This window comes from Pelophylax lessonae, assembly GCF_965119305.1.
Source record: "Pelophylax lessonae genome assembly, chromosome: 1".
NCBI classification, from domain to species: domain Eukaryota; kingdom Metazoa; phylum Chordata; class Amphibia; order Anura; family Ranidae; genus Pelophylax; species Pelophylax lessonae.
Window position 1 is genome coordinate 50482596 of NC_138768.1, and position 72089 is coordinate 50554684.

Below are 72089 nucleotides of genomic sequence, written 5' to 3' on the forward strand. Positions count from 1 at the left end.
GTGACACAATCCAGGTTAGGAGATGAAGTGACACAGGCAGAGTAAGGACATATAATGACACCAATTAAAGTGATACATTGTGACACAGACAGGATAAAGGACAAGTATAATGGCACAGACAGGGCAGGTGATATATAATGACACTGGCAGGGTAAAGAGATTTATAGGCACACAGTCCCGGTATAAGGGACCCATTCTCGTTAATAGTCCCGGTATAAGGGACCCAGTCCCGGTAGAGGACCTATAATGAGACAGTCCCGGTATAAGGGACCCAGTCCCGGTCATAGTCCCGGTAATGAGCTCCATATAATGGAACAGACAGGAAGCGAAGTGACAGTCAGGTAAAGTGACAGTGTGTAGCGCCTCTCAGTCCCCGCCCCCTGTCTCCCAGCTCCGCCCTCCATTTCCATCACACAGCAGACGGTCCGCCCGCCGGTCTGGGGGGGGGGTTGGAGGAGGAGGGGGGAGGCAGGCTGGCTGGCTGCAGGCAGAGCCGCTTTATTTCCCTGCTCTTCTCCTCCCGGACAGGCGGATGGAGGTTGTCGTGGATTAGGAGAGGAAGAAGCGGAGGACAGAGTTCGCTCCCCGCCCGGATATTATTATTATTATTATTATTCTTCTTCTATTGATTGTTGGCCCGCACTCCCCTGGACCCCCCCCTATCTCTCTCCCGGCACCGTGCATGGTCGGATGGTGTAGCCGGTTGTCGGATGGTGTAGCCGGGTGTCGGGGGAGTTGTGTGATCGCAGCCCTGGCATGCGGTGCCGCCGTCGGCCGATCTGATCGGATCTGTACCCCCCAGTTGTCCCCAGGGATCCCCTCTCCCCATAAAGACTGGCGCATGTTCCAGGGCGGCTTGGCTTGTCGGACCCCCGGTGCCCCCCGGGCTGTTGCTGCTGCTTGTCTCTGGCCGGCCTCGGATCCAGGCTCCTTCATGATTTGCGGGCGTCATGCACGTTCTTTAGCCGGGAAGCTCTGCTGTCGTCCCGCATGTTCAGGACCAAACGATCGGTGCTCGTCCGGCGACTCTGGAGGAGCCGAGCACCCGGAGAAACGGGGGAAGGAACCGGGGAAGGAGGAGGAGGGGAGAGCCGGGCACCGGCGCATGGGGGTTGCTGTATGGGCAAGACGGGCAAGGGGCCCCGGGGGGCTCCGCTGGGCTCCGACGCCGAACTGAAGGCGATCACCCACTCCGTGCTGAAGAGGCTGAAGGAGCGGCAGCTGGAGGGATTACTGCAGGCGGTGGAGTCCCGGGGAGGGACCCGGAGCCCCTGCCTGCTGCTACCCGCCGCCAAGCTGGACTCCCGGCTCTGCCAGCAGCCCTTCTCCCTTCCCCTACTCATCGCCAAGGTCTTCCGGTGGCCCGAAATCCGCCACTCCGCCGACCTCAAGAGACTCAGCTGCTGCGACTCCTACGGCAAGAACAACCCGGAGCTCGTCTGCTGCAACCCGCATCACCTCAGCCGGCTCTGCGAGCTAGGTACGGGGGGAACCGGGGGGGGACCGGGGAGGGGGACACCCCAAAATATCACTCTGCACCCCAACATTCCTATCACTGCAACCCGCATCACCTCAGCCGGCTCTGCGAGCTAGGTACGGGGGGACCCCAACATGTCACACTGCACCCCAATATATCACTCTATACCCCAACATTCCTATCACTGCAACCCGCACCACCTCAGCCGGCTCTGCGAGCTAGGTACGGGGGGGACTGGGAGGGGGACCGGGGAGACACCCCAAAATATCACTCTGCACCCCAACATTCCTATCACTGCAACCCGCATCACCTCAGCCGGCTCTGCGAGCTAGGTACGGGGGGGACCGGGGGGGGACCCCAACATGTCACACTGCACCCCAATATATCACTCTATACCCCAACTTATCACTCTGCACCCCAACATTCCTATCAATGCAACCCGCACCACCTCAGCCGGCTCTGCGAGCTAGGTACGGGGGGACTGGGGGGGGTACCGGGGAGGGGGCACCCCAACTTATCACTCTGCACCCCAACATTCCCATCACCTCAGCCGAATCTGCGAGCTAGGTACGGGGGGACCGGGGGGAGGAGGACACCTCAAAATATCACTGCACCCCAACATTCCTATCACTGCAACCCGCATCACCTCAGCCGGCTCTGCGAGCTAGGTACGGGGGGGGACCGGGGGAGGGGGGCACCCCAACATGTCACACTGTACCCCAATATATCACTCTGTACCCCGACATTCCTATCACTGCAACCCGCATCACCTCAGCCGTCTCTGCGAGCTAGGACCGGGGGGAGGGGGGCACCCCAACTTATCACTCTGCACCCCAACATTTCTATCTCTGCACCCCAACATTTCTATCTCTGCACCCCAACATTTCTATCTCTGCACCCCAACATTCCTATCTCTGCAACCCGCATCACATCAGCCGGCTCTGCGAGCTAGGTACAGGGGACCGGTGGGTACCGGGGAGGGGGGACACCCCAACATACTACTCTGCACCCCAACATTCCCATCACTGCAACCCCATCACCTCAGCCGAGTCTGCGAGCTAGGTACGGGGGGCACCCCAAAATATCACTCTGCACCCCAAAATATCACTCTGCACCCCAACATTCCTATCTCTGCACCCCGCACCACCTCAGCCGCCTCTGCGAGCTAGGTACGGGGGGACCGGGGGAGGGGGGCACCCCAACATATAACTCTGCAACCCGCACCACCTCAGCCGGCTCTGCGAGCTAGGTACGGGAGCACCCCCAACATATCACTCTGCACCCCAAAATTCATATCACTGCAACCCGACATCTGTCTACTTCCCTTCTCCTGCCATACACTCTGCATCCCGACAATTGTTTATCTGAACCCGACAATTCTCTGCTTCCCTGCTCCTGCCTTTCACTCTGCATCCCGACATTTGTAATTATGCCCCCCCCCCAAAATCTATGCCCCCAAAAATCTATCTACTTCTCTCCTCCTGCCCTACACTCTGCACCCCGACATCTGGATCTGATTTCCTCCCCCCTATACAATGTGTCCTGTCCTACACTCTGCTCCCCAACATTTGTATGTCTGCATCCCCACATCTGTCTGCTTCCCTTTATTAACCTGTCCTGTCATAGAATCAGCACCCCAACATTTGTCTGAACCCCCCACCCCGTGTCCTTCTATAGACTGAACCTCAACATCTGGATCTGTCTCCTCCGGTCATTAACTCAGCACCCCAGCATCTGTATATCTGCTCCCCCCAATAAGTGTCTTATAGACTGCACTTCTGGATCTATTGGCGCTTTTCCACTGCATGGAACCGTACCGGTTCGGCACCCTTTTGTGCTTTTCCACTGCTGGTACCGCATGGTATAGGGTCGGAACGGTTCGGTACGGTACGGTATAGGTTTGCTTTTCCACTGCATGGAACCGAACGGTACGGTACGGTACGGCCCTGAAAAAACAGTACCTACTCGATTGTGGTTCCAACAGGTACCAAACTGGTACCATATCCCACAATCCTTTGCATGCAGTCACTACTAGCCACTGATTGGTCAGAGAATCCCACCCGCCCCGTTGTTATCCCACCCACTTAACTTTAGTACTGCTTTAGTGGAAAAGCAAACCTATACCGTACCGTACCGAACCGTTCCGACCCTATACCATGCGGTACCAGTAGTGGAAAAGCAAACCAGGCCAAGCAGGGCCGAGTAGAGCCGAGCCGGTACTAGCCGGTACTTGCAGTGGAAAAGTGCCATATATGGCCACCACCCCGGCACCCCCATTACAGGCTCTGCAGTATAACATCTGTCTGCCCTATACAATGTGTCCTTATATTGCTTCTGAACCCCAGTATACAATGTGTCATTATATAGGCCCTGCACCCCAACATCCGTCTGTCACCCAGTATAAAATGTCATTATATAGGCTCTACACCCCAACATCTGTCCAATACTCTTACTCGAACATCTGTCCCCAAGTATACCAGGTACTTTTTATATGCTCTGCACCCCAAAGTGTGCTCCATGTCCCCCACCACAATAACCCCATAGTAGGACGGAGATGGCAGTGCCAAGACAGTCCTCTGTGCCCTGTCATCCATAGATCCCCCCCCAATATACTGTGTGTCCACTACACATTCTCTGCACCCCTAAAATGCGGTGCGCCCTCAGTTATCTGTAGATTTCTATATACCCTGTACCCCCAAAGAGACCCTGTTATACACTTTACCCCTCAAATTCACCAAAGCCCCATTCATATGCTCTGAATAATGAACTGCCTATCCAGATATATGCAGTGTGACCCCCTTAATATACCAAATTCCCGTTTATATGCAATACCCCCAAATGTTGTTTTACCTGGAAATGTACTGTGTGCCCACAATCATACTGCCATTTCTATGCCATGGAAACCCCTCAATAAGTGCCACAATACTTAAGTAACCCCCCCATCTCCATACTAGACAGTGTCATCCCAACTGTCCCCAACCCATAGACCATTTGTACCCCAAATGCTGATGTAATTTGGGAACCTGAAGTACTATAAACTCCAAAATGACATAGTGACACCACTATGTACAAAGCCCCCCAGGACAGAACCCTTTGCCTCTCTGTGCTGTAGAGATCTATCTATATTATTATATTGCGTTCAAACTTCAACCCATGTACTCCATCCTCTATCTCTAGAATGGTTTTCTATGGACTGTACCCCTAAAATGTATGTGACAAACATATTAGAGCGATGTAAGGTTCACCTCATGCCTGAATTTTCTCCATCCTCAATCTCTAGAATGGTTCTCTATGAACTGCACCCCAATAATATATGTTCTAACCATATTATATCGGTTCAACGTTCACCCCATGCCTGACTCTTCTCCATCCTTAATCTCTAGAATGGTTCTCAATGGACTGTACCCCTATAATATATGGTATAACCATATTATATCTCTGTAAGGTTCACCCCATGCCTGACACTTCTCCATCCTCTCTCTCTAACTGTTCTATATGGACTGCACCCCATAACCATATTCTGTCTGTTCAAGCTTCACCCCATGTCTGACTCTTCTCCATGTATATGGTTCTCTATGAATTGTACCCCTATAATGTGCAACGTTAACCCCATGTTTGTGTGTTCTCCATCCTCCATCTTCCCCATGGACTGTACCCCAATAATGTATGTTGAGCACTCATTCTTTAATCTCTGTGCAGTTTAAAAGCCAATAGGTCTATTGCTGTGATATGTTTCAGCCCCCCACTGCCTTCTATTATTTTGTCTTTCTGGTTACCCTTGCCCCTTGATCCTTTCTGTGGGTAGATGCCAGGATGGCTCCATGTCTCTGTTGGCATTGCTTGGGTTGGCTTATGGGTGGCTGGCAAAAGAGTTTAGTGACATGTGAACTGTTGCCCAGATGTTCATGTAATGGCAGTACTGGAGCCTCTGAGTCTCCCTCTGATTATCTTGCTCCATGTCTAGAGATTGTTAGCAGAATATAATGGTGCTTTTACAGGCATGTGTTAACTCTACAGGTCCCATTAGCTAACTTCCCTGTTTTATGAGCCTGTGGTATTTATTGGAGGAGCAGTGTGTTAAGCCTTTGCTAGTCACCCAGGACTTTTAGAGGGACTCTTGTCAACTCCTCAGACGCCCTGAGATGTGATAGCCCAGCCAGGGCTGGTGACATGCCTAAAAAAAAAAAAAAAAAGCCACTCTTCAGGGTTACAGCTGGCTCCTAGCTAAACATAAAATCCAACAACAATTAAAACATATTATAAGTTTGTATCACCCGACAATTGCATTCATTGCATCAACCTCATCACTGCTGTCAGATGACTCAAAGAAGTGTCACCAGTGGCAGACTGCAAAGAGTTAATGACTCCATTGTCCTCCTTTGCTTTGGGTTTTTACTTTGTCACTTGGCTCTTTCTTTCATGACACATTTGCATTAAATGCCTTTGTGTTTATCTGGCCCTCCTTTTTAAACGGGCTAGTTAGTTTCCAGGCTGCAATGAAGTTGGATTGTCTGAAAGTTTTTATTTTTGCATCCAATGCTGCAGGGGCAACTTTGAAGGGGAAAAAAGAGGTATCTGGTGTTTGCAAGCAAACCAAAAAATATATATTTACCAAAAAAAAAAAAAAAACTAAAAGCATAGCTACAGTAGAATGCAATGCAAAACATTAAATTAAAATATATACTTAATCAATTAACGATTTAAAGCAAAATGTTGGCATCAGAGTGCAATGCACAAATAGTGCTAATAATAAATGGGAGGGAAATGGATAAAATAAAAATGTAGGGCACAGTTGCAACAGAGTGCATAACAGAATAATGTGTATGTATGTGTATGTATGCATGTATGTATGTGTGTGTAAGTATATACATATTAGTGTGTGTGTATGCATGAGTGTGTGTATATATATATATATGTGTGTGTGTATATGTGTGTATATATATATATATATATATATATATATATATATATATATATAATTTTTTTTATTATTTATATATGTGTGTGTATATATATATATATATATATATATATATATATATATATAAATAATATAATATAATATAATATAATTTTTTTTTATTTATAGTGTGTGTGTATATATATATATATATATATATACATACATACATACATACATACATACATACATACATACATACACACATATATATATATATATATATAATGTGTGTGTGTATATATATATATATACATATATATAGTGTGTGTATGTATTATTTTAAAGCAAAATTTCACAAGTGCAATGCAAAAAAAAAACCCGTAAAAAATAATTTAAAGAAAAATCTAAGAGCTAAAAAAAAAGCAAATATTTACTAATATTTTTTAAAGCAAAATAATTAAGGCAAAGTTGCAAAAGAGTGTAGAGCAATGAAAAAACAAAAATATTTAAAGCAGAAATAAAAAATAGAGCAAAGGTGCAGTGGAATGAAAATAAATAAAAAAAAAAGTGTATTTAAAGTAAAAAAAAAAAAAAAATATATATATATATATATATATATATATATATATATATATATATATATATATATATATAAAATAAAGTTGCAGTAGAGTGCAATGCATAAAAAAAGGCAAGTTTTGTGAAGTGGGGGCCTTTGTAATGTCAGGGCAGGGTGGTCAGTGTGTGTGTCTGTGAAATGTGGAACTGGTTGAGTTTTATCAGGCTGTGCTGGCTTGCAGCAGACTCCGATCCCTGATCAGACAGCCAGAGGAGTTGATAGCAGGGAGCCTGGCGCCAGCTGTCCCTCTTTTGTTTATCAGACTGCTTAGTATCAAGGCAGTCGCCGCCCGCTGCCCCCTACTTCCAACCCCCAGAGCTTACACAAACAGTTTAGCTAAAAGAATGCCGCCTGCTGTTATCACAAGTCTCTATCTCTTTTTTTTTTTTTTTCCTCTCTCTTTTTTTTTTTTTTTCTCATGGCTTTTTCTTTATTTTCTCTTTTGCAGAGTCCCCCCCACCTCCCTACTCCAGATACCCAATGGATATTCTCAAAACTTCTGGTGAGTTCTTCAAACTTTTTTTTTTTTTTTTGCACTCCTTGAGTAAAAGTATCCTGCCCTGCTTCTGATCTGTGTCACACTGACAGCTCCCAGGACAGCCAATCTCTTCTAGCATGGGGAGCTCTGGACATCATGCATTTTCTCTGTGAGTTTATGGTTACATTGGATTGAAGTCATGTGTTTTATGTATTGCTTATGTCTTATTTGGTTTGATCTCGTTTTTAACTTATAACGTTTATCTCATAGACTTTTTTTTTTTTTTTTTCTTTTTTTTCTTTTTTTTTTTTTTTTCTTTAGGGGGTTCTATTTTATGGACATTTTGCAATCTACTATTTAATGCACATGCTAATGTTAGATTGCTTCCTATATAATATAAACGTTGTGATTTTTGACTTGAGCTGCAAGAGAGATTTTCTATTCTTTTATAGAGCTTTTATGCTTCTGAGTTTGGATACACATGATTGGAGATGGGATTTTGGTTTGATCTCATGCAGTGTTGGTGAACTTTGTTTTTGTTTTGGAGTTTTGTATTATTTTCTACATATATTTATGTTAGATTGTTTTGCGTTTTTATACAAATCTTTTATGTTTAGAGACAGGGATTTGGCTTTGATATGATGGAGTATTGATGGGTTGGGGTGTTGTAATATGTCATGGACATGTCTGTAGTTGCTGGGTATAAAACAAATGGCTTATGTGGACATTTGATTTGATATGATAAAGTATTGATTAATTATATGTTTTCTATAGGTTCTTGTATTAGGTCTACTAAAGTTTTTTTTTATTATGTTTATATCTGTGATTTGGATTATATGATGAAGTATTGATTATATGTTCTGTATGGGGTGTTGTACTATGTCATGGACATGTCTACACATTTTATTATGTTTATATCTGTGATTTGGTTTGATATGAGGGATGGATTTATTCTTTGTTGTGTTATGTCATAGACATGTCTATAAACCTTTTATGTATTGGATATGGGATTTGGTTTGATGTGATGGGGGTATTGATTCATTGTGAGTTTTGTATGGGGTGTTGTATTATGTCATGACATAGACCTGTATATATTAGATCGCTGGGTAAAATGCAAATTTTGGCTTGATGGAGTATAGATTATTTCTATGTTTTGGTTTCTGGTGTTGTATTATATCATAGCAATCTAGTATAGACATGTCTATGTGCAGCACAAAAGTTTTATGTATAGGTCTGTGATTTGGCCTGATATGATTATTGATTAGTTCTATGTTTGGTGTGTTTATATCATAGACATACCTTTTTATTAAATTGCTATGTGCAATACAAACATATATGTATAGATCTGTGAATGGGCCCTATATGATGGAGTATTGATTAATTCCATGTTTGGTTTGGAGTGTTGTATTATATCATACATGTCTATATTCGATTGCTTGGTATAGTATAAAAGTTGTATAGATCTGTGATTTGGCCTGATATGACCGAGTATTGATTAGTTCTATGTTTGGTTTGGAGTGTTGTATTATTGCATAGACATGTCTATATTCAATTTATGGGTATTATATGACATTTGTATGTATAGATCTGTGATTTGGCCTGATATGAGGGAGTATTGATTAGTTCTATGTTTGGTGTGTTTTATTATATCATAGACTTTTTTTTATTTATTTTTTTTATTATTAGATTGCTATGTGCAATACAAACGTTGTTTGTATAGATCTGTGATTGGGCCCTATATGATGGAGTATTGATTAGTTATATGTTTGGTTTGGGGTGTTGTTGTATTATGTCATAGGCATGTCTATATTTGATTTTTGGGTATAGTTGTACTTATAGATCTGTGATTGGGCCCTATATGATGCAGTATTGATTAGTTATATTTTGTTTTATGTTTAGTTTGAGGTGTTGTATTACGTCATAGGCATGTCTTTATTTGATTTTTGGGTATAGATATTTGATTTGGCCTGATATGGAGTATTGATCTATGTTTTTTTTATTGTCGGTTTTGTATCCTTTCATAGATATCTATCTACATTAGCTTGTTCTTCATATGAATGCAAATATTTCAATGCTAGTCTATCAGCCTTTTCTTCTAATTTAATGCTTGCACAAGTGTTTTGCCTTCATCTAATGTGTTCATTTGATGTAATGTATCTTTTTTTTTTTAGTTTTACATTGGATACTTTTTGGCTTGATCCTTGACATTCTATGTGTCTTTTTAGTTCTTGTGTTTTTAACTGCATCTGTACTCATAAGTGGGGATGTTGAGTTCGTTCGGACATTGGTGCTTTTTCCAGTTAGTGGGCTCATTTGATTAGTGTCTGACAGCTACAAATCAGAATATATTCCCTGATGTGACTTTTGGGAGAGTGACATTTGATTGGTTCAGTTGGCACACCTGGGATCTCTGCCTGATTACCTAAGCCCTTTGATATTTTTTATTTTTTTTTTTGCAGTTTTTGGTCATTTTTGTGATCCTTGCTAGCACATGTGGCACTCTAGTATCGAAAATGCGCAGTATGGAGTTTTGGATGCTATCAGAAATGTGGGGCTAGTGGCTCGATTAAAAGCTTTTTTGTTAGCAATGAACTTGTTAAATCTACTTTTGGCACTCCTGTTGCTTTTAATGAACGGGCTGCCCGCCAGAGCAAAAGCCCATTTTCAGCTGGCACCGGCGCAATTGAGTCGCCTTTCTGAACCTGGCTGGCATTTTGCTCACCTTTTAGCTAGATAAATAGGACTGACTTTGTGGAGGAAACAAATAAGGTCTGGAGATGTATGATTTGGGGTACAGGTTGGAGAGCATCTAATTGCCCCATTTGTCACTTGGCAAATAGGGTTATGTGAAATCCAGCCCTTTTTTTTTTTTTTTTTTTTTTTTCAGCTTTTTTTATTACTTTTTTTTTTTTTTCCCCCCCATTGAATTTCTCCACCTGTTGCCTCAGTAACAAGAGATTTCACGTTTTGCTGGAAGCAATGTTTTTTTTTTTTTTTTTTTAAGTAACTTTAAATGAGCCAATCAAAAATTATTTTTCCTTAGCCTAAGTCCACTGACCTGCCAAATGGCACTAGCTGGTTGGTTGTTACAGCTTATTACTAGCCCTGCACTATTTTATACCAATCAGTATCCTCATTAACTTGATGATCCCTATACTGCAAGCTGCTGAACTACAAGAACCAGCAAACGCTAGGCATTCTGGGATTAGTAGTTCTTTTTAAATGATCAGTTGCTTACACATGCCGTAGGTTTCAATGCTATGCATCCGATTTAGTACTGTATACTTTGAAACCTATAATATGTCTCAATGTATTCTTGCTGTCATCCTCCAGCTGTAATTTTTGTGTTCTGGTTGCTGTAGGTTAGGATTTAATATTTTTGATGTGTCATGAACTGACCCACATATGGGATTGATGAATGATAATTTAACGGATCCTAAAGGGGAGCTCATCAGAAACCGTGCAGTGGCTTATGGGTAATGATCCACATTCATTACGTTAAAGGGGCTTTTTGTGTTCCTGACTTTCGCAGCGGAAGTAAAGACGACTGTCAGCAGTTGGTGATGAGAAATCATTTCCCTTTTTCATTTTGGCATAGGGATCATGATATATTCATTAACAATGTAGACCTTGCAGCATCAATTGGCAGCTTTGTGGAGAGGGGGGGGGGGGCTTTACTCCTATGAGTAGGGGGAAGCATTAAAGGTGTCAGAAAAGACGGGAAAAGAATGAAACGACCAAGTGATGAGTAAGAAAACAGGATTGCAATGCAGCATTACCATCCAATTTTGCCCTTTTGGAGTCCTCATTATGGGTTAGTAAGAAGACTGTTCCTTAAAGGACATCTAAATTCAAGAACAGCTGATTCATGTATATCAGATTTCTGGTCTTTAGATGTGGTGGCTGCATTTTTTTTTCTTTTCAGGCCCTTTTTTTTCCTTTTCATTTTCACCTGGTGATCCTACCAGTAAAACCCTTGCTGTCCTAGTGTGACCAACCATACTTCATCCATGGAGGGGCAGCGTTGTCACCAGGATTAGAGAATACCCCCCTCCTTTTCTCCATAACCTAGGAGTAGTCCACAGAGAGTGCTGGGAACACTAATAACCGATAACTGATCTGGCAGGATCAACAGATATGTTTAAGACTAAAGCCTCGTACACACGCACCGATTGTTGGCCGACCGATCGGCCGTCTTTTGTCCAGTGTTGTTGTGTTGGTTGAAATGTGCTCTAGACTTGCACTGGACTTTTGTTGGCCAACAAAAACCAACTTCAGAAGTGATGTCATGTGCTGGTTTACTTTCCGTGTGTTTTTTCCTCTCTGAGCATGCCCAGTCTTGCTCATCTGATTTTCGTCTGCCGAAATCTGTACTGACTGACGAACAATCGGCCGTTCTGTTGACGGCCAACAAAAATTTTATAGCCTGAACACCAGATTTTGTTCGGCCGAAAAGTCGCAGTCGGTTGTCGGAAGCATCATACTAACAAGCCGATAATCGGCCGATCGGACGGTGGCCGAAAATTCCCGGCCAACAATCGGTGTGTGTGTACAAGGCTTTATTGCATAGATATAACTAAACGCTTTCAGTGGTATATTTAACAGGCGCAAATAATAGAAGGTCATAATAGAAGGTCATTGTTGGGGTTTATATACCCTTTAAGTTATTAGTGGACTTTTGTTATGCAAATAGTGATGTATAACAGTAACCAATAGGAGCCCAGCAGGATTTAGAATACTGTACTCATATTAGTGTAAGATGGATTCTGATTGGATGTGAAGGGTGACTGCCTGTTGCTTTCATCCTTGCTGTGCCCCGGAGCAATGTAGAAATAGATGACATCTGTTGGCATCTCATGCCCAATGACTGGTTCTGATTGTCGGCTACAGAATCTTGAGGTAGAAAGAATCTTGGGTAAATGGCTTTCAGCGCTGAGCTTCTGTCTGGTCCCACGCTCCCCGCAGGAGTTTTATGCTCTCGTGCAGAAGAGAAATTTTGGAATTTTTCTTTTTTGGGCAAGCGGTGCAGTGTGTTCCTTCTGTTTATTTTGTGTTTCTAGGTGAGAAACAGGAACGCAGTTCTGTAATGGAACACTGTGAAGTCATAACCAGTTTAACAAGAGAGTGCAATCGCCTTCTTTTTTTCCTTACTGATAAAAAGAAATAAAAATGGCTCATGGGATGGGGCAGGCTATTGGTTATAGCACAAACCAATGGCGACCACCTCGACCTAGAACTGGCCTTTGCAGCAAGGAGCACTGGCTGGTTGGTAAGTGAGCTGGAATTTTTTCTTTGTAGTTTTTTTATCCTGGTTATAGCAGCTCGAAAGATTGGTAAACTATAGACTGATGTTTTGTAGAAAAGCATGGACATTTCCAAAAACACTGCTGTTTTTGGGTTGAGAACAATGGATGCTGTGCTGATACATCCATAGACTTGGTTGACAGCCATTAGTCAAGATGCACCATTTTCATCCAAGGAGATTTTGGGTGGCCTGAGGAATAAAGCCACTGCAATTGTATAATGATGCTTTTCACTGTTTGTGATAGTTGCTTCAGCACCTTTTCCAGTGAAAACATATCATTCATGGGTAGCGATGTGTCAAGTGACTCACACGATTCATGCAAATGTTTAATTCACTTGAATAGATGCATGCAAATTTGTGCATTGTGCAAATGTGGCCATGAAAATTTATGAATCACAACTGCTGGTGTTTCTGAATTGTATAATTCTTCTGAGATTTAAAAAGTTGATGGGTGCCAATTCAGGTGATTTGAAAATGAGTAGATCGACATGTTTCTTCACTCGATTCTCTAAATTTATGGGCCACTAACAGTTGGGACATAGGGCAAAGTTGGCAAGTAGGTGAGTGTTAGGGTTGAAAAAAAACTTAAGCTCCCATAATGCAGTAAAACAGTCTTTGTCAACCTTTTACCCCTAGAGGAAGCCTTAAAACATTTCAGGTCTTGGGGAACCTCTTCTAAAATTCAATGGTGGTCAGAAGGAAGAATGCCCCCTACAACGGTGGTCAGAATGCCATCCTATTATACAGCTATAAGGTCATTGGTTTTCTGCTGCTAGCTCTGCCTAATGGTGTTGGACTCCGAGCTATGCAGGCGCCATTAGATGGGAAGTCAATTTAGCCACAGCTCAAGGGACTCCTTGCAACCTCTGGAGGAACTCAAGGATTCCATTGAGCTCAGGTTGAGAATGGTCAACTGGGCTTCCCTTTCTAAACCTTGATGTAGAAGATGCTTAAATCTTATGGATGACTTTAAAAGCCTGCCTATCTAGGAAAGACTATCATGGGGAGATGAGCCAGTCCACTACAGCCGAAGGGACTACTAGCAACTTCTGGAGGTACCCTAGGATTCCACTGAACCCTTCCTGAGAATGGTCAACTGGACTTCCCCCTTCTAATGCCTCGTACACACGCAACGATTATCGGCCGACCGATCATCTGACTTTTGTCCAGAGTGGTGTTTTGTTGGTTGGAATGTGCCCAGACTGCACACAAATTTTCTTGGCCAACAAAAATCTACTTCAGAAGTGATGTCATGTGCTGGTTTACTTTCCGTGTGTTTTTTTCTTCTCTGAGCATGCCCAGTCTTGCTCATCAGATTTTTGTCTCCCGAAATCTGTACTGACTGCACGAAAATCGTCCGTTGTGTTGACGGCCAACAAAAATTTTATAGCCTGCACACCAGATTTTTTCCGCCCAAAAAGTCAGAGTCGGTTGTCGGAAGCATCATACTAACAAGCCGAAAATCAGCCGATCGGACGTTGGCCGAAAATTCCCGGCCAATAATCGATGCGTGTGTACGGGGCTTTAGCCTTGATGTAGATGCTGAAATCTTATGGATGACTTTTAAAGCCTGCCTATCTAGGAAAGACTATCCTGGGGAGATGAGCCAGTCAGCCAAAGCTCAAAGGAACTCCTAGCAGCTTCTGGAGGAACCCTAGGATTCCGCAGGACCCTGCCTAGAATGGTCATCAAGGCTTCCCCTTCTAAGCCTTAAAGTAGATGCTGAAATCTCATGGAAGACTTTACACACCTGCCTATATATGACGAGCTATCATGAGGAGATGAGCCATAAGCTATTTCACAACAGCGTAAAAAATTGTTCTTTCAGTTATTGCGATTGATGCTTGGAATGTTCACATTGATGTTGCAAATCTCCCATTGTATCTATGTGAAATAATACATTCATAAGGGGTAAAGTTTCCCTTTAATTATAGGAGGATTTAACAGGGTGTAAACTAGTTATGAAGTTGTATGTGATATTTGGTGGACTCATTGTTAGTGTCTAGGCAAGAAAACAAAACACATGCGTCACATGTCGGCAATATGTACATGTTTTATCCCTATATGAAGTTTGCAAGTACAGAAAAATGGATTTGATATCTATGTTCATGACTGCAAGGAAGCCGTATATTGACGGAAGACCACAAGTACAGTGTGGGTCTGAGGTTCCGTCACAGATCCTTCCAGAAATTCAGTGAGCTCCTATTATGTGAGCAGACAACACTGATTTTGCTGCACTGAAATTCCCAACAGTGCTGCCAGCCCTGCCTGAGCTTCCCTTGGACTACAGAACACCTCCTTGCCTCTATAACATAAGGAGGCAGATATGTTCTGTAGTCCCAACAGGGGAGAACTCTGCCTGGGATTTCAGGCAACCCTGTAAGGTTAAAGTGAAGGCGCTCGCTGGATTTCTGGCAGATCAATATTTTTTTTTTGTACTTGCAGCATCTTTAAAGAAAGAAACAAGGGAACGTGTGGATGTATTGCAGAGATGTACTGCATATGTTTCTTATGTTGGCCCAGACACTTTAAGCTATGCTTTGTCTGGAACCTCCTGGTTTCCTGCCAGCCTTGAATATTTGCTCCGAGGCATTTAAAAATGGCTGACTAGCAGGAGGAGGAGCCCAAAGTTTTTGGGTTTTTCTCTTTCAAGGTAAACATCTTGGCGCAGAGCTGAAAGAAGGCAGCCCCAGTTATTTCCTGAGACGACAAAAGAAAAATGTCCCTTTTTTTTTTTTTTTCTGTTGTCCCCCTGCCAAGTTCCTGCATAACCCAAGGCGGCGTCGTACGTGGGAGTGCAGCGCTTTGCATCGTCTACGGTCTGCAGCGTGCTCCGGGGCTGGAAGCGTGTCGTACTGGATGTTGGCACCGGCACAGGCTTGCCATTTAGTCATCCTCCTGTAATGTATACAACCTTCTTGCAGAATTATTCTAACTGGTAAGGAAGGGGTGAAAAAGCAACTATTTCCTTTGGATATTTAGGAGATAGAAAAAAAAGAAAAATTCTTATGACGTTGAGAAAGTACGGCCAACGGCGCACCATTACACAAGTGTCTCCCCTTCCTGTCTCCTCTATTGTTTGAAGTTTGATTAAGTGCTTCCTGTTAAAGCGTATATTCCTGCCATGGCTCATACTTTGCCCCAATTAAACTTTTAGTGGACTTAAATTAGCTTTTTCTTTTTTTCTTTTTTCTTTCCTGTTCCTAAATTGCGTTTTAATCTTGGTTATCCTTAGGACATCTATCAGGTCGACCAAAATTAATATTTTCTCAAGGCTACGTTCACATGTGGGCGTAACGGATCATGGGCAGAATCACCGCGATTCTGCCCGCAATCCGGAATCATTGCAAATTGCAGGATGCCTGTGCGATGCCCCTGATTTACAATGGCACCCCAAATGCTGTGCGATGTTGCCACGATTTCCGCCTGCCGATTCGCAGTAACATCGCGCAAACAGAATCGCGGGACGCATGAAGCACTAAGGTACAGGAGCTTCTTTGTGCGTCATGCGTCCCGCGATTCTGTTTGCACGATGCTACCGCGATTCGGCAGGCGGAAATCACGGCAACATCGCACAGCATTTGGGGTACCATAGCAAATCACGGGCATCTCGCAGGCGTCCCGCAATTTGCAATGATGCCGAATCGCGGTAACATCGCGCAAACAGAATCACGGGACGCATGACGCACTAAAAGGTACAGGAGCTTCTTTTGTGCGTCATGCGATTCTGTTTGCACGATGTTATCGCGATTCGGCAGGCGGAAATCACGGCAATATCGCACAGTGTTGCAAGTCACGGGCATCGCACAGGCGTCCCGCAATTTGCAATGATTCCGGATCGCGGGCAGAATCGCGGGGATTCTGCCCGTGATCCGCTACGCCCACGTGTGAACGTAGCCTTAGGGGTAGATGATAACGGGTTGAGTTAGGTTGGCCATACATGGTTAGAAATTCAGCCAATTCTTGTAAATCATTCCAAAGTTTGAGCAATGTGATGACAACGGGTGGCGGTAATTCGGCCATACATGGCTGGAATTTGCAGGAAATTCCTGTAAATTGATGAAAATTTGGGCCATGGGTGGCCCTGCTGACCGCAACCATTAAGAAATTGATGAAACCGAGCGGAAAAAAGTTCTGCAGCCAATCGGATTCAATGAATCTTTGGTTATTCTGACAGCTGTAGTTGCTGGTTGTCAGACTACAATAGCCGGCAGTGGTGCCTAGTGGGGATGGGAGCAATGCCAGAACAAGGGCAAAGATGCCAAACTGCGCCCTTCTCCCTTGTTCATGATGTGCAAGCTTAGGGGAACCTACACCGAACAGTCATTGTGGTGTACCCAGTGCCAGCTTCTAAATATAGGAGTGCTGCACTTGCAGGAAGACGGAGGGCAGGGCTTTCTTACTGAAAGGGCACGCTGGGCAGTTGCCAGCGACCTAGCCCCAGTCAAGCATTCGTCCCGATTCCCATGTGCATCCCGCCGCCGAACTTAGCAGGTGGCAAGCGCCTGTTGGCCCTGCGCTGCTGTCAGGCAACTTGGGCCGTGGAGGGGGAGCCCACAACTGCAGGAATGCCTGTCCGCCTCCACAGGAACAGGCACACATAGGACAGTGGAGTCTGACTCCCGTCCATGTGTGTGTTCACCGAACCCAACCACCCAACTTGGAAGCTGTCATTAGCCTGGCACTGGTGTACCAATAAATATCACCTTATCGATAATTTGCATTTTTATTCTCGTGAGTGATTGTGTAGGCGGGGCCCCAGTACACTGCATTGCCCGGGGCCCTTTATTACTCTTAAGATGGCACTGGCGGAGGGGGAGGGAGAACACAGCCTGCACTGCCTCCCGGCTCTCTCCTCCTCTGCTCTCCACTCCCATCATTGGGCTGACAAGAGTGGTGATGCCACTGTCCTTACTCCTATCAACCTTGTAACAGAAGGAAGGTGCCCCCATTCATACAGTAAACTATTGCGCCCAGGGCAGCTGTCCCTCCTGCCCAATCCTTGTCTCCCAGCCCTGGATGAGACAATCTATAGATTTCTCTCATTCAGCCCCATAGGTGTATAGCAAGCTTATAGCAAGCTTAAGGCCTTATGTACACTTGAGCCGAGGTCTTAGGTCATTTTGTAGGACTTTTTTTTTTTTTTTTTTTTTTTTTTTTTTTTATAACCTTGTGCACATTTTCAGGGTTAAGCATTTTTTTTTTTTTTGTATTAACCTTGTGCACATTTTCAGGGTCAAGCATTTTTTTTTTTTTTTTTTGTATTATTTTAGCCAATGAAAGTTAGTTGCTAGGCAAGTGTCCTACCGTTAAAGTCTATTGGGGCCAAAACGCGCAATTCTGCACCATATACTTTTTTTTGAGCGACAAGCTTCAGGTGACCCTACACTTAGGTGTAAACAGGACCAGTTTAAGATATCTGAAGAGGTCAGGGCTCCACCCATCTGTTAAGAGGAGGGTCACACAAGAATACAGCAAGATGAGTGAGTCTCCTTTTTCAATTTAAGACCAGTGGGTGATCATTCAGCATGCTAGTTACTCTTTTATATTCTTCCTTCCCACATCTTTCATAGTTCATGTCATCTTTCTGCAGAACATATAAGAAGGTTCTGCAGCCTCCAGCTAGTGGCCCCCAGGGGCCCCTGGCCTTTTGTGTTTTTTTTCTCTTTTTGCTCAGGATCTCATTAATGCAGAAAAGACATTGCAACATATGGTTTATATTGCTGCTTCTCCAGGATTCATTAACTGTGTTCTGTTTTATGTTTCCATGAAAACAGAGGTTCTTATACCATCTTTTTTTTGTTTTTAATCATTTTATGCAATATTTTTTTTCCTTTTTCTTAAGTGGCTATAGACAGAACACTTGCCGCTAATCCCAGATGTGCTTGTTGGCAGTTACATCAATGACACATGATTGGTGTGGAATGTCCTGAATGCCTTTTTGTGTTGCTTAAAATTACCAATAGTCGCCATTTGTCATTTACAAATTTGAGGGTGCAAGAAAAAAAAAGTTAAGCTTTATGTAAAGCTAGTGCAAGCATCCAAATCTGTTTTCCTGCCAATGTTGTCAGTCTAGCACTGGCTGCTTGCTGCCAGGGGGTGAGGAGAGTGCAGAATGAATACATATCAGTGTGCTGCTTACTCCTTTACTGCCCAGTCAGTAGGCTTGGGTTATGTCCTGCAATGGAGGTCACAGATCTGGGCATGCTTAGTGGAAAGGATCACAAAACTGGCTGTGCAGAATTATTTTTTTGGCTGGTAAAATGCATTTCTTTAGCTTTAATAAATATTAAATGAAACCTCCAAATTTAACCACTTTAGGACCGGAGGATTTTCCTGCTTTACATCCAGGCCACTTTTTTGCAACTTGGCACTGTGCGACTTTAACTGACAATTGCGCGGTCATGCAACCCTGTACCCAAACGAAATTTACGTCCTTTTTTCCCCACAAACAGAGCTTTCTTTTGGTGGTATTTGATCACCTCTGCGCTTTTAATTTTTTGTGATATTAACCACTTTACCACCGGAGGATTTTGCTGTCTTATGTCCAGGCCACTTTTTGCGATTCGGCACTGTGCAAATTTAACTGACAATTGCGCGGTCGTGCGACGCTGTACCCAAACAAAATTTACGTCCTTTTTTTCCCATAAACAGAGCTTTCTTTTGGTGGTATTTGATCACCTGTGCGATTTTTACTTTTTGCGCTATAAACAAAAAGAGTGTAAATTTTGAAAAAATAACAATATTTTTTACATTTTTTTTATATGAAATTCCCCCCCAAAAAAATGTAAAAATCTAATTTTTTTTTAATATTTTGGCCAGTTTTTTTTCTGCTACCTATGTTTGGTAAAAAAATTCACAATAAGCGTATTTTGATTGGTTTGCGCAAAAGTTATTGCGTTTACTAACTAAGGGAAAAATTTTTGTCATTTTTGGTGGGTTTTTTTTTTCCAACGTGTAATGGTGGGGATCTGCAAATTTTTTTTTTATTTTTTTTTTTTGGCAGGGAAGGGGTTAATTTTATTGGAGAGGGAGGGGTTAATGTATGCCTGGTGCTTACTGACGTGTGTGGGGGGAGGTGACTGAGTGACACAGGGACAGATCGCATGTTCAGCTATGCTGAACCCTGCAATCTGTCACTGTTTGTCACTTAGGAGATCCGCCCGCTCTGTTTACACAAGCAGGCGGATCTCCAAACTCGATTCCCCGACGATCGCGGAGGAGCAGCGGCGCTCGCCGCCGCTCCTCCCCTGGCCCGACTCCCGCTGTGACTGAATACAGTGGGAGCGAGCCTCCGGCGCCCACAAGGGGAGGAGTCCAGCGACGTAGGTCTACGTCGCTGGACGGGAACGAGCCACTGTGCCGCAGTAGAGGCACAGTGAGCGGGGCTAAAGTGGTTAATAAAAAAGAGCGACAATTTTGAAAAAATAACAATATTTTTCTACTTTGACAGTTAAAAAATATCCACTATATTCAATTTATGTCATATATTTAGGCCAAAATGTATTTAGCTACATGTCTTTGACAAAAAAATTCTCAATGAGCGTATTTTTAACCAGCTCTTTGTTTCCTTTTTCAGCGGATTGTCCAGACTTCGTGCCTTCCTCTACAGAGACAGGGGGATCTAATTATTTGGCCCCTGAGGGGCTTTCAGGTGAGATTTCTGCCCGGTTCCTTTACTTTCTAATGGCGTTTTTCTTAAAATTTGGTTGATGGTTGCAAAATCCGTTTTATTTTCTATCCTTTGGTGGAGTTTTGTGCTGTTGCTGGTGTGGTGTCCAGATCTGGTTGTGGTGTTGCTTGGCTCGTGTGGAAGAAGGGGGCCCCATTTCTCTATGCTGGCCCTAAATATGTTTTTGTGGGTACGCTGTAAGAAAGTCTTGAACGTTTACTAGGCAAACATACCATCGTGTTATCGAACTGAAGGTTGTTAAAGTTGAACTGAGCAGTACTTAATTGGGCTGTTATAGGCAAGCAGACCCTCATCTGTAAGGGAAAGGAGGAGGGGGGGGGGGGAGAAAAATGAAAAACAGAAATCAACAGTAAATTCTTCTCAAGTCTTCATTAAGGATTTTGCCAGGAGGCCCCAGCAGTCTATATATTTTCAGTTCCAGATGTCAGCGCTGAGGAGGAAGCACAAAAAATGCCTAAAATATAGTTTTATACAAGTAGGAGCGGGCTGCAGTGCATTGTGGGAGCAGGCATGGCCACAGAGCCTCCATATTGGAGTCTGGCCTAGTCTATTTATTCCTTCTTTAGGTTACATTTTCTAGCTTTCTGTATAGTATGTTGGTATAGCCCAAACATTTTTTAGTTTTGTTGTCTGGGGAGATTTCCCTTCACTTCTTGTCCCACAGACAAAACAGGAAGTTGAAGGAAATCTCCCAAACTTCGGTGGAATTCACTTCTTGGCCACAGTCCACAAAGAGTTTTTTGGAAGTGCTGTTCATGTGTGTTCAAATATGGACACCCTTTAAAAAATTGAGAAACGAACATGATCTGGAGTATAAGTAGTGACTCAACCTCCATCCTTGATATGCATATAAAGAGGAACAAACGTTATGGAACTTTAAGTGAGGTCAGTCATTAGTAGATACCAAATTGATATGGGATATGAAATAATAGATCATTTATTAAATAATTCATGAAGAGTACAAAAAATAGACATACACAAATCAAAGTCTAAACATGAAGTATATAAATTCATATAAATATATTTTCATAGTAATAAGTCAATAAATAACTAAATTTGTTTATACATAGTATATAAACATGTGATCAGTCTTCAAGTAGTCTATCTTCATATCTTATAAGCTCTACGCGTTTCGTCGCTCTGCGTCCACTCATCAGGAGCTAGTTAAAACTTGAATCTGTAAATATCATAAAAACACAACGATTTTTCAGATATCTGTAGGAAATATAACAACTTGCTCCAATATAAATAAAAAGATTTCAGCTACTTACTGTAGTAGCCCAAAAACTCTGGGAGGAAAAGGAGCCACCCCGATAGCAACTGTTAAGTCACCCTTTGTTTTGGCCAATGGAAAGTGACATCATATGTCATTTTCCTTGTATCTATTTCCTGTTTTATCTCTATGGTGGTGTTGTGTCTTTTGCTATCGGAGCTCTTTAGCCATGCCCTCTATGCCAATTTCTTTCCGGGCCCTCTGACACTTGCCATTGTTCTTGTAAGGGGTACCACTGGGGTCTCATAAAGGTTCATGTGGACCCTCAACAGACGGACGAAGGTCTACACATCCACCATGGACACTCCTAAATCCTTCATTTGCTTTGCTGGCCTTGAGACTTGGAGAATTCAGGAATGTCAATGCTGGATGTAAAGACTTTCATCCGCTTATTGAGGTACTCCAAGCATCCTCACTGGGGCCATTGCAACTCTTGAGGACCTATAAGCACCTCTATGGCCCCAGTGAGGATGCTAGGATACCAGTTGGGTGCAAAAAAGTGTTTTTTTTTTTTCCTGGTTCAGAACTAGCTACGGCATGCTCAGCTGGCATAAAATTGTACCTGCCAGGTAGAAGAATGGAAAGCACCCAGGGCTGGATAATGGAGCCCTGGAAACCAGCTTTCATTCCTGATCCTGGTTCCCGCCCTGCAGCTGACTTTACAAAGGGGTGTGGATGCTTGTGACATCATTAACCTAATTTGGCTATATAAGGCCAGTGTCATCTACCCAATTTAACCATGTGGCCATAGTAAGTCAATTATATCAAGAATTCGTAACGTTAGCTGTGGGGCATGCAACAGCTCATTGGGCCAGAAATGATAGCGTCTCCGTTTGGACCTCAAACAAATACAAGTTCATCCCTCGCCCAACCTAGCTTAGAATAGAGTGCATTTGTAAATAAGCTTATATGAGATGACTGTGTTTTTATTGATCAGGCAAACGTGTGTACAGAGTCAGTACAGAAAAATAAAAGCTGCCCGTTTGGCTCTGTTGCCTATAGGCAGAAGCCTACTTATACCTGGTATATCTGGAGACCCCATTAAATACTTATACCCTGTATATCTGGAGACCCCATTAAATACTTATACCTTGTATATCTGGAGACACCATTAAATACTTATACCCTGTATATCTGGAGACCCCATTAAATACTTATACCTTGTATATCTGGAGACCCCATTAAATACTTATACCCTGTATATCTGGAGACACCATTAAATACTTATACCCTGTATATCTGGAGACCCCATTAAATACTTATACCCTGTATATCTGGAGACCCCATTAAATACTTATACCCTGTATATCTGGAGACCCCATTAAATACTTATACCCTGTATATCTGGAGACCCCATTAAATACTTATACCCTGTATATCTGGAGACCCCATTAAATACTTATACCCTGTATATCTGGAGACCCCATTAAATACTTATACCTTGTATATCTGGAGACACCATTAAATACTTATACCTTGTATATCTGGAGACACCATTAAATACTTATACCTGGTATATCTGGATACCCCATTAAATACTTATGCCTTGTATATCTGGGGGACGCCATTAAATACTTATACCTTGTATATCTGGAGACACCATTAAAAATGTTATTTACCAGCAACGTGTGCTTGGAAAAAAAAAAAACGATGTCTTGCCTCCAATTGATTATGTGGATGCCCTTTATCTCCTGGTCATTCCACTACACAAGCTAGGACTTGTAGTTCAACTTCCCCCACTATAAAGATTGTCTACGTCTGCCCTGAGGGTTCCTCAACAGATTATTCAAGATGCCAGCTTGTGATAACTCTTAAAGCCAGCCCTGCTTGGTTTTTTTTTTCTTCATCCCACATGAAACGAGCGAGGGGACCGCCCTGGGTTTAGGTTAAAAGTTCTGCCTGGACGATAACATCTCTGTCTGGGCTGCCAGTGGAGGGGAAGAAAGGAGGGGATTGAGATGCAGGAAATAGCAGAGCCAGTCTACGAATACCTCCTTAAGGGGAGAGCTGGCTCTCTTGTGCAGCTTAATCTGGAGGCCTGGGCTGCTGAAACCAATATCTCTCTTATTTCATGCCTCTGACTTTTTTTTTTTTTTTTTTTTCCTTTTCCTCCTCGTTGAATTTACTTTTTTTTTCTTTTTATGTGGTTTGGTGTGTGGGGGTAATTTGTGAAAAGCAACAAAGACTTTTAGGGAGAACTTAGTCAAACCTTTCAAGTCCTGATGGCCAACCTGCGGCACATGGTCCGCATGCAGTCCTTCTGTATTTTTTCTGCGTTTTTGATACCCAGTCGCTTACTCAAGGCAGTAAAGGAAAATAATTCCTTAGACTGGATCCTAGTATTTAAATAGTTTGGTTAATTTCTTTCTTTACATTTTTTTTTTTTTTGTGTTGTCCATTCCTTTTTTCTTTTTTATATTAAAATCAATCTTAAGAGAAATATGAAATGTGGTGCAAGTCATTTTTTAGGGGGTTTTTAAAGAGCACAAATGTGGAAGTATTGACATGTGGAGGGGCTGTGATAAAAGCGATCTTTAAAGTCGGCCATAGATTATGCAATTTTCTTTCCTGCAACCACAAATCCAACATGATAAAGGAAAAGGAATTGGCAGCACTCCAGGTTGAGTCAAAATCCAGATTTATTGACTGGACATCCAAATATGACAATCGTGACAAGGTAGACGCGTTTCACACACTGACTGTGTGATTAATCATTACCAAATCCAACATGCTGGTTGTACCCAAGTCGATCAGTGGATCAACTTTTGGTTCAGTCAACCTGCCCATAGATAGATCGAATCTTGGATGGTCCTTGCGAACGGCCGAGATTCGAGATTCGATCTATCTATGGCTTGCTTAACATTTTCGTATAGTAGATCTCCTGAGCATGTCCACAGTCTCCCAACAACTACTAAAGCATGGGTGTCCAACCTTTTGGCTTCTCTGGGCCACATTGAGTGTACAGAAATTTTCTCGGGCCACATATAATATATATACTATTAGTTAAGGTATATATGTAATAAAACGCTGCCGCGCCCTTCCTGTGCTGCCGTGGCCCCCCCCCCCCCCAGCACTAATTTAACACAACTAGTGGATGATCCCCTCCGAGGCTGCCTCTGTGGCCGTGCCCCCGACTCGACTTCCTTCCTCTCCAACAAAAAAAATTAAAAATTGTCAGGGGGCAGTGGGCCGCATTGCCTGCGGTTCTGGGCCGCAGGTTGGATATGCCAGTACTAAAGCATGTTTGGTCATGTGTGATCTTTGATCAACTGCTGCAGCATATTTGCAGTCTCTGACCATCTCTTGTAGCATGCCCATAGTAACTGACCACTTCCTGAGCATGTCTGCAGCTTTAGACTTGTAGTATTTTCTTCGTCTCTCAGCATCTCTTGTAGCACCCCTGCAGGCTTAGACAATGTCTTGTCGCATGTCTATAGCTATGGACCATTTCTTGTAGCATCTCTGCAGTTGCTGACCATCTCTTGAAGCATATCTGCAGTCTCTTACTATCTCCAGTTGCATGTCTGTAGTCTTTGACCATTACTTGTTGCATATTTTTAAGGCTCTGACCATATCTTGCAGTACCTCTTCAGTCTTTGACGGCTTTCTGTAGCATGGCATTGACGGAATTTCATGTGCATCCATTTGGCGATCTCCGAGGCTGTACTTGAGCCATGAGTAAGTTGACCACCGCTGTTTACCGACCAGTCCTTGTATCAACCAGGTGACAACCCTAGGTCAAGAGACTGGAAAGTTCCCACACCTTGGCCTAGAACTAGAAGGAAAAACCACTAAGGGATTCATTTTGGAGACTTTTTTTTTTTTTTTTTGCCTTTTAAAAAATAGCTTTTGGAAGTGGGGGCCCCCCCCCCCCATCATTTCCCGCAAGTCCCACCAGGGGTGCTGTTCCAGTAGTTGGCTGCCTTATTGATTCGATCTGATTAATATGGTTTCCAAAGTTAATCCCATCCTGGCATCATAGCCATTTGAAATATGTGCTTTGCTAAATGTGGCGTCAGACATCTTCGGTTTTCTACTCCTATCGACTATCGGGATAACAAATGTTGCCGTTTATCTACCCTGATGTTTTCTTTTACTTCCAAACCCTCCCCGTCCAAAAAAAAAAAAAAGTTGTGTGTAACTTCAGCTTTTCCTCCTAATGAGGTCCTGATAAGTGTTGATTCATGAAGAATGGAGCTAGCTCAGCTATGCAGGCCATGAATCCGAGCCAAGCGCCTCCACATGAAAAACCATTTGTTTTGCATTAGGTCTGATTTTACTAGTGGCCTTGTTTTGCGTTCTAACGTACTTCTTTAATGTCCGGCCCCGTGAGTGGAGGGCCGAAGCTCCGGGAGGGCGGCAGAGGAGATGAACGCAGTGTCACGTTACAGCCATCTTGTTTTTGCTGTTTCTAGTGGATTTTAAATTATTTTGATGATCATTTTTTAGTGCAATGAAATAAAATGCAAGCCTCTGGAACAGCTTGGGGAACTAGAAGCCTGGTGTGAACGTTTTTTTATGGGTTGGGGGGTGTAGAAGGATCGCTAACCACTTGGTGTAAGATTGACCTAATGTCAACTAATAACAGGCAAATAAAGGTGCTTTTTTTACTGCGTGGAACCGAATGGTTAGGCTCGCTTTTGTGCTTTTCCACTGCTGGTACCGCATGGTACGGCGTAGGAACGGTTCGGTACGGTACGGCGGCGCTTTTCCACTGCATGGAACCAAACGGTTCGGCTCGCTTTTGTGCTTTTCCACTGCTGGTACCGCATGGTATGGTGTAGGAACGGTTCGGTACGGTACGGCGGCGCTTTTCCACTGCATGGAACCGAACGGTACGGTTCTCAAAAACAGTACCACCTCGATTGTGGTTGCAAGAGGTACCATACCCGGTACCATATCCCACAATCCTTTGCATGCAGTCACTACTAGCCACTGATTGGTCAGAGAATCCCACCCTTCCCGTTGTTATCCCACCCACTTAACTTTAGTACTACTTTAGTGGAAAAGCAAACCGTACCGAACCGTTCCAACACCATACCATGCGGTACCAGCAGTGGAAAAGCAAACCGGGCCAAGCAGGGCCGAGTAGAGCCGAGCCGGTACTTGCAGTGGAAAAGTGCCACAAGGTGACTGGCACAAGTTCTGCCTTGAGTCCTTGTCACACTGGCGCATTCATTTCCTTTTTGTAGGTGACTCCTAGACTGATCCCTGCTAGATCGGATAAAAACAGAAATGGGTGCGAAATTGGTGCCTGTTTCAATTACGTGACACCTTTTTACAACTTTTAGGCCTCATGCACACTGGACGTTATCAAAACGCCAGTAGAAAGCTGTAGAAGGAGTTTTTCAGCTTTTTTGCAGTAGCGTTTTTCAGTGTTTTTTTAGCTTTGTATTTTTTTTTTAGCAAAACTTTACTCCTACAAAAGCTTATGGCTCAAAAAACGTTGATAAAAGCTGAATAGCCGCATTTTTCAGTGTTTTTTGGCTTTTTTCAGCTTTTATCCAAGTTAGAGCTGAAAAACTTTTTTCAAAACCCACTAGTTCTGGCCCCCTGCCCCCCCCTGCCAAAAACTGCTGATAACAGCCTATGAGTGCGTGGACACATAGGATAACATGCAGGGGAGTTTACTGGCTGCAGAAAAAAAACCTCTGATGCCAAAAACAGCCGCTGTAAAACCATCCTATGTGCATGAGGCCTTGATGGAGGAAAAATGGACCCATGTAATCCATATGGTGGTTGGATGTACATGGACACCCATTCTTATTCGCCCACGTCCATTCAGCTCAGCAAAAGCATACCTGGATCCAAACCCATTGTGTCCAGTCCGATAAACCTGAATGGATCCAGATTCAAAAGGATGTGCATCTGCTTGCATCCAGCCGCCCATAGGGAAACATTGCATTCCATTTTTAATACTTGGGTCAAAAACGTGTGAAAGAGGCCGTAAGGTGGCCATATACATTCCAGTTTTCAGCCACTTTCAACCAACATTTAAGCCAGCGGGAATCAAAGATATGATGATCAGTCTGTTTATGCTTCCATTACTGAATTGGTGCAAGCAATGCCCTTATCAACCCGTAAATGGCTATTGGAGAATTGAAATCTGGACTGTAGGCCTACACCAGGCATGTCCAACCTGCGGCCTGGTGGTCGCATGCGGCCCAGAACCGCAGGCAATGCGGCCCACTGCCCCCTGACAATTTTTTTTTTTTTTTTTGCTGGGGAGGAAGGATGTCGGGTCGGGGGCACGGCCACAGTGGCTTCTAACTAACTGTAGGCAGAGGCTGCCTCGGAAGGGATCGTCCTCTAGTTGTGTTTAAATTAGTGCTGGGGGGGCGGCAGCGCAGGAAGGGCACGGTGGCATTTTATTATTTATATACCTTAACTATAGTATATATTTTATATGCGGCCCGAGAAAATTTCTCTACACTCAATGTGGCCCAGAGAAGCCAAAAGGTTGGACACCCATGGACTACACTTTGAATTATATCTGATGCTGCATCTTTAAGTATTTTGACTTGCCTGCGGTAAAATGTGTTCCAAAATGCATATTAAATGCCCAAAGGCACGTCAAAGTGTAAATGTGAATGGGGTCTTCAAAAAAACCCATTAGTAGCTTAGCAGGTGACAATGAAATGTGACATCTTTCCCTGGATACAAAAAAATCTCTCTCTCCTTTCGTTGTGCTTTTGAGAGTTAACAGTAGTTTTTTTTTATTTAATTTTTTTTTTTTTTTCTTTAAGGTCTCATGTTTCAACCAATCGGAGCTTTTTTTTCTTTGCAGTTTTTTCTTTTCCCGTCTTTTTTTTTTTTTTTTTTTCTCGCTCCCCCCTGCTCCCAGCATGGGCCTCGCTGTAGTGAGCTGGCTTAATGAATGGGGCACAGTTCAGGGGGGGTGGTGGCATAAAGGTCGGGACTTGGGAGGCTGGAGCCAGAGATTTGATTCCTTTGGCAGAGGAAGAAAAAATGTAAATGCAAAAAAAATTGAATCCCCAGAGGGCCCCCTCACAAAAGAGCTGGTTCCTCCCGCAAAGCATGGAGATGACCTTTAATTCACATGAGCTGCCCTTTCATGTTGTATGTGGAACTCGTCTCCCCCCCTCCATCCTCCTCCTTTTTTTTTTTTCTTAAAAGAATCTATCTTGGCACAGGAACAAATTTTTGTGGGCAATCTTTCTTAATGACCCCTCCTGTGGTTCGTCTCCCTTATCAGAAACAGCACGGCGGCGTGTTCCCTGGGGTAACGCAGACCAAACTTGGTTCAGAGTTTATCCAAACTCCTTCTGGAGGCCTTTTATTAACCATGTGCAAAACAAAAGGCGGGGGGGGGGGGGGGAGTTACACCTTTCAGGTCAGAATAGACTTTTTGTGGAAATACCAAAAGTATTTATTTTTTTGCATAGAACCTCGGGGGCCTTTATTGCATCCTATGTCCCCTTTCAAAGAGATTTCCCTAATTCCCCGCGTGGTCAACAGGATAGGAAGTCTCTTGGATCTCTCCTTTGGAGACAAAGATGGCCATAAAAGCATCATTTTGTTTCGTATTGTCAGGATAAGGTTTTATAGCTGTGGACAGGATTTTATTTATGTCTGTGATGCCGTTGGGTAGAATCCCCCCGTTTGTGTGGTCACCAGAAAGTGAGGGGAAACTTCACCCAAAAAATAAGAGGTTCTAACCTTTCCACCCAATGCAAAAGGCATTATATCAACTTATAATTCCTCTGCTGCAGAAGGGCCTCTGCTTGTCGGTAGAATACGATGATGTGGCTTTAGATAGGAACGGTGCCTTCTTCAACGGTTAAGGGGGTCTGCAAGATTAAAGCACTTTCCAAGCGACCCGAAAGGTTCGGTTCCCAGCTCCCGAACGTCTACAAAGAGAGGCTCACGGTGTGAAGGATAGTCCACAACAAGGACAGAGGGATTGGAACTTAGGCCAGGACATTTTGCCATTGGAGCTTCTAGGAGATTTGCAAGACATAACTGAATTTTAGGTTTTGGGTGGACTGACCCTGTAATTTATATCGACAGCCAAAACTTTTTTGTACACACCAACAGGAAGCGAGAGCAAATCCCCCTAAATCGGGGCTTGACAAATTTTCTTTGAATCTAGGAGCCAACTAAAAAAGGAGCCAGATTTTCAAATCAGCTGCCGGCGCCCAAAAAAAAAAAAAATTGAAGAAAGCAAGAGAAAGAAATGGAAAGAGGAGAACAAAGAGGGGTAGAGAAGGGGTGATAGAGGGGGGCGGGTGTGGGAGGAGGGGAGAGGGGGGCGGGTGTGGGAGGAGGGGAGAGGGGGGCGGGTGTGGGAGAAGGGGAGAGGGGAATGGGGGGGGTAGGAGAAGGGGAGAGTGAGAGGGGAATTGGGGGGGTAGGAGAAGGGGAGAGCAAGAGGGGAATTGGGGGGGTAGGAGAAGGGGAGAGCAAGAGGGGAATTGGGGGGGGGGGTAGGAGAAGGGGAGAGCGAGAGGGGAATAGATGGGGGGGTAGGAGAAGGGGAGAGCGAGAGGGGAATAGATGGGGGTAGGAGAAGGGGAGAGCGAGAGGGGAATAGATGGGGGTAGGAGAAGGGGAGAGCGAGAGGGGAATAGATGGGGGTAGGAGAAGGGGAAAGCGAGAGGGGAATAGATGGGGGGTAGGAGAAGGGGAGAGCGAGAGGGAAATAGAGGGGGGGGGGGGTGAGAGAACGAGAGAAGGAAAGAGAGGGGAGGGGGAGAGTGAAAGTCTCAGGCAGATGTGTATATGTACAGTGAGGTCCCCTCAGCTCTATGGTGTATACAGAGGAATCCTCCAGAAGTGTGGCACTCCTCCACCTCCCTCACACCCAGAAATTGGCCTGTTCTGCTCCCCCACACGTGTCTATGGGCCTGGCCAATTAAAGGTAAACTGTGCCCCCCCAACTATTTGTAGGTGATGCCCTTCCCTCAGTCAGGGGAGGATGGGCTCAGTCTGCACTCCCTCCTGCCCTAGGGGCTGAGGAAGCAGTGACACCCAGGCAGGCTGGGGCAGTGGGACGGGGAGTGGCTGACACATGAAATTCTGTGCAGAGCCCAGGCCTGGTGTACCATTTCCCCGCTTAACACACATCGCTCAGCCACAGACCTGGCACTCTTACCCGGTGTCAGATAGATGTGTGCCGGGTGACTCAACGCGGAGGGCTGACAGTGGCAGAAGTCGAGCAATGCATCCTATGGATGTGCTGAAAGTGGAGAAGAGGCAGACGGTTCTGATTGGTCAGTGCCAGCTATGTGACCAATTAAAGTGCCTCTTGTCCATACACTGAAAAGTATGGATAGGAGCCACGGGCATTTCAAATCTCTGGATCAGCAAAGCTGCGCCCCGATGCCTGACTGCAGACGGCTGAAATCCTAGGCGCCCGGATTCCGTTTCTAGTCGCCAATGCGACCTGGCGCCTGGGATTTGTTGAGCCCTTCCCTAAAGTGAGGGAACTCCCCTTCCTAGACAGTTCAGTACAAGTATCTATATTGGAAGATTTCCCCTTTATTCCTGTTCTGCTGCCAACTTGAAATTTTGGAATGTCCCTCAATTTTTGAGATTTCACATTCAGGCCCGGAGGGGGACTTTCACCAGCAGGGACAGCAATAAAAAAACCCGTCCCAGGTTCTTATCTTAACAAAAAAAAAAAAAAAAAAAAAGGGCTTGGCTTGAGATCTACTTTCAGCAGTTTCTATTTCTAGACCCAAATACAGAAATCATACATGAGTGTTTTTTTGTTTTTTTTTGTTTTGTTACAAGCTGTGTTGTCAGACTGCAACTAATTGTGGTTAATATTTTGTTGAGTCTGCTTGACAGTGTGAAAATCCATTTTCCTAAGTACAACCCTTTTCTGAGAAGAGCGATGTGCCTCGGAGTTCAGTGCTTGGTTGCTGCTTACTACAAAAGCCCCGATGGCTGCCTGACTGGAGTTTCATTATGGCATAGCATACAAGCCAGGAATGTTTCCTTGTGTCTTTTGATCGTGCTGGTATCTCGCAAAGTCACAGAGAACTATCTTATTCAATCCGTGCATTTTACAGCACGGTGGCAATTTGTATTGCTTTAAAAATGCATTTTATTCTAAAGTTTTAAGAAGTCTCTAAGCAGATTTTAAAAAAAATGCACACAGAACTATCAGCCTGTTGCGGTCTCTGTATAGCAGGGCTGGAGTATGAGAACAAGCAGCACAAGGAGCCAATCGGCTGACAAGAAGCTGATGAGCTCATCACTGTTCTGCTTCTCCTTTCACTGTCCAGGATGACCTGGGCTCAGAGGATGCGGGTTAATTTATGCTGGCAATTGGACTGAGGACATCTAGTGGCAGGAAAAAAGTACTGCAGAGGAAATCTCTGAATTGAAGCTGAAATTGCAACAAAAGGTGGTTGTGTTTTTTTTTAAGTCTTTTAACGGGCTGTTCATTTTTATCTTGTTGTTTTTGGCTGGAGTTTTGCGTTCAATCCTAGTACCTTTGGGATATCGGCTTTCTATGAAGTAATATCCATAATGGATTATTATTAAATATAACCCATTATATTACCTTACCCAATATGCCGATTCCTGTTCTACCCCTCTATTTACCCACTTTATTCCCCTTCATATATATATATATATATATATATATATATATATATATATATATATATATATATATATATATATATATATATATGAATATAATATAATATATGAATAGGGATGGAGGCGCTTAGCCTTAGAATTGGCATTGCCTCCTGAAAGTCCCACCTTGTTGTTTTTGTGTGGGTTTGCGTTTCTGTTGTTTTTTGTCCTTTATGTTTTGCCATGACTTCCATCTAAGAGCCCATTCAGACTAGCGCGACACGACTTTGGGGGGCGACCTGTGAAGTCACGTGCACCGCGACTTCGGCGCGACTTGCAGAGACTTCACATAATGGAAGTCTATGCAAGTCGCTCCGAGGTCGCCCCAAAGTAGTACAGGACCCTTTTTCTAAGTCGGAGCGACTTGTGTCGCTCCTATTAGAACGGGTCCTGTGCTAATCAATGGACCGCGACCTACTGCGACTTGTCAGGCTGACAAGTCGCCTGACAAGTCGCGCTAATGTGAATGGACTCTTAAGAGTTTTGATAACCACATTGGGATCTCTGTATAGCATTGCATTGCGACTAATTTTGTGGCATCCATCGTAAAACAAGTAGTTGCTGTGAGTACCTAAAGTTTCTGGAGCAATTTGGTAAATTGGGGGGTCAAAATGGATATTTTTCCTCTACTTTTAAACCTGAGGCCTACTTTTTTTGCCTTAAGACTGCCTCAAAAGTTGGTTCAAAGTTACTTTCTGATTGAACTCTTGTGGATTAACAATGGCTACCTTGCGCTGCGCAGATCGGCTGCTGCGACTTTTGTTTGAAATTTGGGAAATCTATGGCTTTTTTGGCCTTGACGTGAGGCGGAAAGGGTGCGACCCTGAGCGCGAGCTTATCCTGGTATGTCTTTGGCAGCTAAGGAGCATGTTAATGAAAGATTACGTGAGCAGAGCCGTGTAGGGGCCTTGCAAAGTGAGGTTATCGTCAGGGGTTAATAGCAAGACGACAGCGTAAAGGCTTTGGATGAGACTAGGCCGCCTGCCAGACTGGGTGTACTGCTATAAAGTACACATCATCTGACCGTGCCTGCAAGAGGCCAGGCCGGTGTAGTGGAGGGAAACTGGGACTTGGCAGAGACCCATGTAGCTTTTGGCCTGTGACACTTTTTCTTCTGTCGGCCTCTTTCCTGGCAGAAAGCTCATTCAAACAGCTAGGGTGGGCTACGTGGGATTGAGGGGGTCTATTGATCTGACCCAAACAGCAAGACTGGGTTTTTATTCCTTGTAGTTATTGAAGTCTAGATCTTATCTTTTTGTTTTTTGTTTTTTCCAGTTATCACTTTTATGACTTTGTGTTGCGGAGACTTGTTCCCTTTCAGTCTTGTTTTGTTTTGCTCCTCAGCAGCCATCTTTTATCAGCTTCAATACATTCTTGCGAGCTTGGAGTTGTTGTCATTCCAAACATCACAAGAACTTATGGTGCCACTCAGGGGAGAGCTGTCTGGGTGCAATGCTCTCTCTGCGCAATTAATGTTCCCTGGCTTGACGGTATCTGCCTGTCGCCTCCATTATCAGCTACGTGACTGCACAGTTCTGAAAGTGAACATTGAATTCCTGCTGGTGCCGGCTCCCGATGACCTGAGAATGAGCCGTCTAGGAGAATACTGTAACAGGGCCACGCCGAGGTCACTGCCAACACAACCATCTTTCTTAAGCGGGATTAAATAACCCACACTGCAGTCTGGCTGACTGCCTACTGTCACTGAGCGGCTTCCTAAGAGTTTATTTTCAGCTGCAAAGATTTGGGCTTCTGATCCACAGCCTCAATTTAGTCGTGACACACAAATAAAACCTGAGTGAACATTAACACTGGAGGGTAGATGGCTATTCAGCTCCATTGAGGCCCGGATTTAAAGGTCTCTTGCTGGAAAACATTGGTTAGCTGCTGAGGGACTAAAAGGTCTAGGATGCCTTGCAACAAGAAAAATTTCCCAGATGTTTGTTTTGTAATATTTTTAAAGTGACCCTGTAGTGAAATACTTTACTGATACTCATTTACAGTAAACCCCTATACTTTTATCACAAGAGACACTTTAAATAATCTAGAATAGATTTTTTTTTTTAAGGGTATTGGCTGACTGTGGCTTCTAGGATTTAGGCCTCTGGTTGTAGTTGACTGTGGCTTCTAGGATTTAGGCCTCTAGTAATAGTTGACTGTGGCTTCTAGGATTTAGGCCTCTAGTAGTAGTTGACTGTGGCTTCTAGGATTTAGGCCTCTGGTTGTAGTTGACTGTGGCTTCTAGGATTTAGGCCTCTGGTTGTAGTTGACTGTGGCTTCTAGGATTTAGGCCTCTAGTAGTAGTTGACTGTGGCTTCTAGGATTTAGGCCTCTAGTAATAGTTGACTGTGGCTTCTAGGATTTAGGCCTCTGGTAGTAGTTGACTGTGGCTTCTAGGATTTAGGCCTCTGGTAGTAGTTGACTGTGGCTTCTAAGATTTCGGCCTCTAGTAATAGTTGACTGCGACTTCTACGATCTAGGCCTCTGGTTGTAGCTGACTGTGGCTTCTTGAATTTAGACTTCCGGTGGGTAGTAGCTTACTGTGGCTTCCAGGATTTAGACTTTTTTCTTTGTAGCCAACTGTGCGTTCTAGGATTAGGTTTCTGGTGGTAGCTGACTATGACTTCTGGGATTTAGGCTTCTGGTGGTAGCTGACTGCGGCTTCCAGGATTTAGGCTTCTGGTGGTAGGTGAGTTTGGCTTCTAGACTTCTAATAATAGCTAACTGTGGCTTCTAGGATTTAGGCTTCTGGTAGTAGTTGACTGTGGCTTCTAGGATTTAGGCTTCTGGTAGTAGTTGACTGTGGCTTCTAGGATCTAGGCCTCTGGATGTAGCTGACTGTGGCTTCTTGAATTTAGACTTCCGGTGGGTAGTAGCTGACTGTGGCTTCTGGGATTTAGACTTTTCTTGGTAGCCAACTGTGGGTTCTAGGATTAGGCTTCTGGTGGTAGCTGACTATGGCTTCTGGGATTTAGGCTTCTGGTGGTAGCCGGCTGCGGCTTCCAGGATTTAGGCTTCTGGTGGTAGGTGAGTTTGGCTTCTAGACTTCTAATAATAGCTAACTGTGGCTTCTAGGATTTAGGCTTCTGGTAGTAGTTGACTGTGGCTTCTAGGATTTAGGCTTCTGGTAGTAGTTGACTGTGGCTTCTAGGATCTAGGCCTCTGGATGTAGCTGACTGTGGCTTCTTGAATTTAGACTTCCGGTGGGTAGTAGCTGACTGTGGCTTCTGGGATTTAGACTTTTCTTGGTAGCCAACTGTGGGTTCTAGGATTAGGCTTCTGGTGGTAGCTGACTATGGCTTCTGGGATTTAGGCTTCTGGTGGTAGCCGGCTGCGGCTTCCAGGATTTAGGCTTCTGGTGGTAGGTGAGTTTGGCTTCTAGACTTCTAATAATAGCTAACTGCGGCTTCCAGGATTTAGGCTTCTGGTGGTAGGTGAGTTTGGCTTCTAGACTCCTGATAATAGCTTACTGTGGCTTCTAGGATTTAGGCTTCTTTGGTAGATTTTCAAAGTAAGTCACGTTGCTGGTTTAACAGGAAATAGTGAGCAAGGGGAGGAAACTGCATCATCTATGTTATGAAAGTGTTGCCAAAAAGTATCTTCAAGAATATATACATACATATTTATATTTATACATTTATATTCAGGAATCTTTTGATTACTCATCGAAAAAGTATGCAGATGGATCATTGTTTGAGTTAACGTAATAATACACGATTAGTGGGTGAGCCTCTACAATAAAAAAAAAAAAAAAGTTTCTCTCCTTTTCCTCAGTTGAAGAATTCATGACTTTTTCTTCCTTCCCTAAGCAACGGGGCCAAGGAGTTTGCTGGCAGCAGCTAATTTTGGTTTTGGCGGCTCTGCTCTCACACGGATCCCCACCCAATGTCATTATCTTGGGTTTAGCTTATAAAAAGTAAACTTTTTTCTTTTTTTCGAATGGTTTGCACTGCCTTTTAGCCTTTTCACCTGCGTTATTCTAGTTTTTAAGGCAGCCTTTTTCTAAAGGATCTATAGGAAATCCTGGTAGAAATGTAATTCATTGGGGTTGTGTGCATATAACATTCTTGTCGAGGTGTCTGAAGTTTTCCAAAGATTGCTAGCGCTTTCAGAATCTTAGGCAGGACAGCAGGGTTTTACTATAGGTTGTGCATTCCTTCTATGTTTCCATGCAGTGTTCGCTTATAAGGGTACGAGTCTGATCTTTATCAACTTTTTATCTTTGTTTGTGGTTGTGGAAGCCATGTTGCCTTAATGTTATATGAGCGATTCCTGGAGGATGTGTTGGCCTTATTCTCTTAAGGCCTTCCTGTTCTACCTCTAGATATTCCACAATTCCAAATCCGCATTCTGTAATTAAAAGCTGGTTAGTGTAAAATATGACTGTTGTTCACCCAAGGACTTTTTTATTTTTTTTTGTGGTGGGTCAATATTTTGGATCCAGTATGGCTGTTTTCAGATGTATTTAGCAGAAATCATTAACTATGAACCCAATGCAAGTGACATTTCACCCTGTATAAATAGGTTGTATTCTTTTCAAGTCATGCCAGGGAGGTTGATGCCCGTACAAAAGCACAACAGACCCCCATGTTCAATGCATGTTCATTTCTTTTCGAAGGCAAGAGCTGCCTGCTAGCAGAGACTGTTTGCTACGCTGAAAGACTATTGACGGGATAATGGAGTTCAACCGGAGACCACGTGCCTTGGATAAGAAAAGAGCCTATTTAACCTAGTAACCTTACTGCAAGGAGATTATGAGGCTGGGTTTTGTTCTTGGGATACAACAAGCTCTCGGTTGTATTTGTGTCTCCATTTGTGTTGGTGTGCCATATTGTTGCCATTGTGAGAGTCCAGTTAGCCCCCACACAATGAAAACATTGGCAGCTCGTCTATAAAACCAGATACTACAAAACAATAGGATGGCTGCCTACAGACAGCCAATTGGTTTTCACTTTCTTATCTGCACTGGGGAAATAGCAGCTTGGATCTGATTGGTTGTTGTGGGCAGCTGCTCCAGTTTCCTTTGTTCTTATTTATATAATTGAACCCTTGTGTCTTAGAACAGTCGCTTGCCTAGGTTTTCTTTGTATCTGCTAATAGAGAAGGTAGAGGGAAACTTAATACACATGAATTAGACAAGTAATGCACCGCCTAATGTTCATTTTTCTTCATGGACCAAAAAACCATGAAAAATTAAGACCTAATATTATTTTTTCACGTGAGGTTTAGACCTGAAGGCATACAACCTAAGAGCTTTCAATCTATTACACATGATTGGGTTGTAGGCTGAAATGCATTTGAGGCCCAGATTTGAAGTGCACCTGTCACTCATCACTTTGCGGCCAAGAGAAATATTCAGGTAGTCATGCGGTCAACAGTGCCTGTCTGAGTGATGTCACCAATTCTTTGTTAATAGATGGCCTCCTTCATAGCGTCTGTCGCTGAATGCCTGCCAGTATTTGACAATGATGTCTCCACTGTAACTCTTGTCACTGTGATTTCATCTGTGTCATGCGAATGACAATTTAACCTGCTCGATAAGGTCTTGACAGATCCTGATTCATCTTTGCCTTCCAACATTTAGCCTTTGTGCAGCCTTGCCCGTGGTTATAGGAAGTCATTACGGTTGATAGTCTACATTGCAATTTTGCAACCAAAGAGATTCCGAAAGTTTTATGGTGGTGGTGTAACATCCCTATCATGGGCGGCGATCTCCATTTATAAAAGTTGTCTGAGTTCCATTAATCTAGCAGACGGGAAGAGTTCAATAGAGCATATTACCCAGTTCACCGGTTGTACTTTAACCTCGCCACTGACGTCTTAGCTGGTTAGACATTTATCAGCCTTCTACAGTGTGTTCCTGACCTGGTTGTGGTGTCTCGGGAATATTACTGTTTTAATAAGGGAGGTTAATACCCCCCCCAGGCACAGAGAAATTCTTGGTGCATGTGAGTGGCGCTTGGTGTTGCTTCCTCCATGTTGAATCCTGTGACGGCTGTTCTCAATGTAGATGATAGCCGTTCAAAAGAAATGTACATTTTAGGTTACTTATAACTAGCCGTACACCGTCAAGATTTTTTTTTCTTTTCTTCTTTGCACCAAAAGGTTCCCAATATTTTCAGAAGCCTAATTTTTGGCGCCAAGGGTTGAATTTACATCGGTCAACAAGCTTGGCTACTTCTAGCTCATGTAATGAAGTATAAGCTTTATAATCAATGAGGGGGAAAGTATAGACTTGACATGGGACAGGTAACAAAGGAGTAAATATAAGCTTAAGCGCCCATTCAGACTGGCGCGACACAACTTTGTGGGGCGACCTGTGAAGTGCACCGCGACCTCGGCGCGACTTGCACGGACTTCATAGAATTGAAGCCAATGCAAGTCGCCTCCAGGTCGCCCCAAAGTAGTACAGGACCTTTTTTCTAAGTCGGAGCGACTTATGTCGCTCCTATTAGAACGGGTCCTGTACTATTTAATGGCGAGCGACCGCGACTTGTCAGGCAACCAAGTCGCCTGACAAGTCGCGCTAGTGTGAATGGACCCTTATGCTGGCCAAACATGGATCGAATTCCAAACAAATTTTGTTTAAAGAAATACATTTTGTACGTTTTTGTGATCCAATGGTGGCACTGTTGATTTCTAAATTTGACCAACCAAGCCTTCAATTTCACCTCATGTTGCTACAGAAAATAATTTTTGTGGCTAAGAATCTTTTCTTTCCGGGAATTTTCTTTTCTTGCACTCATGCGCATTTCTTTTCTAATTTATGTTTCTCGCACGTTTCTCCCATCATTGATTAGAAAATTGTTCATTTTTCAGAAAATTGCCGGCATGCCCAATTACTCAAATTCTATGGACACACGAAAATCGGCCCTTGCCCGCTAAAGGTGCAAAATTTGAAGGAAAATTGTTAGCTAAGGTTCAACCCATGTGTATGGCCTACCTTAGGTTACAAAATCAAAGTAAAAGTGCAGACAGGCTCACAAATTTTTGGTTAATTTTGCATCGCGACAACAGTTTTTGTCTTTGTAATGGCTGTCACAGTTGGAGGCCCAGATATGTTCATTAAATATCCACTAGAATTCAGTTTCACTCCAAAGGTGTATAGGAAACCAGTTTTATAATGAAAATTATTGGCAGACCAGCAAAGCTAGAAATGAGCCGTATTTTGTAAATTTGACGGTTTTCCCTGATTTGGACTCGTTCCTTTCCATGTGTGATTTACGCCAAAGGTGATGCAAGGTGTAAATAACACTTTTTGTGGTGTGTGTGTTTTTTCTTTTTTTTAATTTTCCATCGAACACACACATTCGTCTGTAGTTTTCCAAGCAGAAAGTATTTGTGTGTGTGCGTGAGATGTGTTTAGCATGTGCTGAGGAGACATGATTAGATTATGAAGGCAGACAGAAGTAATGATTAACTTTTTCAGTCTGCACACTGTCTCCAACCTGGCTGCTGGTGATGTGTTTGTGTGTTTTTCTTTCTTTCTCTTCTACTAAGTACTGGAATGGTGTGATGGCCTAGGATTGCAGTGCGAAACACGAGGATGACAGTACAAAGAAAGTGGGGGGAGGGAAATAAAAAGGTTTTATCTTTCTTTTTTTTTCTCTTTTTTTTTACTTTACTCATTAGATCCAGCAGTGGAATTTGAGTGGAATCCAGTAAAAATGCTACAAAACGTCCACACATGCAAACTATATTTATTATATTTCCAAGGGGGGTAAGCAGGCACCAGTTCATGCTTAAAAAGGGTGTCATTTGCTCCTCTTAATTTCGCAGAGACCCTACACAATATCATTGTGTATTCTGTGATATGTGGCCGCCCCGATGGTTGTAATTGGGTCCCCTGTAGAAACCCCGTTGTCCTTCCTGATATGGTTGTTAATCAACCCCTGTACTGGTCACCAGCACCTTTTGAGACCAACCGATACAACCCCCTATACTGGTCACCTCCACCTTTTGAGACCAACCGATACAACCCCCTATACTGGTCACCTCCACCTTTTGAGACCAACCGATACAACCCCCTATACTGGTCACCTCCACCTTTTGAGGCCAACTGATACAAACCCCTGTACTGGTCACCTCCACCTTTTCAGACCAACCGATACAACCCCTGTACTGGTCACCTCCACCTTTTCAGACCAACCGATACAACCCCCTGTACTGGTCACCTCCACCTTTTGAGACCAACCGATACAACCCCCTGTACTGGTCACCTCCACCTTTTGAGACCAACCGATACAACCCCCTGTACTGGTCACCTCCACCTTTTCAGACCAACCGATACAACCCCTGTACTGGTCACCTCCACCTTTTCAGACCAACCGATACAACCCCCTGTACTGGTCACCTCGACCTTTTGAGACCAACCGATACAACCCCCTGTACTGGTCACCTCCACCTTTTGAGACCAACCGATACAACCCCTGTACTGGTCACCTCCACCTTTTCAGACCAACCGATACAACCCCCTGTACTGGTCACCTCCACCTTTTGAGACCAACCGATACAACCCGCTGTACTGGTCACCTCCACCTTTTCAGACCAACCGATACAACCCCCTGTACTGGTCACCTCCACCTTTTCAGACCAACCGATACAACCCCCTGTACTGGTCACCTCCACCTTTTCAGACCAACCGATACAACCCGCTGTACTGGTCACCTCCACCTTTTCAGACCAACCGATACAACCCCTGTACTGGTCACCTCCACCTTTTGAGACCAGCCGATATCCACTAAGATACTTAACCACCATGACAGGAGATGTAGACACGTATACTACTGTGCATATGTGGGCCTTGCATGACCACTCATCGCATGCATAAATGGAACTTGTAGAACCCACTCAATGTACACTTTATGCCTAATTTGACAATTGGGTTTGCAGGTTGGGTCCCTCTAAACCGGAGGTCTCCAAACTTTCTAAACAAAGGGTCAGCTTACTGTCCTTTAGGCTTTAGGGGGGCCAAGCTGTGGCTGATGAGTATGCACTGCTGTCAGTAGTAAGCAATACCCCATCGCTGGTTTTAATGGGAGGAATCGTGCCCCATTGTTGGTATTCGTTGGAGGAGTAGTGTACTATTGTTGCTATCAGTGGGGGGAATAGTGCTCCATTGTTGGTGTCATTGAGAGGAATAGTGCCCCAAAGGCTAAATAAAGGCAAGCAAAGGGCCGCAGTTTGGAGACCACTGCTCTAAACCAATGCAAAGGTGTGTCTGATGGCCATGTGAGATTCCGTTGATAAAAGGCACAGGTCCATCTTGTTTAACCTAAAGACTAAACTAAAAAAAAAAAAATATCCTCAGAACCCTACACTTCCAGTTGATCCAGTGGAAGGCCAAAAAAACCTTGAGCTGAGTTGAGAAAACTAGCACAATAGATTGCCAACCTAGAGGCTCCACTTTCTTTTCATGACGAGTTGAAGGACCTATTGTAGACATGTAGGGGTTGATTTACTAAAAACAGAGAATGCAAAATCTGAGGCAGCTGTGCATAGAAACCAATCATCTTCCAGGTTTTTTTTGTCAAAGCTTCATTGAATAATCTGTAGTTAGAAGCTGATTGGCTACCATGCACAGCTGCACCCGATTTTGCACTCCAGTTTTAGTAAATCAACCCCATAATGTCACCTGTAAGCCATATTTATTTAAATTTGTAGAAGCAACATTGGGTACCTGTAGCAGCCAAATACTAGGATTATCTTTTTTTTTTTTTTTTTCCCCCCCTATTCTTTAATGACTTTTCTCCATCCGTTGTTCAGACCAGGAAGCTGAAAGTTCCAAAAAAAGAGCCAATTTCACATTAGCATTTTCCAGTTCTTGTCTTTGCAGAAATTGAGGTTACCATGCATTTTTTAGTGCAGACAGTTTGTACTTTGAGGGCCTTTTATATGCTCAAATTGTCTTTAAACAACTAACCACACTGGCACAATAATATACATTTTACTGCTTATTTAGATTTGAGGTACAACAGAGTCTCCTTTCCGTATGAAAGAGTTTAACCGCAGGCTGAGCACCGCAATAAAGAAAAAAGGCTTGTTTTTTTTATTTTAGTATTCCTCCACATTTTGCGCTAGATTTCTCTCTTCCTTTTTTTATATATTTAAATATACGACAATATGAGTAACCTTTACAGTACATGCAGCAGCCGTCTTCTACCTTCTTTGACGCTGGCACTGCCATATACAAGCTTGGTCACATGATGTGGCTCTCTATGGAATGCATTGTAATGGGCTGCAGTTTATTTATGTTTTTGTTGTATGGCCTCCTTGCACTATTTTTTGCTGCAGCTTTTGTGTGGTTTCTATTCTGGGTCTTTTGTTGGATGTACCTTTTTTTTTTTTTTTTTTTTTTTTTTTTTTTTAACCCAGGTGTATTGCAGATGGCTTTCAGTGTTGTAATGGTTTAAACTGGAAAAAAGAAACAATTTTCTCTTCTTTTTTTTTTTTTTTTTTTATTTTTTGGTATGATTTTCCATTTTGTGCTGGTCTAATAGCACCAACATAGCCCAACTTGGGTTGTTGTTGGTGTGTGTGTGTGTGTGCATGCTTGTTTTTGTTACAATGCAGTTGTTCCCTTAGGGTTTGTGCATTCATTCCTTCTCGTCTATCTCATCTCATTGCCTCTGTAGTATAATAGCCACTTTAAGATTCTTAGAATCTTCCTTTTTTTTAATTTTTTTTATTATTGGTTTAAAAAGCCTTGATTGGCACGCAGGAATGGTATCTTTAATGGGTGGGCACCCCTACTATGAAAAAAAAAGTGTTATAGTGAGTAGGCACTAAAGGAATCGAAAAGACCCCCCCAACCGAAATTGCTGTGTAGACCAGAAGGTATTCACGTATTTCATTCAATCACATATCCCAAAAATAGGAGGATCATTCCTCATTTCAGGACAATGGGTAGAGTCACCCAAATCATTTCTTTACGGCCCAATGGCCATATACGAATCCGGAATTACTGGGAGTAGAGTGCAAATATAGCCGAATACAGCAGTTTTAGACTTACTGTATTTTCTGGCGTATAAGACTACTTTTGAACCTCAAAAAAATCCCCCAAAAATGGGGGGTCGTCTTATACGCCGAGTATAATATCTCCAAGGTAACCTAAGTATAAGTATTACCGGTAGATGAAAATTAGGGGGGGTCGTCTTATACGCCCAGTCGTCTTATACGCCGGAAAATACGGTAGACACTTTTTTGGCCATTATCAATGAAGAGTATGGATGTTTTGGAGTAGGGTTTTGGACCCAAAGAGAAAGTATAACCTACATATAGTATACTGCAGTGGTCTCCAAACTGTAGCCTGGGTGCCTGGGCCCTTCGCTTGCCTTTGTCTGACCCTTGGGGCACCATTTCTCCCACTGATGCCAATGAAGGGGCACTATTCCACCCATTATACCATCAATGGGGCACTATTCCCACCACTGACACCAACAAAGCGATACTATTCCTCCATCTGATACCAATGATGGGACACTATTCTTCCCATTGATACCCACAATAAGGCACTATTCCCCACATTAAAATCCATGTTGGGGTATTGCTTACTCCCATTGATGCCCCCCCCCCCCCTAAAGCCTGAAGGACAATAAACTGGCCCTTTTTGTTTTAGAAAGTTTGAAGACCCCCCTAGTATATGGTATAACATACAGGTTATGGTGAGAAAAGACAAAATGAATCAAAAAGCTCTTCAACCAAACCGGTGTGTAACACAGTAACATTTTCTTGAAACATAAGGCATTTGCATGTTTTCTTCCATCACAAATCCCTTAAAGCGCCTTTCACATGGGCAGACTCTGCCAACTCAGGGTGGAATTTGTCTGCTAATCCCTGCTGAGCAGCGAGCGGTTGGTTCGTATCTGCTCCGCTTATGCAGAGTGGACACAGACCCCGCCTACTCTCCTCAATGGGCAGCCGGATGTAAACGTGCGGTCTGTCCATTTGCACCCAACTGCTATCCGATCCGTCAGATGGATGGGGAACGGATCCCCATCTGTCTGTCTTTAGTGGACAGGATCAGATGGGATGTCAGTGGGAGTCAACAGACACGTGTCCATTGACATCCGTCGCTCCATAGAGGGCAATCGGTGATCCGATCAAATCCGCCTGAGAAACTGACAGATGGACCCGATCGGTCCACCCATGTGAAAGGGGCCAAAATAAGAGGAATCGGTTAATAGGAAATGCTAAATGAAGGGCTTGGAGGGCGAAGGGGGTCACCAGATCATTTTCTGTATTCAGTCGCAGAAAGAAGCTGTTGTACCCAACCAATTGGTAGCAAAAGCAAAATGCTTCTTCCCACACTGCAGCTAATTTTGAACATTGAGCGCTCATATGACACATATATACCCAATAAAATTGTTGTGCAGGCGTTTTTTAATTGCATGTGTGGAAAATCAAGAGATCGCCAGTGCAGCACAAGCTCAGATGTTTTGTGACTTGCAGGCACAAATATATCTCGTGTCAGATCCTGAAAGATGTCTTAATAGGGAAATCAGCTTCTTGCCCGAGGCTGCACTCTGACATAAAAGGGTTAAACAAACACTAAGCAATGCACACTGTAAATAATACAATGTGAATGGGTTTTGGCCTCCCTAGAAAAAAAACCCACCCTTCCTCTAAGGCATTTTGCTATTAAGCTAAGCTTTAACTCCAGCCTACAAAGGACACTCTATAATTTGCATGGCTGATGAGACTCCATTCTTGGCAGGGGATTTCCCCCCCCCCCCCCACCAACCACTGGAGTCAGTCAGACAAGATTTTTGTTTTCTGCTTGAATTTTTTTTCCATTTTTTTTTTTTTTCTTGTGTGGCAGCAGCAAAAGTATGGTAGAGTTTAGTGAGAAGGTGAATAGGTTCATTTTATGGCCTTTATATATCCTTGGAGCAGGGAGGAATGGCTCGTCCTTTTCAATTTCCTTATATCCCCTGAATTCAATTTCCTTATATCCCCTGAATTCAATTTCCTTATATCCCATGAATTCTATCTGTTGGTGTGCCATACAGAGAGGTTCACCAACAGACTGCTGTTGAATATAAGATATAAATGATTTACCAAAGTCTAACCTAATGGCATCCACAGATGGGTTTGATTCAACCAAGAGCATCGCTTTTATTTGAAAGCTCACCCCATGTTGCCCCGTCAGGTTTTTTTTTTGGCTACCAATATGCGCACCTCCAAACTGTGGACCTGGGGCCGAATGCGGCCCTTTGCTTGCCTTCATCCAGCTCTTGAGGCACTTTTTTCTTCCACTGACACCAACAAGCAATATTCCTGCTACGGACATCAACAATGGGGCACTATTCCTCCCACTGACACCAATGATGGGGCACTATACCTCCACTAATACCAATGATGGGGCACTATTCCTCCCACTGACACCAATGATGGGGCACTATACCTCCACTAATACCAATGATGGGGCACTATTCCTCCCACTGACACCAATGATGGGGCACTATTCCTCCCACTGATACCAGAGATGGGGCACTATACCTCCTACTGATACCAGTGATGGGGCACTCTTCCTCCCACTGACACCAGTGATGGGGCACTCTTCCTCCCACTGACACCAGTGATGGGGCACTCTTCCTCCCACTGACACCAGTGATGGGGCACTCTTCCTCCCACTGACACCAATGATTGGGCACTCTTCCTCCCACTGACACCAGTGATGGGGCACTCTTCCTCCCACTGACACCAATGATTGGGCACTCTTCCTCCCACTGATACCAATGATGGGGCACTCTTCCTCCCACTGATACCAATGATGGGGCACCATTACTCCCACTGACACCAATGATGGGGCACTCTTCCTCCCACAGATGCCAATGATGGGGCACTCTTCCTCCCACAGATGCCAATGATGGGGCACTCTTCCTCCCACAGATGCCAATGATGGGGCACTCTTCCTCCCACAGATGCCAATGATGGGGCACTCTTCCTCCCACTGATGCCAATGATGGGGCACTATTCCTCCCACTGATACCAGAGATGGGGCACTATACCTCCTTCTGATACCAATGACGGGGCACTCTTCTTCCCACTGATACCAATGACGGGGCACTCTTCCTCCCACTGATACCAATGAGGGGGCACTCTTCCTCCCACTGATACCAATGCAATGACGGGGCACTCTTCCTCCCACTGATACCAATGACGGGATACTATTCCTCCCACTGACACCAATGATGGGGTTCTATTCCTCCCACTGATACCAATGATGGTGTACTATTCCTCCCAATGATGGGGTGCTATTCCTCCCACTGATACCAATGATGGGGTGCTATTTCTCCCACTGATACCAATGATGGGGTGCTATTCCTCCCACTGATACCAATGATGGGGCACTATTCCTCCCACTGACTTCAAAGATGCATTGTTTACTCCAACTGACGCCATGACCGTTTCTACTCCCAATAGCCACAGTCCGGCCCACCCTAAAGTCTGGAAGACCGTAAACTAGCCCTTTTGTTTAGAAAGTTTGGAGACCCCTGTTACCCATGCTATTCATGGTTCTTTATGAATTAAAATTATGAAAGAATAAAGTATATAATTTTGGATAGAGTGACTAATACCCCTGTTTTTTGCGCGTTTGCAATCTATGTCCCATTATGGAGATTTCACTTCCTGTCCTGGAATCACACCAGGAAGTAAGAGCAAATGGGGAAGCACCCTGTTGGAGATTTATCACTGGAGCAAGTGTCCCCATCAGAAGACCTCCCCCCCCTCCATTCTGGTTCCGGGGACAACTCAGTTTTCTGGATTTCCCATCACTTTATATCTGACAATGACAGAGGATGAAGCTCCCCAGTGGGGACTGCATATAAAACCAAATCGGTCCAATACCCTTCCCACCCATTAGGGGGGGCACAACCAATGGTGGCACCATATTCTAACTCATTCTTATGAACAAGCCAGCACATCGCGTTGGCTAAACCTCAAAAATAAAATCTTTTGAAATTCTATTATTAATATAATTTTTTTTTTAAAAAAGGAACCTCCGTTGTGTATTTGAGGTTCACCCGTGCGGTTTGCTGGCTTTTCATGTGAAACCAGACGGGGTTGCCAACCCTTCACACACTATCCAAACCTTTAAAAAAAAAAAAAATTGCTTTGGATACACTTTAAAAACACCTCCTTTCTTTGGCAATGCGGAAGCATAGTGCTCAACTGGGAAAATGTATTTTGGGTGTTGAGACCCCCTCTCCCCCCCTTTCTTCCCAGGCATACATTTCCACAGGTAGCAGACCAAATAATTTTTTTTATGTAAGGCATAAATCATCCTTTTCAGATTTTTTGTAGAAAAATATGAATTGGCACAAGTTTGTAGTTCTTAAAAAAAAAAAAAAAAAAAAAAAAAAAAAGTTGTGCCTTCTGCTGCCTGTTGGGGGTGATGTTGCCGGGACTCACTCTCCCTTTCTGCCTCCTTTAGACATCCGGCCCCATGAATGCCCAGCAGGCATAAATTATAGCCGTACGTTAATATATAACCAAGGGTATATTTTCCTTAAGGAAACAAATCACAGTCCCATCATTGTTATAGATTTAATGACTAGACATCCCGTCAACACCGCTGTCCCTTAAAACGGAACTTAGTCGACATATTTATAGTGTACCTTGGCTTGAAACCATTAATAAGTTTGGCAAATTACTTTAAAAAAAAAAAAAAAAAATAGAAAAAAAAAAAAACTCCTTGGAGCCCGATGTCATTGAAGAAGCTGGTAGGATTCATTCATGAACTCGAGCCGTACTTCCCATAACTGGGCCCGTTCATCGCAAGCCAGGATGGTCCGTTTTATACACACTGCCAATTAAATGGGCCTTTGTATGAGGCAGTGAGCGGCCTGTTATGTGGTATTCACCAACGCATACACAAACACACAAGACTAGTCTAGCTCTCTCCCCCCTCCCCTCCTTCGTCTTTCCTGGAAGTGACTCTTTCATGTTGGGGTGTAGAGAAAAAAAAAAAAAGGGAAATAAAAATAAACAAAAAAAAAAAAGGGGGTAAAAAAAAAATCTAAGTTTTATCTATTGCTACACTTCAAACGTTCCTCCGTAGCTTTAATGTAAGAGTTTGTAGTGTACAAGTTATGCATACCGAGTGCACTCCAAAAAAAAATTTTTTTTTTTTTTTCCCTTTTTGTTTGAAGGTTTTTCAAAAGATCTACTTTTACTAACTTCCCAAAGTTTATTCTCTGAACCTTTTGCTGTCTTCTTTTTTTTTTTTTTTTTTTTTTAGTGTATGTAAATCCAAACAATCAATGTCCTCTATTTATACCCTTCTGGCCTATTAAATATACCATTAAAATAGCATAAAAAAAAAAGGTATTAAAAGTCAAATTTTTGATTTGGTGCACATTTTCTTTATTTTGTAACGTGTGTTTTTTGTGTATACTGTATACTATTTACCAAACGGGGAACAATATATGGATATGTTGATCCTGCTAGAAATCCAGTGCTGTCTTGTGCACCCTGGGAATGTAGAAGAGCATGTCTACCCACTGGGCCACTGTGGTTCCTTTTGGTGACCCTCAACATCACTTTTAAGTCCTTCATTCACCAGGGGTCAGCAGGAGAAAAGCACAGTGGCCCAGTGGGTAGACATCCTGCGCACAAGGGAGCACTGGATTTCAGGCAGGATCAATAAGTCCCATCATTGTTATGGATTTATTATGTTGTAGGCCTATAGTCCAATCATTGTTATGGATTTGTTACAGGCCTATAGTCCCATCGTTGTTATGGATTTATTATTTGTTATAGGACTATAGTCCCATCATTGTTATGGATTTGTTATAGGCCTTTTGTCCCATCATTTTTATTGATTTTATTATTTGTTATAGGCCTATAGCCCCATCATTGTTATGGATTTATTATGTTATAGGCCTATAGCCCCATCATTGTTATGGATTTATTATGTTATAGGCCTATAGTCCCATCATTGTTATGGATTTATTATGTTATAGGCCTATAGTCCTATCATTGTTATGGATTTAGTATTTGTTATAGGCCTATAGTCCCATCATTGTTATGGATTTATTATGTTATAGGCCTATAGTCCCATCATTGTTATGGATTTATTATGTTATAGGCCTATAGTCCCATCATTGTTATGGATTTATTATGTTATAGGCCTATAGCCCCATCATTGTTATGGATTTAGTATTTGTTATAGGCCTATAGTCCCATCATTGTTATGGATTTATTATTTGTTATAGGCCTATAGTCCCATCATTGTTATGGATTTATTATTTGTTATAGGCCTATAGTCCTATCATTGTTATGGATTTATTATGTTATAGGCCTATAGTCCCATCATTGTTATGGATTTAGTATTTGTTATAGGCCTATAGTCCCATCATTGTTATGGATTTATTATGTTATAGGCCTATAGTCCCATCATTGTTATGGATTTAGTATTTGTTATAGGCCTATAGTCCCATCATTGTTATGGATTTATTATTTGTTATAGGCCTATAGTCCCATCATTGTTATGGATTTATTATTTGTTATAGGCCTATTTGACCAATGGAGTGGTCCAACTTGATCAGTGCTGGGAGCGCTGCTACAGAGTAAAGTTGGCAAACGGGCCAACATGTGTAATGCCACTTTCTTCACCATTTAGTATATTTTTTGCTGACCTATTGATGGGGGTCACTTTTACGGCAACAAAATTTGAATGCAATGTAAATTTTGGGGGATGTAAATGTTTCACTTCAGTCCTGTAGTGTGTGTATATATATATATATATGTGTGTGTGTGTGTGTGTGTGTGTGTGTGTGTGTGTGTGTGTGTGTGTGTGTGTGTGTATATATGTGTGTGTGTGCATATATATATATATATATATATATATATATATATATATATATATATATATATATAATTTGCTTTTTTTTTTTTTTTTTTTGCTTAATTAAAAACATTCCAGTTTGATATGAAGATAAAGGTACCCAAGCTCCAAAAACTAATTGCCATTTCATCCAAAAGATCTTTGTAAATTGGCCCTCTCATTCCATGCTTTTGTTCGTTATGACAGCAGGGGGCGTCTGCTGCCCCCCTGGGCATAAAAATGCAAGCAACGCCTGGGGCTCTTGCTCTAGAAATGTCATCTTGGACCACTCAAACCTCAGCGTGGCTATTCCTTTTTTTTTTCTTTCCAACCGTAGACGTTTTTTTTTTTAAATTTCCAACCGTAGACTTTTTTTTTTTTTTTTCCGCTGGGAGGGGCCAGGAGACGCCTCTCAGCCAGCGACGACGAGCACGCGAAGGGGTTAAGCGGAGAGTAGCTCTACTCACCAAGCCTGCAATTTATTTGGGCTAGGTAATTACCATAATCTGAGAAACGTCTCTTTACTGACGTCTGTCTTAAAATTGCTGGGTGTACTGGCGGGGCTCTTGAGATGAAAGGGAAAAATGCAGTCTTGAGGATTTTCTTTCACGCAACAGGGTGGCTACAGAGCTTCATTTTACAGATGTTTCCTGACCTTTTTTTTTTTTTTTTTTTATTAGTTTCTGAAAAAAAAAAAGATTTGTGTTGAGAGTCAAGATTCATTTTCCTTTTCTTTTTTTTTTTTTTTTTTTTTTTTACGTGTGTGTATATACATGTTTTAAAAAGTTTCTCGGAGCAAACTACAAAATGCAAGCGAGGCATCCACCTTTTCCACTCCAATCTTTATACTTTTTTTTTTTTTTCTTTTTTCTTTTTTTGTAAAATTTTTAAAGTTGGTTTACTCCCATCAATGTTTTTTTGATTGCCCCCCCCCCCCCCTTCCTTTTCAACAAATACTTTTCTGCATGAGCGTACTGTAGTTTGCAGAGGTTAGGTGAAAGGTAATTTGATCGGTTTCCTAAATCCCCTCCCTCGCCAACCCCCCTTTTTTTTTTTTTCTCTTCTAACCCACCCCCTTTTCCCCCCTGCTAGCTGCCTTTTTTGGTACCAGGTTTCAGTCGGATAGATATTTGAGCAAAGTATTGTGAGGCACCATGAAAAGGGGAAACACGAGCAACCAAGCACACCTAGAGATTTTTTTTTTTTTTTTTTTTTTTTATATGGAATTTTGTACACCACCTCCCCTCCTCCCTGATAGAATTTTCTCCCTCCTTTGCTGAACATTAAAAAAAAAAAAAAAAAAAAAAAAAAAATCTCTAGATCAGCTTACTGGATTTCTAACTTCTGAAAAAAAAAGTTTTCTTTCAAAGCTAATGATATGGAATTAAATTGACGGTCGTGACTCATGCCCTCCCCTCCTCCCTCTGCATTCTACCGCGAGACGCTGTTTTAATAAGTTTTTGTAGCTATTTATGCAAACTCCTTTTTTTTTTTTTGTTTTCTCTCCTTGTCTTGTTGCCCCCCCCCCCTCCCCTCTTGTAGATGTGCCTGGGAGGTGTGCTGTCAGTACAAACAAATCCCTTTTGCGAGCGGTGGTGGGTGGCAGTTACGAAAAATACAATTAATGCTTCAGTGCAAGACTTCCGGTCCCCACCCTGCAACGCCACAAAACCACAAATTGATGAGCTGGGGAGAGATTGTTACCCAAGCCGCTTACTTTATTACAAAGCCTCCACGCAGTCGTGAAAAAAAAAGAAAAAAAACATTTTTTTTTTTTTTTGCTGTGTCTTTTTAATTCCCTCGATCTTCCCACGTTGCGATGCTTTAAGCGGACCTTGGGGGCAGGTAGATATAAAATAAATAAGTTTAGTATCAAAAATGTCACATATATTTTTAAAAGGCTACTAATGGCGCTTTTCCACTGTATGGAACCGAACGGTTTGGCTCACTTTTGCGCTTTTCCACGGCATGGACGGTTTGGCTCACTTTTGCGCTTTTCCACTGCATGGACGGTTTGGCTCCCTTTTGCACTTTTCCACTGCATGGACGGTTTGGCTCACTTTTGCACTTTTCCACTGCATGGACGGTTTGGCTCACTTTTGCACTTTTCCACTGCATAGTACCGCATGGTACGTGTTAGAACGGTTCGGTAGGGTACTTTTCCACTACATGGTACGGCTTGCTTAAACAGTACCACCTCGGTTGGGGTTGCAAGCGTGTCGTACCGATACCATATCCCACAATCCTTTGCATGCAGCATTGATTGTTTGTCACTACTAGCCACTGATTGGTCAGAGAATCGTTGTAATCCCACCCACTTACTACTTAGTACTACTTTAGTGGAAAAGCAAACCGAGCCGAGTGGAGCCTACAAAGTGCTGAAAGGTGCCGACTCGTACCACGCAGTGGAAAAGCAAACCGAGCCAAGCTGGGCCAAGCAGTGCCGAGTGGAGCCAAGCCGGTACTTGCAGTGGAAAAGTGCCATAATGTGAGTGCCCGGATTTGCAAAACAGTACTCGAGGCAGGCAGTGGGAGCCAGCCAATCAGGAGAGAACAGAGTGAGTAGAGGGAAGGCCTTGAAGATACACTTCTGCTCTTTCATTATCCAATCACAGGTTGGAGACAGGGAGGGGATCAAACTATGGTAAAGTGAGGTCACCAACCTGGCTGTGCTGTCTGGCAGAGCTTTGTGAATATCAGAACTGCATGGAACTTTTTTGGCATATAAAAAATATTTTTTATAGCTCGTATAGAACCTGCCGTGATGGAAAAATAACAATGACCTTGTTGATCCTTCCTTAAAATGCTAGCTGCCTGGCTGTTATGATGATCCTTTTGCTTTGTTGACCAGGAATGAGCATTGCTGATCTGGACTTTTCCCATGCTTGGCTGGTTTGGGTCAGTGATTTAAAGGGGTTGATTTACTAAAGGCTTATAGACAGGGCAATTGCTCCAGAGCTTAGTAAATGAGAGGCAGCTCTGTGGACTTCATCATCCAATCATTTGCCAACAAAAATGCTGTTTTTTGTTTTCTTTTTTTCCTTGCATGTGATTGGGTAGTATTTGCAAAGTGAAGTGTCACCTCATTTACTAAGGCCGGCCATAGATGGGGCAGATTTGTGTCCTGCAATCACAGGTTGCAAGAAAGAAATTCCCAGAAATTCCCATGATTCCCCTATCAACACACAGTGCTGACTGGGGAATCCCTCCTGTCGAGACATTGGGGTTGATTTACTGAAGCCAAGTAGACTGTGCACTTTCCTGGCAGGTGATTGGGTAGCATTGGCAAAGTGAAGTGTCACCTCATTTACTAAGGCCGGCCATAGATGGTGCAAATTTGTTTCCTGCAACCACGGTTTGCAAGAAAGAAATTCCCATGATTCCCCTATCAACACACAGTGCTGACTGGGGAATCCCTCCTGCTGAGACATTGGGGTTGATTTACTGAAGCCAAGTAGACTGTGCACTTTGCTGCAGATCTTGGTAAATGAGGTAAAGCTTCACTTTTCAAAGTTTACCCAATCACATGCAAGGAAAATTTAAAAAATAAAAATTAAAAAAAACGCATTTTTGCTTGCAAATGATTGGATGATGGAGGTCAGCAGAGCTTTCAGCTCATTTAATAACCACTGGAGCATCTACACTTTGCAAAAGTCTATTTGCCTTTATTAAATCAACCTCATTGTGTTCTCCCGGCGGGATTATTGCTAGCAGCTATAGCAGCCACTAGCGATAATCGCAAGTAAATCCGGCAGGCTGGTTGTACCCAAGTTGATCGATACATTTGGTGCATTAAGCCTGCCCATACACAGTTCGAATCTCGTCTGGTTCCTGCTGAACCGCCTGAGATTTGAACCATCTATGGCCGGCCAGCCTTCGTTCTGGAGCAACTGCACTTGCAGAGTCTATTTGCCGTTAGTAAATCAACCCCAAAGTATAGTGTGAAGCATTTTTGGGAGATTGACAATGCTATTCCCTATATCACTCTTGGTTACTTTGAAAGTATCAAATGAATTGCTTGGTTGAAGGTTAATATTAAAGTCTAGTGCATTTTTGGTTGTTGGCCTGCAGTAACCATCCTTAGCCTTTGGGTGGCACTGTTGCAAAGTGGTAATGGCAATAAGAAAAGAGCTACATGTGCTTAGTCTCCTGGGGTAATTCAACATTTATTTTTAAGTAGTGTTAATACATCTTCTTTGATATCTGTACCAATCGCTCCGCATTTGTGTGCACAAGGTAGATCAAGCTCAAATCGTAACGTTTCTTTTTTTTGTCTTCTCTTTGCAGATTCCCAACTTCTTCAGGAGTCTGGGGACCCGTCCCATTGGTGCGTGGTAGCGTACTGGGAAGAAAAAACGCGGGTGGGTCGTTTGTATTCTGTCCAAGAACCTTCCCTGGATATCTTTTATGATCTACCTCAGGGGAACGGCTTCTGCATAGGACAACTAAACTCGGACAACAGAAGCCAGCTGGTGCAAAAAGTGCGCAGCAAAATCGGCTATGGCATCCAGCTCACCAAGGAAGTGGACGGCGTCTGGGTTTACAACCGCAGCAGCTATCCCATTTTCATCAAGTCGGCCACACTGGACAACCCCGATTCTAGGACGTTATTGGTCCATAAAGTGTTTCCCGGATTCTCCATCAAAGCTTTTGACTATGAGAAGGCTTACAGTTTGCAAAGGCCCAACGACCACGAGTTTATGCAACAGCCCTGGACTGGGTACACTGTACAGATAAGCTTTGTGAAAGGCTGGGGACAGTGCTACACGAGACAGTTTATCAGTAGTTGTCCCTGCTGGTTAGAGGTGATCTTCAATAACCGATGACTCGGAAACAAGTGGACTTCGGGACTTCTTTACTACTTGCTGCTAAAATTTCCTTCCGAGTGCTTGCTTCTTTGTGCATACTTTCCCCCCCTTCCCTTCACAGATATTTGTGTTTGTTTTTGAGAAATAGCTTATGTCAAGGATTTCTTTTTTTCAAAAACTTTTCTGACAAGTGTGAATGAGGTCGGTAGGTTGGGGGTGAAGGACAGGCCCCATTCTCTTGTGACGTTGTAGTCCTGTCTCATTGCAACCTATTTTATTTAAAAGCATGGGGAGAGAAATCAGTATTTATTTTTCTACAGTATAGAGGTGAATCCCCCCTTGCTCTACCTTCTCTAGGATGTTTGGGTACAGAAAGGCAAACAGCCGTAACAATGGATAAAGCCGTATGTGGGGGGGCTGAGGTTGGGCAGCAACTAGAGATGTCCACCATTTGGTCCTACACTGGCCACCTTTAATGCATTGGATGTACTACTAAAGTGGAAGTAAACCCATCGATTTTAAACAGTTACATTCCCGACACGTGCCGAAAATGTAACTGTCACATTGGTTGGGCTCTCAACCAAACTGTCCAACCATCCAATGGCTGGTGTCATAACTGATTACGTGTGCAAGCATCATGGTGGTTGAGGATCAAACCGAGGCCAAGGTGGCCGCTTCCTTGGCTGAAAACAATAGAAGGGTTTACTTCCACTTTGAGAGCGTGAGTTGCTGTAACCTTTAGTGACCAATCGTACATTGGCCTAAAAACTCCAGCGAAAGCTTTATAATGAAATCTCTGATTGGCTGTTATTGCTTCGATGCTCTTTGCATCAAGGTGGCCTTGATGACCTTTACTATAGTCCGTAAACTCTTGCACACAGAACAGATATTAAGGAAGGAGTGCACTTTTAAAACATCTTATGCTGGCCATAGATGATAAGATTACTCGATCCCCCACCCCTCCATCAGCATAGTCCGTGTTGATGGAGGAATCCCTCCCGTGACGCTATTCTGTTCTCCGTGTGTGGGGAGCTGTCCCAACTGGGAGAACACACAGTGATTATTACTACCGGCTGGTTGGGGCACATTCGGGCCTGTTCATACATAGTTCGAATCTCGGCCCGGCCTGTTGAACCGGCCGAGATTCGAACAGTCTATGGTCGGCTTTGGTAAGGCAAGTCAAGCAGGTTTGAAAATATGACTTCACGCCTTTTTTTTCTGTCTTTCTCAGGCTACTGCGAGGTAAATGTGGATCCTCAAGGGTCCCATCAGCTCAACTATCATTTCATTTGTTGATCATGTCTTCTAGTGAATGAAAAATATATGGATACAGTTGTCACTATGTTTGTTTTTTCTCTTCCCCTGAGCACCTCTTTTTCTTTTATACATGGTTCTAGGCACTTTGTTAAAGGCATGCGCTGTAGAGAGTACAAGATTCCACAGCTTCATGCGTTGAGTTGGCCATGTTTGAGGGACAACACAACCAATTTTTTATTTTATGAAAAAAGTGCACTTGTTCTTTAAGTCTGATTTTTGTGGACGTGTTTGAAATCATCTAAAAACGGGCTACCGTAAAGGTGGGGGATTTAGTGGTCAAAGCAAGCCCCATTCATCTCCTTCTCTTCAGGACTGGTAAAGTTTGCCTTTTGCCATGGCTTGTTTGGCACAGCCTTGCCACCTTTCCACTCAAGGTGTACAGAGAAATATGTGCTTGAGTCTGGAGTGTAGTGATTGTGCTTCATTTTGACAAAGACCAAACCAAAAACTGCCGAAACTGCCTAACCCAGTGGTCCTCAACCCTGGCCTACAGGGCCCACTAACAGGCCAGATTTTAGGTATTACCTTGGGGAGATGCAGACTAGAGTACTGCAATCCCTGAGCAGCAAATTATATCACCTTTCAGTTATCTTGCAAATCTGGCCTGTTAGTGGGCCCTGTAGGCCAGGGTTGAGGACCACTGGCCTAACCGACCCCCCCCCCCCCCATCATCCACCCCCATAATGCAGATAGTCAAACACAATTTTTTTTTTTTTTTTTTTTAAAGGGGCAGTGCATGTGGTTTGTTGTTTTTAAATAGGCCAATGCAATAAAAAAAACAGCCGACTTTTCTAAGAAAAAAAAAAAATAGTTCACAGACTGACAAATTCACTTTATGTATGTCTAATGTAAATTTATACCTATATGATATTTAAGAGCCGCGATGGTCAATGGTTTAGGGATATGTTTTCCTGAATAGCGCCTGCGCTGTGCAAAGTATTGTGGTTTTTTTTTGTTTTTGTTTTTTTTTTACTATTCCGTGACTGCCAGTGAGTATTGGAACTTTTAGTGGCAACAAAGTGTTTTGCACTGTGGCTTCTTATTGTCCAATTTTAAGAGAAAAAAACGAGAAATGGAGTGATCCTAAATTTGTGAATATATGCTATTCCTGGCTCTCTCATTGGCTGCAGGGGGCTTTGAATTTCTAAATTCTATTTCTGTGTGGTCAAAAATTTATCAAAGAGCTTTATTTTAAAGATTTTTACAATGGGCATTGAGGCACAGTGCATAAACACTCTGAATGGGCCCTTTTGCCGTAGGGCGAATGCCAACCAAATCTGGTATTTATGTCTTGAGCGGGCACTGGTGGGTTGGATCCACCTATTGGCTTCTTATATCTCCCGTAGAATCCAGTCTTGTCTTTCCCCAATATATCTGTGACTCCGGTTCCTCGTACAAGGCCATAATGAAGGTGTCACCTTCTCATAGCTGCATTATGAAGAATCCATCTAAGGGGTTGTGGTTTCCATCATTTGACCTTGTAATGTCCATTCTTCGAATAAGAAAAGACAATTCTGGTGTTGATCTCTCTGCTCTGGAGACCCCAAGAGTAGAAGCCAAGCCAAGAAGTAATTCAGCTTTCCCAAAACCACACAAGACTGAAATATCAAATTTGGGTGGGTTTAAGGCAGCCAGGTTGGGAGCCAAACCAATGTGTGTTTGAATGGAGCCTAGCAAGCCACAAAAAGTTGCACACCACAAACCCGATGCTCTTCGCAATTCGACCTTCTCATACACATTGGTCCAAACTGGAAGCCTCCGGGAGGCAACCTCTGAACTCGGTTCCATCTGCGGCTATGTATCTGAAACATACAGTATTTGCTCAATAATTTTCCTCCTTTTTAAGGTACAAGTTATGCACAGAGAACCTTTTTTTTCTTCTATATATCATACGTGGCGTATGACACGTTAACATTGGTTATTGCTCAATGAGCATGTTTAAACATAAGCTATTTTTCTAAATACCGAAATTTAGATGAACAAGAGGGTAAGCACTCTTTGGAACTTAAAGCAATGTAGTGCTTGGAAAAAAACAAAAAGGCAAAAGAAAAAAAAAAACCGAAACAAAAAACGAACTCTTTAAAAAAGAAAAAAAAAATCTGAGATTTATTAAAGAAAAAATGTATTTTATGTTATATATAAATATATTATTACTTGTAAATATAAAAGACGTTTTATAAGCCTCATTATTTATGTATTGTGCAATGTGTATAAACGAGAAAAATTAAAAAGATGCACTTTGCTTAATATAAATGCAAATAACAAATGCCAAATTAAAAAAAAAAAATCTAAAATTTAACTATTTTGACTTGTTTTTTCATTTATCATCATCATTCTTATTATAAAATGAAACTCTGGTTCCCTGTGTCGCCTATGAATATTTCAAGCATTTATCATCATTCTTATTATAAAGGGAAACTCTGGTTCCCTATGTCGCCTATGAATATTTCAAGCATTTATCATCATTCTTATTATAAAGGGAAACTCTGGTTCCCTATGTCGCCTATGAATATTTCAAGCATTTAGAAAACATTGAAGCTTACCTGCTTGTGTCCTATAGATGGTGACATGGGCCAGCATGCTTCCTAAAAGTTGAGGGCCGTGTAGGTGTGTCTGCCTTTTAATCATGTGATCAGTTTTGGATCTAAAGCCTCGTACACACGCAACGATTGTTGGCCGACCGATCGGCCGTCTTTTGTCCAGTGTTGTTGTGTTGGTTGAAATGTGCTCTAGACTGCACACTATTTTTTTCGGCCAACAACAACCAACTTCAGAAGCGATGTCATGTGATGGTTTACTTTCCGTGTGTTTTTTCTTCTCTGAGCATGCCCAGTCTTGCTCATCTGATTTTTGTCTGCCGAAATCTGTACTGACTGACGGAAAATCGGCCGTTCTGTTGACGGCCAACAAAAATTTTATAGCCTGCACACCAGATTTTGTTCGACCGAAAAGTCGCAGTCGGTTGTCGGAGGCATCATACTAACAAGCCGACAATCGGCCGATTGGACGTTGGCCGAAAATTCACGGCCAACAATCGTTGCGTGTGTACGAGGCTTAAGATCTTTACAGAAATCTTTGGTTGTTGGAACTTTTGCTCAGCTTTATGATGAATGTAGCTTGGGGCAGGAGACAACAGAGGACACAGAGGGGTCGATCTACTAAACGCAAATAGACTGTGCACTTTGCAAAGTGCAGTTGCACTCAGCAAGAGTTTAGTAAATGAGAAGAAGCTCTGTTGACTTCCATCATCCTATCACGTAAAAGCAAAAAACATTTTTTTTTTCCCCTCTCACGTGATTGGATATTCTTTGCAAAGTGAAGCTTTACCTCATTTACTAAGCTCTGGAGCAACTACACTTTGCAAAGTACACAGTCTTTTTGCCTTTAGTAAATCCACCCCAAAGTGCAATGTGTACAGGTCTGTAGATGTGAACACCTCAAACTGTAACTCTTCTTAGGGGACCCCTAAGAAATGCTGCTGCCCCATCATACCTTTTATATGTGCAGCAGTGCCAGGACAAGGTCATACAGCACCCAAGGCAAAGATTCCAAACTGCGCCCCCTTCCTCCCCCGCTCATGATGTGCAAGCTTAGGGGATCCTACACCCAGTAGTCACTCGCTTGTCAAAATCACTACTGCTATCAGCCTTGCAACAGAAGGAAGGCACCCCCAGTAAACCATTGTGCCCAGGGCAGCTGCCCCCCTTCCATCCACCCCTTGTCCCGGCCCTGATGTGCAGGACTGTTTTGAACCCACCCCATCAAAAATGAAACTCTAGTTGCAGGTGATCCTCAGAATTTGGCCCTAAGACCAGATCTGTGAAAAAGTGAATAGATCCTAGAAGAACAATTTTTCATATGGTCACCTCTTTCTATTTAAAGTCTGACTCCATCTAAAATATGTTATATTGGCTTTGAAGGAAGATGGGAGAGGTTTGGTGATGTGGGGTTTTTATTGTTCATTTGGGGAGATTTTGTTTGGTTATCTATCCTTCTGACTCCAGGGATGAAAAATTGGGGGAACGGGGGTCACTGGAACATTAAGGCACAGATAGCGATACATTCCTGACAGAGGTTTGCCCAGATAGAAAATATAGTTTTTCTGGCACAGGGCTTGCAATCTAATTTAATGGCACTGGTCTCATTGGTGGATCACAGAGGGTATGGCCAGGGCTGTCTTTAACACAGGGCAAAAGGGGCAGCTGCCCCGGGTCTAGTCATTGTTGTGGGGCCCAAAGCAGCTGCCCCTTGGGCCCCCAAATAGTTAAGTGGATTCAAGAGAGCCCAAGAAACTTTTTGCCCAGGGTCCAATCAAGAATAAAGACGGCCCTGGGTATGGCTGCTTAAACCACCCGCGTCCAGTGCAAGCCCCCATCCAGGGCAAAGCCCATAGGCTGAATCCATTAGCTCCTAGACTTAAAATGTGGCTACAGAGCACCCAGTAAAGGCCCCGTTAACACCACTGCATTGAAGTAATATATGATATTGTACCACCCATTAATGCAAGGTACAATAATGCCCACAACTAAGTGTGGTGGCATTTTTTTGAATGGTGCCTAGCATGCAACACTGCACTTGCATTTTTGAACTCTGTGAACCATCATTGCATTGTTATCAAAAATTCTGCAGGTCCATTCAAATTTATGGTGTTATATTACCGCAACCTATGGTAAAGTGCCTCTGGTAAACAGCCAAGGGTTCCTCTGCAAGAGGTGAGCTTTTATACTCGCCTCTCCAAGGGCCCATGTCTCCGATCTTCCCTCTGCTTCAGTGCCGTTGTTCCAAATGTGTCGGATGACTGTTGTCCTCACTTCAATGAATGTGTAACCTTTGTGATAATTTCTGTCAGCACAAACCCAACTTGTTGTTGAACTTGGTGTGTTGAAAGCTTAAAAAAATGGGCAAACGTAAAGATTTTGATGAGGGCCAAATTTTAATGGCTAGACAACTGGGTTGGAGCAACTCCAAAACTCCAGCTCTTCTGGGATGTTCCTGGTCTGCAGTGGTCAGGAACGATCAAAAGTGGTCCAAGGAAGGAAAACTGATGACAGGATGATGGGCAACCAAGGCTCATTAATGCACATAGGGAGTGAAGGCTGGCCTGTGTAGTCCTATCCTATGTAACTACTGGAGCTCAAATTGCTGAAAAAAGTAATGCTTGTTCTGATAGAAAGGTGTCGGAACACACAGTGCATCGCAGTTTGGGTTCTGCATAGCCACAGACCAGTCAGGGTGCCCATGCTGATCCGTGTCCACAGCCAAAAGCACCTACAATGGGCACGTGGGCATCAGAATTGGACCATGGAGCAATGGAAGAAGGTAGTCTGGTCTGATGACTTCAAGAATGGTTTAAAGAACACAAGTTTGAGGCGTTGACTTGGCTTTCAAATTCTCCAGAACTCAATCCAATGAAACCTCTGCGGGATGTGCTGGAAAACACGTCCAATCCATGGAGACCCCACCTTGCAATTTACGGGAATTATAGGATCTGCTATTGATGGCTTGGTGTCCGATATCACAGCATGCCTTCAGAGATCTAGTGGAGTCCATGCCTCAAAGTGTTATGGTGGGTGGTCATAATGTTATGTGTGTGTGTGTGTGTATGTGTGTATATATATATATATATATATATATATATATATATATATATATATATACAAAGTTAAAATAGATCTTGCAGCACGATACAAGATTTGCATACAATATCCAGGCCCCGTCCCCCTTTGAAAACCACCTAATGTTAGTCATTCCATTCAAAATGGACCTGTAAAGAAAAAGTTTGATCCATACTTATGCTGGCTATACATGTATAGATTTTGGACCAAGACTATACGTACGGAATTTCTTTGTACATTCGATCAATGGACAAATGCCATTCAAAAGTCACATACTATTATCATTCAATTTTGATATGAATGTAATTTCTGAACAAAAACCACATACAATGTCTGAAATATTGTTTCAAAAGGTTTCTATCCTGCTCCTTCAAAGTTTCCGGGCACTTTGGTCGAAAACGAATGGCGATTTGACCCCACTAATGATTCGAAAATCAAACAAAAGTTCTTAAAACATACATTTTCGAACAGAAAACAATACGTGTATGGCCAGCATTATCCACCCCCCATCTTCTGCATCCCTGGGTGTGATGTCACCGGAAGATTCCCGTTGAATGCAGAGCAGGTGAAATCTCACAGAAGACACTCCAGTCTATTGAGGGCCTGCTCACCAAATTTTGGTGGTTTGGTATTCCCCAGAATCTAGACAGGAGACGTCACCCCCACCTAGAGCCTGGAGGTGGAAAATGGGGGTAAGGGAAGTATAAGTCGAACTTTTTCTTTACAGCTAAATTATGGAACTACTACCACTAGGTGAATTTTAAGGAAGGGGGACCTTGCATTTTATTGGTCACAATGCATTGTAAAACCAGTTTAATTGGTGCCCTCCATATTAAATCCATATATGTAAAATCAAGGTACTGTGTGAATAATACAACCAAAGAACCACGAAAGCTATAAAAAAAAAGTTGAACTGAGCCGTGGCTGTTACCCTTTAACCACTTGCCGACCGCCGCAAGTACATATACTGCGGCGGTCACCCCCGTGCAGGCAAAGTGACGTATGGGTACGTCACTCGCCTGCGAGCCAACAGGGGGCGAGCGCGCGCGCCGCCGGAGGCGCGCTCCAGCCCCCGCTCGTTCACTGTGATCCCCGCGCGTGTGACCGGCGGACCCGATGTCCGCCGGTCACTCGCGATCGTCCGGTACAGAGGGAGAAAGGCAGGCGGCTAATGTAAACAAAGCAGTCATTTTCCCTTGTGTAACTGCAGAGATCATAGGATCCTGCTATGTAGGATTGTATATCTCTGTAGTTACACAAACAGCCACATCCCATAACAGTAAGAAACACGCCCCTAGGGACACATTTAACCCCTCCTTCCTAACCTCTTCCCTGCCAGTGTCATTTTTACAGTAACAGCGCATATTTATAGCACTGATTACTGTAGTAATGTCACTGGTACCCCCAAAAGTGTCAATAATGTCAGTCAAGGGTCCGATCTGTCCGCCGCAATGTCGCAGTCCCGCAAAAAAAAATCGCAGATCGCCACCATTACTCGTTAAAAAAAAAACAATAAAATGACAAAAATCTTTCCCTTAGTTAGTAAAAGCAATAACTTTTGCGCAAACCAATCAAAATACGCTTTTTGCGATTTTTTTTACCAAACATATGTAGCAGAAAACAAATTGGCCTAACATTTTGATTTTTACATTTTTTTTGGGGGGGGGGGAATTTCATATAAAAAAATTTGAAAAATATTGTTATTTTTGCAAAATTGTTGCTCTTTTTTTGTTTATAGCGCATGATCAAAAAATCGCACAGGTGATCAAATACCACCAAAAGAAAGCTCTGTTTTTAGGAAAAAAAGGACGTCAAATTTGTTTAGGTACAGCATCGCACGACCGCGCAATTGTCCGTTAAAATCACGCATTGCCGAAACACAAAATAGGGCCTGGTCAGGAAGGGGGTAAAATCTTCCGGGGCTTAAGTGGTTAAGGCTCCATGTCGTGTGACTTTGGAGTGCAACTTTGATACAATTTTGGATGGGTGCAACTTTGATGTGACTTTGGCCTTTGATAATGGACATCTGTTACTCAGCTATTGCATGTATAACATTCAGATGCGACTTTTGAGGGTTTACATTGCAGTCTATGGCACTCAAGTCACATGAAAGTTGGGCCTAAGTAGTGCAGGAAAATTAACAACTTCGATACCGGGCACTTTCACCCTCTTCCTGCCAAGGCCAATTTTCAGCTTTCAGCGCTGTTGCAATTTGAATGACAATTGCGCGGTCATGCAACTCTGTACCCAAACTACATTTTTATAATTGGGGTTTTTTTGGTGGTATTTAATCGCCTCTGGTTTTTTATTTTTTTGCTAAGTAAACGAAAAAAGACTGAACATTTTTGGTTTTTCTTCTTTCTTCGTTTCTGTTATAAAATTTTTGAAATAAATAATCTTCTTAAATTTACGCCAGAATGTATTTAGCTACATTTCTTTGGTGATAATCGAATCAGTGTACAGTATATTTTTTAGTCTGTAGGAAAGTTATAGAGTCCACAAACTATGGTATATATCTGAAAATTGATCAATCCTGATATACTAATCCTATCTAACTTCTTGAGGCCCAAAAACGCCAGGACAGTAAAAATACACCCCAAATTACCCCGTTTTTGAAAAGAAGATATTTGGTAAGAGGCATGGCGAGTTTTTTTAAATTGTCATTTTTTTGTCTTTTTTTTTTGGAAAATAAAGAAATTAAAATTTTTTTTTTTCACAATTTGGCCTAGCCTGCTCTAAAGAGGGATCTATGGGGGACCTGCCCTTGCCTGTGCTAAAGGGGGATCTTTGGGATACCTGCCCCGGCCTGCTGTAAAGGGGGATTTATGGGGACCCTGGCCTGCTCTAAAGGGGGGATCTATGGGGACCCTGGCCTGCTCTAAAGGGGGGATCTATGGGGACCCTGGCCTGTTCTAAAGGGGGATCTATAGGGACCCTGGCCTGTTCTAAAGGGGGGATCTATGGGGACCCTGGCCTGTTCTAAAGGGGGGATCTATAGGGACCCTGGCCTGCTCTAAAGGGGGATCTATGGGGACCCTGGCCTGTTCTAAAGGGGGGATCTATAGGGACCCTGGCCTGCTCTAAAGGGGGTCGGTTTGCTAAAAATATACAGTATCACATTTTTGCAAATATTTTATTATATCTTTTCATGTGACAACACTGAAGAAATGACACTTTCCTACAATGTAAATTAGTGAGTGTACAGCTTGTATAACAGTGTAAATTTGCTGTCCCCTCAAAATAACTCAACACACAGCTATTAATGTCTAAACCACTGGCAACAAAAGTGAGTACACCCCTAAATGACAATGTCCAAATTGGGCCCAATTAGCCATTTTCCCTCCCCAATGTCATGTGACTCTTTAGTGTTACAAGGTCTCAGGTGTGAATGGGGAGCAGGTGTGTTAAATTTGGTGTTATCGCTCTCCCTCTCTTATACTGGTCACTGGAAGTTTAACATGGCACCTCATGGCAAAGAACTCTCCGAGGATCTGAAAAAAAAGAATTGTTGCTCTACATAAAGATGGCCTAGGCCAGTGATGGCGAACCTTGGCACCCCAGATGTTTTGTAACTACATTTCCCATGATGCTCAACTGCACTGCAGAGTGCATGAGCATCATGGGAAATAAAGTTCCAAAACATCTGGGGTGCAAAGGTTCGCCATCACTGGCCTAGGCTATAAGAAGATTGCCAAGACCCTGAAACTGAGCTGCAGCACGGTGGCCAAGACCATACAGCAGTTTAACAGGACAGGTTCTACTCAGAACAGGCCTCACAATGGTCGACCAAAGAAGTTGAGTGCACGTGCTCAGCGTCATATCCAGAGGTTGTCTTTGGGAAATAGACGTAGGAGTACTGCCAGCATTGCTGCAGAGGTTGAAGGGGTGGGAGGTACTACATCAAATTGGTCTGCATGGCTGTCGTCCCAGAAGGAAGCCTCTTCTAAAGATGATGCACAAGAAAGGCTGCAAACAGTTTGCTGAAGACAAGCAGACTAAGGACATGGATTACTGGGACCATGTCCTGTGGTCTGATGAGACCAAGATAAACTTATTTGGTTCAGATGGTGTCAAGCGTGTGTGGCGGAAACCAGGTGAGGAGTACAAAGACAAGCTTGTCTTGCCTACTGTCAAGCATGGTGGTGGGCGTGTCATGGTCTGGGGCTACATGGGTGAGCTGGCACTGGGGAGCTACAGTTCATTGAGGGAACCATGAATGCCAACATGTACTGTGACATACTAAAGCAGAGCATGATCTCCTCCCTTCGAAGACTGGGCCGCAGGGCAGTATTTCAACATAACGACCCCAAACACACCTCCAAGACGACCACTGCCTTGCTAAAGAAGCTGAGGGTAAAGGTGATGCACTGGCCAAGTATGTCTCCAGACCTAAACCCTATTGAGCATCTGTGGGGAATCCTCAAATGGAAGATGGAGGAGCGCAAGGTCTCTAACATCCACCAGCCCTGTGATGTCGTCATGGAGGAGTGGAAGAGGACTCCAGTGGCAACCTGAGAAGCTCTGGTGAACTCCATGGCCAAGAGGGTTAAAGCAGTGCTGGAAAATATTGGTAGCCACACAAAATATTGACACTTTGGGCCCAATTTGGACATTTTCACTTTGGGGTGTACTCACTTTTGTTGCCAGCAGTTTATATACATATACAATCCGTACCCTCACTACTTTACGTTGTAGCAAAGTGTCATTTCTTCAGTGTTGTCACGTGAAAAGATAGAATAAAATATTTACAAAAATGTGAGGGGTGTACTCACTTCTGTGAGATACTTTATATATTTTTACAGAGGGAGCCTGGAGTACCTGGTGGTGCAGGAAAACCTGGTATTAGCTGCGCGGGGAATATTGGTGAAAACTATCAAAACCTCTATAAGAAATCGCCTTGAGAACTGTAATGTTGACGTAGGTTTGCGTATTGCTACTTCATCCACGTCTACAAAGGACTTTGATGCTGCTGCTGCCTCTCAATACAGCCGAAAAATATAAAAGGTAAGAATTTTAAACATCTTTTAAACATTTTATACCAGTATACCACAAGCAGTCTTTATATAAATGTTATTGTAAACGTATTTGTACTTGTAGAACTAGGCCAGAGAGTAGACAAAGGTTTTAATTTGAAATGTACCTCTGTGTCCTTCACTAAGGTCTGTACTTTGGAAAATGTCCACCACAGCCTTGGTCCGTGGCTATCCCCGGGAAAGGGGGGGGGGGTGTTAAGGTAAAATATAAGCAGATTAAACTTCAGCTTTAATTTGGAGGCTTGGCACTGCCCAGTGGCGGCTGGTATGTTGGGGGCGCAGGGGCGCCGCCCCCCCATCCATGCATCCGGCCCCCTAATCTGCATGCAGGGGCGCTGGACGCATGGAGTTCAATGGGGCTTTTTTTTTTTTGCATCACCTGATTAGAGCCAGAGGCTCTAATAGGGCGATGCAAAGGGTGGACCGGGCGCAGAGCAGTGCGCCCTGATTCCACCCATTGTGTGACAATAGCGAATGAAAATTCGCTATTGTCACACGGATCCTCCTCCTGGCCAATCAGGGAGCGGGTCTAATACCTGATTCCTGATTGGCCGCAAGGCAAACCCCATGCCATTGGCCGAGGAGGAGGCGGGAGTGGGAGGACTGGCGCCGGGGGACTGAGAAGAAGCCGCCGCTGCGACTGGGGAGAAGCCGCAGCTGCTCCAGGTAAGTGCAGTGGTCTCGGGTGGGGGGGGGGGGCACACGCTGGTCTCTGCATTGAAGGGGGCACGTGCGTTGGTCACTGCATTGAAGGGGGCACGTACGCTGGTCACTGCATTGAAGGGGGCACGTACGCTGGTCACTGCATTGAAGGGGGCACGTACGCTGGTCACTGCATTGAAGGGGGCATGTACGCTGGTCACTGCATTGAAGGGGGCACGTACGCTGGTCACTGCATTGAAGGGGGCACGTACGCTGGTCACTGCATTGAAGGGGGCACGTACGCTGGTCACTGCATTGAAGGGGGCATGTATGCTGGTCACTGCATTGAAGGGGGCACGCTGGTTATTGTTTTTTGCCGCAAAGCAATGCCTATTACATTTTTCTGTTTGCCCCCCCCCCCCCCCCCCAAAAAAAAAAAATTTTGAGCACCAGTGGCCACTGGCACTGCCCCTCTATCCCTGCTGCCCCAGGCAGGGTTCCACAAGCGCCATCATGGTGAATAGAACTGTCCTGACACAGATCCCAACAGAAAATATTATACATTCTAAGAGATGGGTTTAAAAATGAAATGCCATTAGATGGAAGTGTAACTTTTTTTTCTTTTTTTTTGCGTGTTTCCCTTTAAAGCGGAGGATATCACCCCGTGCAGGGTGTCGCTCAGCACATTTATAATGTGACAGTTGCCATGACAACGCCATGCGGAGACACAATAGAAACACAAGCTCACCATTCTTAGAATTCTGAGACGGAATCTGTGAAAAGATGACAATCTGCGATAGAGGAGACGCTGAGAGGAGCACGTCCTTCTGCATGGCGGGAGAGGGAGGCTGGCGGTGGGGCCAGCATGGCCCGGGAGAGAAGGGCCAGCGGGAGGGCCAGCATGGCCCGGGAGAGGGTAACCGGGCTTCCAGATCTGTGGAAGGAGAAAAATAGAGATGAAGAAATCACCGCCAGAGCCCACTTAGATTACCTTTACCCTCTTGTCACCCAGGTAACAAATAGAGCAGTGGGGGGGGGGGGGGGGCAACCTGAAAATTATAGAGGTCCTTAAGAGTGGCCCCCTGACACCTTAGAGGGCCACACAATAGCAGCACATTTTCCCATCTCAACACCCAAACATTTTGGTCCTGGTGCATTTTTTTGCAGTGTATCGCAATGCACACAAGAAATTGGAGTACAATAACCCACAGAATGGGTGTCAGTGAGTGCAATAATAACCCCCAGCATGGGTGTCAGTGAGTGCAATAATAACCCCCAGCATTGGTGTCAGTGAGTGCCATAATGACCCCCAGCATTGGTGTCAGTGAGTGCAATAATAACCCTCAGCATTGGTGTCAGTGAGTGCAATAATAACCCCCAGCATTGGTGTCAGTGAGTGCCATAATGACCCCCTGAATTGGTGTCAGTGAGTGCAATAATGACCCCCAGCATTGGTGTCAGTGAGTGCAATAATAACCCCCAGCATTGGTGTCAGTGATGCAATAATGACCCCCAGCATTGGTGTCAGTGATGCAATAATGACCCCCAGCATTGGTGTCAGTGAGTGCACTAATGACACCCCAAATTGGTGTCAGTGAGTACAATAATGACCCCCCCCCCCAGCATTGGTGTCAGTGAGTGCAATAATAACCCCCAGCATTGGTGTCAGTGATGCAATAATGACCCCCAGCATTGGTGTCAGTGAGTGCAATAATAACCCCCAGCATTGGTGTCAGTGAGTGCACTAATGACACCCCAAATTGGTGTCAGTGAGTACAATAATGACCCCCCCCCAGCATTGGTGTCAGTGAGTGCAATAATAACCCCCAGCATTGGTGTCAGTGAGTGCAATAATAACCCCCAGCATTGGTGTCAGTGAGTACAATAATGACCCCCCCCCCCCAGCATTGGTGTCAGTGAGTGCAATAATAACCCCCAGCATTGGTGTCAGTGAGTGCAATAATAATCCTCAGCATTGGTGTCAGTGTGTGCAATAATAACCCTCAGCATTGGTGTCAGTGAGTGCAATAATAACCCCCAGCATTGGTGTCAGTGAGTGCAATAAAGACCCCCCCCCCCCAGCATTGGTGTCAGTGAGTGCAATAATAACCCCCAGCATTGGTGTCAGTGAGTGCAATAATAACCCCCAGCATTGGTGTCAGTGAGTGCAATAATAACCCTCAGCATTGGTGGCAGTGAGTGCAATAATAACCCCCAACCTCTAGTAAACCCTCAAACGTTGCATGAAAGTCGCACCTCCGACTTTGTAAAGCACAATCACATAGTCTGCTTTTTGATCCCTGTGCTAGCCCATCCCTTCTGCAGAGAAGCCCCTCCCAAGCAAACTGTCCAGTCATCTCTGTTCCTGGGTGCAGGAGAAATGAGCTCTAACCCTAACCCTAGCCTAATTCTAGCCAACCCTAACCATAACCCTAGCCATGACACTAACCCTAGTCATAACCTTAGCCAACCCTAACCCTAGTCTAATCCCAGCCATAACCCTAACCTAACCACAAGCATAGCCAACCCTAACCCTAGCCACCACACTAACCCTAGCCTAATCCTAGCCATAACACTAATCCTAGCCTAACCACAAACATAGCCAACCCCAACCCTAGCCTAACCCTTGCCATAACTCGAACCCTAACCTAATCCTAGCCATAACCCTAACCCCAGCCTAATCCTAGCCATAACCTTAACCCTAGCCTAACCACAAGCATAGCCAACCCTAACCCTAGCCTAGTCCTTGCCAGAACTCTAGCCCTAACCCTAACCCCAGCCTAACCCTAGCCATAACCCTAACCCCAGCCTAACCCTAGCCATGTCATGTAAGTGTGAATGGAGTCTAAAAGTCCGGTCAAATATCTGCCAAATTATTTGTATTTCTGTCCATCCAGTCCAGCATTAATGCCCATTGGTGCTTGAATCAAACCAAGGGGAGGCCCTGAGGCTGCAATGCCCGTACCAGACACTCCGCCCTCACTGCAGTTCAGTAACTTTGTCCTGTATGCAGAGGGCAGCATTACTCAGCTGGTTGCTAGGAAACAGGCACCACCTGCACCATAACATCCAGTAATGCTGTGCCGCCCAGCCACCGGCATCCTAGCAACCAATGACACACATTGCCGCACAGTGTCATTGGTTGCTAAGAAGCTGCCTTCTGAGTCAAAGCATCACTGGTTGCTTTGGCAGCGTCCTAGCCACCACAATAGGGGAAGTGGCCAAAATGGACGCACCTGGGGGGCATCCATGGGATACAGTATAGTAGGATCACCAGAAACATTTATAGCACATATGATGTTTCTGTTGGATTGTAGAGGGGTTGGCACGGTAATGGGAAACTTTACCTGAAATCGTACTGACTTTTGAATGTTTCTGCTGGGATCAATTGAAGTAGAACTAAAGGCGAAACTTACTCAATTTGGAGGAAGGGAGGGTTATAACCGGTGTTAGATTATATTTATTTTTTCATCTGTGTCTCATTGGGGAGATTTCCCTTCACTTCCTGTCCCATAACCAAACAGGAAATGAGAGAAAACCCCTTGGAAGTGAGGGAGACCCTGGTTATCACCAGAACTAGTGTGCCCATTGGAAGATTTCCCCTCTATTCCTGTTCTGGTGACAACCCAAACATTGGGATTTTCTTCCACTTTCACTCTCGGTGATATCAGTAAACAGGTCAAATAGGGTGAATCTCCCTAACGGCGGCACAGACAGCAGCAATACCAACCTGAACAGTGTTCTAATTACTCTCTACTCTACACTACCTTACTCCACCTTACTCTACTATACCTTACTCTACTCTACCTTACTCTACCTTACTCTACTCTACTCTACCTTACCTACTCTACTCTACCTTACCTACTCTACTCTACCTTACTCTACTCTACCTTACCTACTCTACTCTACCTTACTCTACTCTACCTTACCTACTCCAGTGGCATAGCGTGGGGGGTGCAGGGGGGGCCGGCCGCACCGGGCGCAACATCTGGGGGGGCGCATCCGCAGTGTCACTCTGTCTGACTCTGACATACACAGTTCACACACTGTCTGCGGCTGCCTCCATCTTTAGGCTGGGAGATGTCCAGCGCGGCCGCCCTATGGCTGAAAATGGTGGGGCGGGGGGGTGCTGGACTGTGCCTCACCTGTCCATTGGTGTAGGGTGGGGTGGCGTTGCAAGCCAAGCCCCCCCTATGCCGCCTCTCCTCACAGCTCAGTCAGTTTAGCAGCGAGTGAGTCAGCAGCCTGGCGCTGTCACAGAGTCAGCAGCAGTGGCGGCTGGTGCATTGGGGGCGCAGGGGCGCCGCCCCCCCATCCATGCGTCCTGTCCCGTAAAATGCATGCGGGGCGCCGGACGCATGCAGTCCAATGGGTTTTCCTTTTTTAATCACCTGATTAGAGCCAGAGGCTCTAATAGGCTTCAGAAAAGGGTGGACCCGGGCGCAGAGCAGTGCGCCCCGAGTCCACCCATTGTGTGAC

The 72089-nt window shown here is 43.8% G+C and overlaps 1 protein-coding gene across 3 annotated transcripts; it reads left to right on the top strand.

Annotated features, from left to right (window-relative positions):
• The first annotated feature begins 678 nt into the window (after positions 1-678).
• On the top strand, positions 679-55507 carry SMAD7 (SMAD family member 7). Of its 3 annotated transcripts, none has more exons than XM_082269173.1 (4): positions 679-1480; positions 7448-7501; positions 20362-20436; positions 54483-55507. In XM_082269173.1, the coding sequence occupies exons 1-4, from the start codon at positions 991-993 to the stop codon at positions 55019-55021; spliced, it is 1158 nt and encodes a 385-aa protein (XP_082125299.1). In that variant the 5' UTR covers positions 679-990; the 3' UTR covers positions 55022-55507. The 3 variants fall into 3 exon arrangements, with proteins under 3 accessions (XP_082125299.1, XP_082125300.1, XP_082125301.1); XM_082269174.1 differs by lacking the exon at positions 679-1480 and adding an exon at positions 2695-2726; XM_082269175.1 differs by lacking the exons at positions 679-1480; positions 7448-7501 and adding an exon at positions 7587-7646.
• The last annotated feature ends 16582 nt before the right edge of the window (positions 55508-72089 follow it).

Coding starts and splice junctions, on each gene's coding strand:
- SMAD7 (XM_082269173.1), top strand. CDS start 991: ATGTTCAGGACCAAACGATCGGTGCTCGTCCGGCGACTCTGGAGGAGC. Junction 1,481..7,447: donor CAGCCGGCTCTGCGAGCTAG/GTACGGGGGGAA, acceptor TCTCTTTTGCAG/AGTCCCCCCCACCTCCCTAC. Junction 20,437..54,482: donor GGCCCCTGAGGGGCTTTCAG/GTGAGATTTCTG, acceptor TTCTCTTTGCAG/ATTCCCAACTTCTTCAGGAG.